This window comes from Adiantum capillus-veneris, chromosome 17 (genome assembly GCF_014529385.1).
Source record: "Adiantum capillus-veneris isolate H3 chromosome 17, ASM1452938v2, whole genome shotgun sequence".
Taxonomy (NCBI): Eukaryota; Viridiplantae; Streptophyta; class Polypodiopsida; order Polypodiales; family Pteridaceae; genus Adiantum; species Adiantum capillus-veneris.
The window spans coordinates 145,976,465-146,048,553 of NC_140947.1; the positions used below are offsets into that span (position 1 = coordinate 145,976,465).

The following is a 72,089-nucleotide window of genomic DNA, read 5'->3' on the forward strand; positions in this document are numbered from 1 at the left end:
AGGATTTCAATCCTTGGATTCCTCGAGCAGAGGCCGTAGTCGCTGCTTGTTCCTTCCCTCGTAAGAGAGTGTTTATTCACTTGTGCGAAATGCACTACCGTAGCTTCCATTTATTGGTTTAGGCTTCAAGCTTAGCGAAAGCTTTTACTCTGCTTGAAATCTCGGAATGGTTCCTTCATAATGTCCTACCCGCAATAGCAGTATTCTGTGGTAGAACTACCGAATACCAGATCAAGTATTGACCTTCTGGATGATTAGCAAACAATTAATCTCATATAGCCAATGTTCCAACTTGATCCTACTCTCATATTGAGAGTGATCGTCCTGGTTAGACACATGCATATCTCGTGCATAAAAGCAATATGCAGTTTTTGAATCCCTCAAAGATTTAACTTTGATCAAAGACATGCCCTCTCACTTAAAGTTTGAGGGTTTTCTATATTAAAACTTAGGAGTTAGATTGAATTTCCTTACTTCAAACTTTCTCCGGATAGCAACATATACTTCGAGGAGAGGTAACAAAAATTCATTGTTTCAGCCTTGAGTTGAATCCAAGTCTTGTTGTAAGTTCCTTGCAGAGCTTTAGTATACTTTGCAATCCCCTTGAGGTGTTTGGTCACATGCCTCACCTTCGACGCTTCTAAGAAATTGCCATTTGCAAAGGCAACTTCAAACTGTCGAATTAAAGCGGTAGCTTTCGGGGCATCTTCCCTTCCATCAAAAGTATCAAAGTTCACTAGAGTGTTCCTAGGTCTAAAGACCTTCTTCATATCCTTTCCGAAATGATGCGATTTCTTGGCTATGGTTCTAAATAGATGTTCTTGGATATTTTCTGTGTTTTGTAGTATCTTGAGCATTCCGCTCCCAGGGTTCTCTAGGTTCTTGAGCATCATGCTCTTGTCGCCTTCTCAGAGAATCCCAAGTCTTGTGTCGACTTCTTGCAGAGAGAAAAATTTTCCCACCTCTTCGAGCTTTTCTTGCAGGGCTCAGGGTTCCGCCTGCTTACTTCTCTCTTTGCTTGTCATGGCTTCTTCCCGTATCTTCCCAGAGTCGTCCTCCTTTACAGAGAAAGAGAGGAGACCATGCTCTGATACCACTGTCACAAACGGGAGCGCATAGCAATGTAGAATATACTCAGATAAATAGAATTTATCACTTAATACTGAAGCCAGAGTATAAAGAGAGAAATAGATAGAGAGAGACGACTTGGTCACTATATCATCCGATTGTAATGGCATTTGGACCAATATGAGAATGCTAACTCAACAGTTCTGGACCTCCTCAAGACGTATGCTCTGAATCAAAAACACTCATGGGAGAAGTACTTGCCACTCATTGAATTTGCCTACAATAACACGACACATTCGTCAACTGGCAAAGCATCCTTTGGGATCATAGAAGGAACTTGTGAAGTCCCACCGATTCTACTCACAAAGGACAAGATTTTTGAGGCCGACAAATTCATACAAGACTTGGACACTGCCTACTCAAAGGTCAAAGAAGCCTTATAAAAGTCCCAAGATAAGCAAAAGCGAGGAGTTGACATAGGAAACAATTGGACATTAAAGTTGGTGAGTGGGTTTCGAGAAGGCACGTCTACGAAAACAGAAAGGCAAAGAACGGTTGTATCCTAAACGTAGTCAACGGTATTATGGACCATTCAAGGTCATTCACCGCATTAACAAAGCTTCATTTTGACTCGAGTTACCATCACATTGGAAAATCCATAATGCTTTCCATGTATCCGTTCTTAAGGCATTCATGGGAGAATTGCCCACCAAACCTTCGGATGTGCTCAGCTAGTAGTAGAAGAGAATGAAGAGATTTTGATCCCAGAACAAATACTTGCTCATAAAGACCGCATCACTTGAGGAAGAACCACACAACGATTTTTGGTGAAATTCAGGAACTAATAATGCTCAATGAATGAATTTGGAAGAATTAACAGATAAAATCCCATACAGTTGTATAAACAAGCTTTTGGGCTAATGTGATAAGGAATAATAACACGAGGATCCTTTTGACATGGTGATCTCCACAGACTTTGGATGAACGATTGCATCCAAAGAGACATTAGTTGGGACCTTGTCCTTTGATGAGATCCAAGGTCATTTTATATGCGTTGGAATGGTGTCACCCGTGACATGCTTTCCATGTTTTGAAAGTATTATGTTTTTGGCTAATTGAACAATTATTTTGCTTATGCATAAATGTCATCATTGCACTACTGTATATTTGTTTGATGAATTAATGCAAGTCTTTATTTTCATGCAATCGAGGACTATTGCTTTGATTTTAGAAGGCAGTATGCGATGGGTTTTAGAATTAGGGTTTTCACGTCGAGGTCATAAATGCATCTAATCAATGCGTTCGTCTGGCCGGTCACAGTCACTCGCCCTAGAAAGCTGGTCCATGCCAATCTCTAAGTCAAAGCCAGAATTCTCTGAGCAGCGACAATTTCTCTATGTGGTATTTTGCATCTGTGCGTGGCACTAGGAAGATCTGAGCAACCTTAAGGTTTTGGACTAACCTCTGAGTTTTGTAGGTTCCGGCCGAGGGGCCTCAACCCAAGAAGAAGAAGAAGAACATAAGAAATCACAACTTTTAAAGACTCGTCAAGTGGCCCAAACTATAAAAAGGGGTTAGGATTAAAATTCCTAACCTTCAACAACTTATGAAGCTCTATCGAGGGACCTAAATCAATAAAAAACACACACCCACAAGTTGCGTAGAGGAAGATGATGTGGCAGCAATGCATGGATTTTTTGCAAATTGTGCTAGACATGATGACATGGCAACAACGTACGACCAGCCCATGAGGCGCATGATTTTGGTGCAGATGCTTATTGACGTGCAACTTTTCAAGTATAGCTTTTGAGTTTGAGGCCAAGAGCCTATAAATATGTAAGGGTGGGTCTCTCTCACATTCTAGCGCGAGGAGAAGTAGAGGAGAGCTCTCGAAACTCGTACCTTTGCAAATTAAGAGTAAAGAAATACCGAAAGGGGCGGACGGCATCACGTGGCAACTGAAAAGAACAGACTAAAAAAATTTTAGGCACTTCAAAACTACTGAACTGAAAGAGAGACTTCACACGAGACAAGGAGTGGCGTAATTTACCCCCCAGAGTGCACTAGCTCCAAACTGTGGCGTCCCTTTCGGTATTTCTTAATATTAGTGCAACACGGTACATCGCTCGAGGCTATGCTTTGCATCTCCCGCGGGTAGGATCCTAGAGAGTGGGCCCTTAAGACATATTTAAAGACCCTTGGCCATTCAAAAGCAATTACATTAAAAGTGTCAAGTCTAAAGGCATTTGGTCCCAAAAGCTAGCGCCCAAAGGGCTATCTGTACGATGTTGCGATGTAAGCAAGAGTCAAGGCAATTCATGGAAGGTCCATACAACTAACTGCCACGTCATCATCTCTACACAAGTCGGTGTGTGTGATCTTCTGCTTTATTTTTAGGGGTTTAGGCCCCTCGGCCGGTTCCATAAGTTGTTGGGAATCCTAACCCAATTTGTTATTTGGACCACTCGGCGAGAATCTGTGAGTTGGTAATGACTTCTTCTTCTTTTACTTCTGCTAGGGTTTAGGCACCTAGGCCAGGATATGCAGGTTGGCTAGGGGTTAGGCTCTGGGATTCCTAAGCCTTAGGGTTTTCAATGGCTTGACACGTCAGCAGTTTGTGACATCCTTCCTTCTTGAAAGAAGAGTAATCGTCCGCGATTATATCTTCAAAACAACTCAAGTTAGAAAAATAATCGGTCATTTTGTTCTGCCATTCCATATCGAAGCTCTTGATATTTTGTCGTAGCACAATTAGCCATACACCCAGACTGCGCTGATCTGTAACAAGTGTCATGATGCACTAAAGTTCCACATCCAAGCAATCTCAAACTAATTAGGAATATTTAGTGGTTGGCACATCACAATGCAACATAGATGCTTACCTATGCATGCTACAAAACATAGAAACATACAATCGCCGATGAACACTACCCCCGCAAATAACCAACAAGGTCCGGGGCAAAGAGATGGAAAAATTGGCTGATTGGGCTGGTCCCTAGGTGACACAATAAGATGCAACCCAAAGCTGATGGGGGTGGTAATTTTTTGTAAGATCTATTTGAGGTGGTTGTTCCCCTAAATGTTAGGTATCTGCAAAAAACATATTGGCTTGGGCATGCACATCCTCCCATACTTTGTGTCTGCTACTAGGGGACCATTGTGTATTAATAGTCTTAGGCTACATGCTAACGGTGCCAGGTGCTGGAAAAACAGATCGGACGATTGAATATTGTCTTGTGCTAACCATTATGCAAGTGTCCTTACTAATCTAATCAATCCCTAATCTAGAAGTGGCTGTGTGTTGAGTAGCATGTCCACTAGTACAATGCAATTGCAAATATAATCATAATTTTCTTAAATCAGTCAGAGCTTGAATTTGGCTCAAATACTTTGTGGATCTAGCTTTATTCAATTACGAAACAGTTATAGGGTATTAGTTTGTTTTTAATTGGTCTCCCAGGCACATGCCTTGTTTTGGAATCTTGTATGTGCCTTGTTTTGGAATCTTCTAGCATTGAGACTTATCTGAATTATACTGCAACAGGCTCGATTTGCTCATGTCTTGCTGAAGGAGCTTGCTGGAGTAGATTTGCCTTCAGAACTCATCTATGGACTTGGTTCAGGGTATGATTTTTTTTGACATTTGTATATTTACGTATATATTTTAGTACATTTTCAATTTCAACAAATGATACTTGCTTATAGATTTGAACCCATTCTGTCAGGCCAAAAGTGGAGGTACTCAAAAAGCTCCAAAGCCAACCTGAACATCAAGACTTAGTGCTACAGTAAGACCGTTTTTTGTTTCTGCCATCAACTGTGTTTTTCTGGTAATTTGTTAATTGTTTGCTCTTTTATCTTTCAGCTTTGTAGAAGACAGGATCGCCACTTTGGACAATGTGATCAAAGAGCCATTATTGGACAACTGGAACTTGTATCTAGGTACGAAACTACCTTGTGTGCCAATTGTATCCTTTCCTAGTTTTCAATTCTTAAATTAAAATTCAGCCTCCATTCATAAAGTTGATAAGCTTGCAAGATTGAAAAGTAGAGGTGGTGAGCTATATACCTGTTTATTGTGGTTGCATCAATCTGAGAGTTTGCTAGCACTAAGCCAAAAATTAAGACTATGTTGAACAACTTCCATTGGGATTTCCTGCTTGCAGCTGTTTGTTTATATGAAAGTACATAAGCTACATAATATTCAGTGAGACATAAAAAAGTGTTTTCGCATTCTGAAACCTCAAAATTGTGAAATGATCGAAACGTTTCAGCCAAATGGGGGAAACGAGTTGATTTTTTTTTTGGCCCCCTTTTGACCAGTTGACCTCAAACCACCACCCGTTTGGGGATTTTTTAAGCCATGTACAAACGGTTCCTCAAAATAATTGATAGATTATTTTGACCCCCACGAATACTACTACTAGGCTCTCTTTGGTTATGAGAGAGATGTTGCCTTCTGATGATAGTGCATCTAGTAATGACAGTGATGTTGAGGAGTATGGTAGCGACTCTTCTGAGGAGGACTATAGCTAGCTGTTTACTGATATTTGGACAGTTTATATAGTATGGCCAAAACTCAGCTCATGTATTATTTGCTCTTTTGGTTAGGACTCAAGATTATGCTCATGTATTAGGAATTGGTGGTGTGATTTGAGTCATGCCTCTTGTTATGAGTACATGGGTTTAGACATTGTTATTTGTTTTTCCGTTGTGATATATCACGGTTTGGCTTGGCTTGGCTTGGTATTCAATTTGTGCTCTTACCTTATTTACTCGTGACTCAGTCTCACATCTAGATTTTGGTATTTTACATGTTTCGACATGTGAATTTGTATATATATTCAATGTATAATTACAGGTATATACATAAACAGAACCTATGTTTTTTCTTTCTTTGAGCTTCAAAACGAAATGTTTCAGAAACTTCGAAACCCCAAAACACATAAAACCCTGAAACGTTTCATGTCACATTGATAATATGTCGCGTTTGCACAAAAAGCCCATTTTTCAGTGTAAGGTAGTTGGCGACTTCTTTTACTAAACATGTGATATCGCGAAGGAGAGGCTACGGGTAGATGTGCGAGGTGAAGGAGTGCAGGATTGGGCCGGGTAGAGCTAGGCACAAGTGCAGCAGAGTAGAAGCGCTAGGGATCAAAAGCAGAGAGAGGGAGAAAGCTCGCACGATTTGGGGAAAACTCATAAAGGCTTTCCCACTTTTATTATAAATGATTTTAAAAAATGTGGGGAGGTTCAATGTGAACCTGAACAAAGTATACATAAAAAGGGGTTATTTAGGCCTTTAACCCAACAACATGACACATTTTTTAATGGTTCTTTTTGGATTCTAGGTTACTTAGTAAGAAAGTGGCATGAATGTCATGATTCACTAAATGTAAACCAAGGTACACTTCTTGAGGGTGGAATTTTGACATATAGGAGCGTAAGCTAAATGGGCAAAGGAGAGACATTTTGTCAACTTTAGTGAAGGAGGCCCTCTGCAAGCATGCCTGTATTCAACATTGATTTTTAACTAGGTTGCTAATATGTTTATATCCATTGTGCGTGGAACTTTTTTTACAAAACTCATGGCACTTTATCACCTACCCTTCATATAAATTGACTACTCTATGTTAAAGGAAGTTCACATATCATTGTGACCTTGACTTTGTGGGTATTTTTCTAGTCTTGCCGCATTCCAATTTGATGTAGTCCTTGCTAATTAAATTGGTGCAATCCAATTGTTGTCACAATTATCACATTTTAATTTGTAAGATGGTTCTTCTGATTTAAAGTCGTCTGAATCTTGAATGCTTCTCATGAACTGCTTTTAAGAGGTGGACGTGTGGGTGCAGGTACATGGGGCTATAACACCGTCTCGGAGAGGGAGGAAGCAACAAAAGTCTCACGTATCAATGTACTGGATCTATCGGACTTTTGCGAAAAGTTGAAATAGAGATCAGACTTGCATCCCTAGTTCTTGATGTAACAATATGTTACTCAACAGATTCGACAATTAAATAAGTTCCTATCATGGAATATTCTTTCACGTTATCCAGCAGATGAAGCCTTAAAAAAAACGCTTTTGAATCAAAAGGTGAAAGTGTACCTTACGTAAATTTGGTTATAAAGAACATATTGGATGAAGGTAACATTCTTCAAAAGATCAATTTTGTGTATCGTGTCACATTGTGAAAAGACTAGTGTTGTTTACCTATTTAAAAGGTCTAGTTTCATGGGAATAGTTGTAGATAAGAGTCGAAATTTGGTTCTCCATACAAATCCCCCCCCCCCCCCCCCCCCCCCCCCCCCCCCCCGGAAATGTATTGATGCTACAAGGGTGCAACCATGGGTGCTACTTTGACAGATTTATGTACATAAGTGGCATATTGGAGAAGTGGAAGATAACCATTATAGGTTATACTGTTAGGTAATGCTTTCATGTCTAGATAGCATGTATATGCAGGACTATTTTCTCAAAGGCAAATGATGACGATCTTCCCCTGCCCTTGAAGAGCTAGATGTGTTCAAATGCGAGGTCGAGCATAATGAAGGATAAGACAGAAAACTTGAAAGTGTTAAGTCACTTGAGCACTTTGTTTTGCATATACACCATTAGCCACGATAGCAAGATTGTTGTCGGTAGGACACCTTGCTTAGAATGTGAACCACAGCAATCTAGATCTTAAAATTACAAGCAATCTTGATCTACAAAGTTTAAAAGCTTGTGTTTTATCAATATCTTTCGAGACATTTTTCTTGTTTTCCTTGGAAGTGCTGATGGTAAAGACATGAACAATCCTGCACACGAACTAGATATGTGCCTTGAAGAAATTAATATGAAGCGAATCCTTTGACAAAGAATGCTGTAGAACATGATAAATGTAAAGAAAGATTGACATGGGAGGAGTGATTATACCATGGATGCCTCTAGTATCGCAAAGGGAGGAAGAGTTGGCATGATCATTATCTCTCATGAAAACAGAGATCGAATCATCCTCATTGGAAAGAAGTCGTCATGACATCCCCCTCCCCCCTTTTATGAGGACAATGCCCGAAGCACTTGTGGGGACCATGGTAAATAGAAGGATGAGGGCATCATTGTTTGAGACTTGAAAGCCCTAATGCAGATAGGGTCTTTCGCTTGTTACATCTCTCCGTCCTCACCAAGAGAACTATTCTTGAATAGACCTTCACAAACATGCATGTTGTAGCCTCCAATCCACAGTCGATTGGTAGCTAATTGTGAGAGGAAATTATGTTCTCAAAGAGTGGCTTGAAAAAACAACTTACATTGACATTCTTAATAAGCAGAACGAAGGAAATCTTTAAAAGGCCCAATTGTGGCCTACCATGGAGGAAATCTCTGATAGGAGAGAAAGCCTTAAGTGAGACCTATCAAAAAATTACACCCATAGTTCAACATACAAGGTATCAGTGAAATACCTCTCTCTACCCTCCTCTGTTTTGTTTGTGATGGGGACATATGAGTTTCAAAAAACCTTAAATAAAAGGACCCATCTACCTACATGTTGTAACAATGGCATATTTGTATGGCTTTCTCTCTTCGTGGAATGAAGATCATCCGATCTCTGTTGTCGTGGGAGATAATGTCCATGGCAGTTACACAGTGGTGTATGTACGAAACAAAGTGCTGAACACTCCAAGTGACTAGTACTTTCAAGTTTTCTATCTCATCCTTCATTATGCTCTACGTCCTTTGAACACATCCGACTCTTCTAGGCCAGGGGAAGATTGTCATCATTTGCTTTTGAGAAGATGGTCTTGCAAACATATGTTTTTTAATCTAGACATGCGAGCATTGCCTGACATTATGACATTGAAGTGGTGATCTTTCGCTTCTCCTATATGCCACTTATGTACACAAATATCCACGGTTGCACCCTCTCTCTCTCTCTCTCTCTCTCTCAGAGACAATGCTATAGCTCCATGTGCCTGCTGCACCACGACATCCACCTCTTAAAAGTAGTTCATGAAAGGCATCCGAGATTCAAGCGATGTAGAGTGGACTTTAAAAACAGAGAACTTTATTACAAATTAGAATGTGATCATTGCAACAGCATTGGATCACACTAATTTAATTGGAATATGGCAGGACTAGAAACAAACCCAGGAAGGCAGTAACAACGATGAGTGAACTTTCTTTGACAAAAAGTAGCCAATTTCTGTTTTGGGGGGGGGAGGGGCGGGGGGGATAAGGTGTAAGGTGCCATGAGTTTTGTAAAAGAGTTACAGACGTGCAATGCCTATAAACGTATAAGCAACCTATTTTGAACTCTAGTATAGGGTTCTTGAGAATGAACGTTGAATACAACACACTCGCTTGCATGCTCAAGGGCCTCCTCCTTATTAAATGTCTCTCATTTCCCCATTTAGCTTGACCTCGTTTATGTTGAAATTCCACCCTCATGGCGTGTGCCTTGATTAAGATTCACATTAAGTGAATCATGCTTGTGGCCAATGTTCTAACACTTTCTCCTTGGTTTCAAATTGGCATCGTTCAAAGAATCAGCTCTATCTTGTTACACCATTTGTCTACTTGACATAATAGATGGTATCCGAAAAAGAAAAAGAGAATGCTAGATAAAGCGCGACCACACAATAAACAAGTATACACCTCACCACCACTTTTCACCCTCGCGAGATTATAAACTCTATGTATGAAGAATGAATTTCAATTTATGAATCGATAATGAAAACTAGGAAAGGATACAATTTCCATACAAGGTGGTTTTGTACCTAGATACAACTTCCACTTGTCCAATAATGGCTCTTTCATCACATTGTGCAAGCACACTTGATGGTAGAAACAGAAAATGGTCTTACCGTAACACTAAGTCTTGATGTTCAGTTGGCTTTGGAGCTTTTTGTGCTAAAATTGGAAATCTACTAATATATATATATGTAAATATACAAATGTCAAAGAAAATATCATATAGGTCCATAGAGTAGTTATGAACGCAAATCTACTCCAACAAGCTCCTTCAATAAGACTTTGGCAAATTGAGCCTATTGCAGTCTTAGGGGATTCACTATTATCTTTTGTATGGTGGAACATGAGTGCACACAATACGGTTTTTTTTTTTAAAACTCCCGTAGGCGTATACTATAGGGGGTACCCCCAAATTTGGGGATGCATATATCGTGGTTTGAAGGGGGGCGGGGGGGGGGGACTCTTATCAAATTTGTTCCAAAGAGAATATTTTATGTTAGTAGCAAACATAATTTTGAAATAAGTAGATTTTTATTTACATTGAAAGAGCATTCAACAATTTATAGGTCTGCTATTTTAATACATTGAGGCTTATTTATGTTTGCAATGCCTAAAATTCCATGAGGGGATCATAGATAGTTAAACATGTATTTTTTGCCAAACTTTAGTTAAGGATTACAAAAAATAGGGTTAGTACACGTAAGGTAGGGGGGCTTTGCAAATACTCAAAAACTCATATGTAGGGGTTTATGTAAGTTATATGATCTTCGTAGATAGGGGTTGGGTTAGTATGCACGATTTTGTATATAGGGGAGTTTTGGCTCAAGGGTTGCTCGTAGGTGACGTGCCCTCATAGGTAGTAGTGAATCCCCTAGGATTGCAATACAATTATGATAAGTCTCAATGCTCAAAGATTCTAAAACAAGGCATGTGCTTGAGAGACCACTTAAAAACAAACTAATACCCTATAACTGTTTTAGAATCAAACAAAGCTAGAAAGATCCACAAAAGTATCTGAGCGAAATTCAAGCTCTCATTGACTTGAGAAAATTTTGATTATATTTGAGACGACATTGTGCCACGTGGACATGCTACTTGACACACAGCCCCCCTTGGATCAGGGATCAATTAATTTAATAAGAACACTTGCATAATTGATAGTACAAGACACATTCAATCGTTCAATCTATTTTGTCGGCATTTGGAAATGTTAGCATGTAGCCTAAAACTACTAATACACGATGGTTCCCTAGTAGCTAATAGAACTGCAAAGTATGTGGGGATGTTTTAGGTACATATATTTTATGTGACCTCCTTGATATTAGTTTCAACAACGGTCGATCAAGTTTGTGTTGTTTGCAAAGCTTTGACTGATTTCATTTGCAAGGGATTTCTTGTAAATTTGACTCACATTGAGTAAATTTTCTAGGGGAAGCATGTCTGTTAAGGGGGCAAACAACAATTCTTTGAGGTTGCTTGTACTCGTTCAGGACCATGAGCTAGTGCCATAGATGATACTGGCACCAAATCCAGATTGGCTTCAAACTTCTCCATGTAACTAGGCAAGCATCTCAAGGTTTTGGAACTACTTGAATCTTTATTCATTGTTTTTCAGAACTCTCTTGTGGAAGATTCCTGTTGCATCATTGTTTAGAAGTTGCTATGGTAGAGATCAGTGGTGGAATTGATCTCTCACCCCCATGGAGCTTCTCTCTAACCTCCTAGCCAAGTAGCTAATTGTTTATCGAATTTCTTGGATTTTGGTTTGCATGGTGGGTTTTGTTACAGATGTGTCTCCTACTCTAGAGGTGCCCCTCCTTTAATATTAGATATTGATCAATTGCTATTCCTAGTGACCTCGCTTCATGTGGATGTTGTGTCCAATGTGCTATGGAAGGGTGGAGCTTTCTTAAAGTTCATGAAGGATAAGTCTCAAGAAAGGCTCATGGCCATCTTGAGCCGTGTGAGCCCTAGCTTAAGCGCAAGCTACAATCCTCAACAAAGCCACCTCTTCGGCGTGCGAGTAAAAGGAAAAGAGACCATTTCCACTAGTCTTTGAGGGTTTCTCTTCTTTGGGCCTATTAGGGCCCAAGAATGACTCAAATGTGTGATTGGCATTCACCACAATAACATTAAGCGACAGGCCATGTTACTTCCTTATCAAAGAGACAATCCATTGCTTCCTACATGCACTAGTTCTCTATGAACATTGGCATCTTCATCTATCACTACATCCACATATCTAACAACCGTTTCCCTTGGAAGAGGAGGTTGGGTTCTCAACACTAGGGTTAGCCTTAAGGAGATTTCCATTGTTGAAGGAGCCCCCAAAACTTGCACATCTTGTGCATTACGTCTTCTTCTCAGATTGACTAGTGTACATGCTCTAAAATAGTAGTCTTGTGCATCATGAATTGCCGTTTGCCTATAGACATCACACCATCACAGGGCTAAGTGGACATGAGGAACTGAAACCAAAAGAAATGAACCCAAATTTGTGCTTGAGGGGCCTAAAACATAAGGGTTTATAATTTTGAAAAACGTAACCCTACCCAACTTATGGAGCACTAGCCGAGGGGCCTAAAACCCAAATATCAAAAGCTTGAACACTAGGGCTGATTGTTGTAAATTGCACTGACTAGTGATATGGCATGTTATACAGATTTCTGTGATTTGTGCTGGTTGTTTTGGGTAGTTTTCTGCACAAGCTTTTTGTAACCGATGCTTTTGAGGGTGTGTTTTCAGAACAAAAGTTTTTGGGGCTCTCCTTTTGGGCATCCCTTGTAAGTTTATGTGCCTAGAGGGCCACTTCTCAAAGAGCATCTAGACATAGAGACTTGGAGAGAGTTGAACCCTCAGGAGTTGTACTTTGCAAAGTGAATTAATAAAAAAATACCAAAAGGGGTGCTAGTCTTTGGGGCCAGTGCGTCTTGGCTCAAAACTCTGCCATGCTGTGTTGACTCTCCTTCTCTCGCTCCTGATTTAAGTTTAGTGATTTTGTAGTTTTTTTGTGTGTGTTGCTATTGATTTCTCACTTGGAGCGTCCAAGCCTATAACAATAATATCAGAGCTGAGAACGATTTTTGCTTCTACGGAGGATGCGATCCCTTCTTCAACACACATGGATTTTTGCAGAGAATTTGGTAGAGACAACACCTCTACGGTTGTAGGTCATAGGGAAGATGAATAAAAGACAAAACCTAGTGCCGGAATTGAAGAAACCAATGTAGATCTTGGCAAATTTTTGACGGGGAATCTCAACAAAGTCGAGTACAAACGTCAACTGCACGTTGGCACGTGCGTAAAAGGATAGATGAAGTACTCACAAAACGTGAAATATGTGAATCACGTGAAGAAATACCTGATTGATGCGGTAAGAAAGTTGAAAGAAAAGTCATGTGTAGAAAAGTGGAAACTATACTTGCAAAAAGAGTTGGAGAGAGCTCTTGAAATGAAGATGAACCAATTAAGCAAAGGCTTAAAGCACTCTTGGAAGAAGAGGACATGAGCGAATTTCCTCGGTTATTTGGCTCAAAAGTTGGCTTTTGAGGTGGAAGTAGATCCAAGAAGCGTGTTTCTTTTGAGGATGACCCAGATTTTACTTTGTCTTTAGAAAGTTCCAAAAGTTTGTCATTCTCTAGTTCTAGAGAGGATGAGAAAAGGTAGGAGAATTGGAGAAAAAGCTAGAAAAGTCAACTTTTTGTAAAAGTCTAGAAGCCATGGAGGCCATTTAGCAATTTAGAGGAGAAGAGCTCGTCCTCTTCTGTTTGACAGTGAACAAATGGACAACAAGACTAGGGCGTTCAAGGATGGGGGTCAAGTAGTCAGGTTTGACTAATTTTCAAGCTAACATGACACCCATCAAGCCCTTGAGTTCATACAATAGTTTGACGTCGCATTCTCGGGAGGTCGGTTCTCTGAACTCTCCAAGGTGTAAAGGGTGACATCTTACTTGAAAGGAAATGTAGAGAAGCACCTAAATAGTGGTTATAATTCAACAGAATCTCCACTTTCGTTTGGATAAGAAAGGCATACGAAAAAGATGTCATTACAACTTGGCATCATCTGAGAAGGACTAAGAAAGACACGTTGGATGACTACTACCAGAGGCTTTGGGATACCTATTTTCTGGTGTCCTCATTTCAAAGGGTCACTTTGAGGGACCAAATTGAGCAATTTCGTTGTGGTTTGCCAAAAAAGATTTGACGGTATTGTCTACAACAAAAGTGTGGTTCTATGCAGAGACTTATCAAACATGCCAAACAAGGTTTTGGAATGCATGCTGGCTCATTGACTTATCCTACAAACAAGCCAATGTCCACCTCAACAGGGCAAAAGTATTCCAGTGAAGAGAAATAACCAGCGGAACCGGATGAAAGTTCATCAGAGGATTCCAGAGAAGTAAGGGAATCCAATGATAGTGCATCCAAGGGTTTCGACAAACCAAAGGAACCAAATACAAGTTCATCAAAGGATTTCAAAGAAGAAAGGGATCAAATGATAGTGCATCGGAGGGTTTTGATGAAGCAAAATGTCAGTTAATGTTCCATCAGAGAATTTTTACGATGCAGATTGAGGTGCCAATGGACAAGGGAAACCAGAAGGGCTACCAATAGGTCACAGGGCACAAGAAAAGAACAGAAAGGTAAGCTAGGTTCATTGGTTAATTTGGTCAAGGGTATTTTTTGGCCCTTGATGCAAAGTGGATGGAGGATGAGAACAAAAAGATAAGCTAGGTCCATCGACTCATTTGGTCAAGGGTACTTTTTGGCCCTTGATGCAAAGTGGATGGAGGAGGAGAACATCAAAAATTCACTTCAGAGAGAGCTATACCTTGAAGCTTTTGAAATATTATCAATCTATGCCAAAAGTTACCGATGAATCAGTAGGTTGAATTTGGTGGTGCGGGCAGTCTGGGACACACGAGAGGGGAACCACTTCAATCCTATGTCATAGATTGCCTGGATTGAATAAAGTCACTAATTTCTCATTGAGATTTTAGGGATACTGAGAGGCTGACAGTATTTTGCGGAACGACTTTATGAATATATGTATATTGAATTGGAAATTTTCTTGATTGAACTGAAGACATGTGCTCTTTCATGTTTGCATTGTTAGAGACATGTAGAGAAAGATGAAATGGTTGTAGCATTTTGTCTGATAAATTATTTGAACTGAGGCATCTGTTGGAGATCAACAATATTTGGATGTAATGGCTAAGTGAATGTGAATTGAATGAGATTCTAGTGCATCAAGATGCCTATCTAGATGAGATGGCTAGATATTATTGTGAGTGCATCAAGAGTTTTGGAAGGATGAGATGGTTGCACAATGTTCTAGGTGCATCAAGAGTTTTGGACGGAATGAGATGACTAGATTGAATGAATAAAACACAAGTATTCAATGTGAATTAAGTGTGTGATTTTGTGACTTGCATGCTATATGGATAAACTGTCTTGTGAGGATGTTGAGGTAAGCATTTTAGCTTACACTCAATGCATGAACAATCTCTAAATCTAGGCATACTTACATGCACCCTTACATGCATGGATATAAACTCCTATATAGGAATCCGTAACACATGCTTCTCATTCCATGCACACCCCGGGGCGGTAACTTTTTAGAATGTGTATGATATCACGTGAGTTAACCGGAGAGGATTATTAAAAGACCAAAATGTATAAAAATGTATACATACAGAGGGGGGTGGGGTTTTTTTAAATAGGCTCACAGTGTAAGTATAGTATGTATATTGGGGTATTATTAATTACCTCTTAAACGCACATGATATAGGGATCTTTTGATAAGTGACTGCCCTGGGATGCACACATGATACACTTTAAAGCCACAAGCTACATGTTGTAGCCCACATGCTACTTGCCCTCTTTCCACTTGTGGTGCATATCCCTCTTACCTTAATTTCCACTTTTCACAATTGAGCCTATATAAGGCCACCCTGCTTAGCTTGTAATCCCTCTCCTCTTTTTCTAATCAATCAAGAAATTCCATTTCCATTTCATTGGGTACATTCTCTCTAATCTATTTGCTCCTAATTTGTTATGAAACTCTAATACCACATGTAATGCCTATGGTGGATATACCAACCAGACATTCATCATAGTGAGATGCCTTGGTGTCTTCTACTAGCTCACAAGTCGTAGATACAACAACGAGCCTTGGCATCTTCTCTCGCCCACAAGTCATACTAGATGCTCCTCCCAGTGCTAGCCCACACATCACACCATCTAGAAAGTCAATCATGTACATGCTTCCTTGATCAAGTCTCTTTAGCCCCACCCATATGTTTCCCTGAACAAGCCTTTTTTAGGCCCACCCGTATGTCCATCATAACCGCACGCTGCAAGTCTCTGCAATCTTCGATACGATTTTGCAAAATCGTGCAATCTCTACCCTCTCATCCCCGCCCTTTTCCACCCAATCCCTTACCTTCATTAGGAATTTTAGAGAATTGGTACCCAATCGTGCACATTGACGGAGTTTCCTACCTCTGTTGGGCCATGCATCATCCATCTAGAAAGCGGCACTTGCCACTCACTGCCCTCCGGCCTACTGACGTCATTTGATATCATCAACCACCTATCTGCCGAGCATCACTGATTTGACGTCGCCTTAAGCACACCCTCGTACTGTGTCGATGCCACTCTTGTTAGCAAGCCACACAATGTAGTGGGTCTGCAAGTTGTTAATTGCTTTTGTAAAGAATTGGCATTTTTGCCAATATTGTGTATAGTTTAAGCCGACATTCCCACATTGCTACAAGGTGCTCATAGAAAGCATGTGTTAGTATTTCTCACAAACAACAAGAAGCTACTAAAGTTTTATTAACAGAGGATATTTCTTTGTTCACGTTAATTTGCATTCAAAGGGCTAAAAGTCTCTCTTTTGAAAATAATAACAATCAAATTTCCTCGTTTATGGTGATGAAAACATAATCGTTTTTGGGTTGTCAAAGAACCTTTGTATGCCTTATTTGAGTTAGTGGCTCCACCACAGTGCACTCTGTTTGTAAAGGGTCAAGATATTGCCAAATTATTGGGTACGCTCGCCCTATGAGCACAATGTTCACCAAAAACATAGAAAAATTTAATAGCATTGGGTTTCATACCTGGCAGACCAAAGTGAAGGGGGTAAAATCGCCATCTGGTTCAGGGAAAGCCTTGACACGAACCTCGAATGCTCAACAACAAGTTAAAGATGAGCAAGCAATTGTAATCATCATCACTGCTCTCAAAGACAACTTCAATCACCACATAAGTGATGCTACATGTGCACTTCATGCTTGGAAAACCGTAGAGCGTCTTTTTGATTCTCGAGGTAAGCATTTCAAGGCGAGTCTCAAAATTTAGCTCTATGGTCTTACTATGCAAGAGCAAGGTGATATTGCTAGCATTGACACAACAAACTTAAGAGTATCTCAACCCAACTTTTCTACGTCGAGGTACAAGTGAAAATGAGGATAAAATCATCATCCTTCTCAAAGCCCTACCAAGTAGCTTTGATAACATTGTTTTTGTGCTCAAGGAGAAAGATCCCATTCTAGCACTTGAAGTTGTAATAAATTCACTTCTAGAGGACTCGAAAAAATTATTGGCACTTACACAAGGTCTCAAAATAATGCATTTGTTGTAAATGGTAAAGCTTGCTCACATTGTGGCAAAAGCAACCACAAATCACAAGTTTGCTTTCGCATTAAGGTGTGCCCTCATTGTGACAAGAAGGAACATGCACCCGACCGATGTTTCTTCAAAGATAATACAAAGAATCCAAAGATTCCTCAAAATTCTGAAGGAAAAGTATATGTCGTGGAAGAAGAAGGGGATGTCAACACTATTTATTATTACGAGGTAATGGGTTTACACACTGTCCCAAACCCAAATTTTGGTGATAAAACCTACCCTCTTGCATTAGATTCATCTTATGAGTCATATGAAGTTACGCTAAGTAACTCATATTAGACTCCTTGATAAGTATCCATGCATTTCGTGTAAGCCTTAGCTTATGGGGGTGTTTGTTGAGGTAATCTTTTAGCTTACACTCAATGAATGAACAATCCTTAAAGCACTTGCATGCACCCCTATGAGCATGGATACAACCCTATATAAGGCCACCCTGCTTAGCTTGTAATCCCTCTCCTCTTTTTCTAATCAATCAAGAAATTCCATTTCCATTTCATTGGGTACATTCTCTCTAATCTATTTGCTCCTAATTTGTTATGAAACTCTAATACCACATGTAATGCCTATGGTGGATATACCAACCAGACATTCATCATAGTGGGATGCCTTGGTGTCTTCTACTAGCTCACAAGTCGTAGATACAACAACGAGCCTTGGCATCTTCTCTCGCCCACAAGTCATACTAGATGCTCCTCCCAGTGCTAGCCCACACATCACACCATCTAGAAAGTCAATCATGTACTTGCTTCCTTGATCAAGTCTCTTTAGCCCCACCCATATGTTTCCCTGAACAAGCCTTTTTTAGGCCCACCCGTATGTTACCCACCATCATAACCGCACGCTGCAAGTATCTGCAATCTTCGATACGAGTTTGCAAAATCGTGCAATCTCTACCCTCTCATCCCCGCCCTTTTCCACCAAATCCCTTACCTTCATTAGGAATTTTAGAGAATTGGTACCCAATCGTGCACATTGACGGAGTTTCCTACCTCTGTTGGGCCATGCATCATCCATCTAATATGAGTTACTTAGCGTAACTTCATATGACTCATAAGATGAATCTAATGCAAGATGAATCTCTGTTGGGCCATGCATCATCCATCTAGAAAGCCCCTATGAGCATGGATACAACCTCCTACATAGGAATCCCTAACACATGCTTCTCATTTCATGGACACGTGCTACACTTTAAAGCCACAAGCTACATGTTGTAGCCCACATGCTACTTGCCCTCTTTCCACTTGTGGTGCATATCCCTCTTACCTTAATTTCCACTTTTCACAATTTAGCCTATATAAGGCCACCCTGCTTAGCTTGTAATCCCTCTTGTCTTTTTCTAATCAATCAAGCAAGTCCATTTCCATTTCATTGGGTACATTTTCTCTAATCTATTTTCTCCTAATTTGTTATAAAGCTCTCATTATGATGAATGCCTCGTTAAACTATCCACCATAGGCATTACGGAAGGAGTATGGTCATGAGCATGGTTTTCTTGATTGAAATGAAAGAATGTAAATCTGATAGTAGCAAGATTTAGTAGATCAAGATATCTGTGAAAAGATTAGTGTGGTCTAGATGTGATTGCTAAATAGGTTATAATGATCAAGGTTTGTATTTGAGACCCGTGACAAAAATGTGATTGATCAGTGTGATTGATGTCTTTGTAGAAGTGTTGGAGTGGTGGACTCTAGTGGATGTCTACATAGAGTCAGTGTCTATTGAAGAAAGTTTCTATCCTTTGGTTGTTCTTGTAGGCATAATCAAGGGCGCTTACAACGTTTTCAATAGGGGGGATGTCACAAAGTGATGACATGGCATATCCAAGTGGAAGAGAAATGGCCAAGTGGACACAAGGAAGTGAAACCTGAAGAACAAAACCCAAAAAGTGTGAAAAGGCCTAAAACAGAAGGGGTAGTCCTATCCAACTTAAAGAGGACCAATCGAGGGGTCTAAAACCCAAATATCAAAAGCTTGAATGCTAGGCATGATTTTTGTAAATTTTACTAACTGATGATGTGATAGACTGTACGAATTTTTGCAATTTGTGTTGATTGCTTTGGGTAGCTTTTTGTGTGAGCTTTTAGTAGCAGATGCGTTTGGGTATATTTGCTTTTAGAACAAAATCTTTTGGGGCTCTACTTTTGGGCATCCCTTGTAAGTTTATAAGTTTCAAAAGGGCCACTTCTTTGGGACAATATGGACACATAGTCTTAGAGAGAGTTGGACCCTCAGGAGTTGTACTTTGCAAAATGAAATAATAGAACACAAGCTCATTCTCCAAAGTAGATAATTGCTAGTTACTTGAGTTGTGATTGAGCCTAAGCTACAGACCCAAGTAGACATAGGTTAGTATTAATGTTTAGTTGAGGTGTGCTAAGCATAATCTCACATTCCCAAGTGAAAATAGGTGTGTGAAGTAGACACTAGAAAAATTACTTGGGTGTGTTAGAGGATATATGTCACTACAACATGTCGCGCGGATACTGATGACTATGTTGACGAAAATAAATGGCTTATAAAAATCCAAGGCGTCGGTATGCCCGTATGTATAGGCGTCGATACTACATCATTATTATATAAAGCGTTGATATGTGCACTGAAATATGTCAATGCGGCATACCGATGCTTATATAGACGGGCATACCGACATTTATATGGACATGCATACCGACGCTAAAACTTGCATTTTTTTTTTTAGTAGAGAGAGTTGTCAGGTGGTGCTGCATTTACTGCAGCACCAAAACCAACCTTATCTGCTCAAAGGGAAGAGTGCAAAAGCAACCGCACTCCACCTTCATTTTGTCTGAAAATTGAGCAGATGTGTGAGTACAAATTGAGAATGTAACCATTACCATAACAAGATTTTGGAACTATAATCATGACGGGATTCTCAAAACATAACCATAACGATACTCAATAACCATAACCATAACAAAACTCGCAAACAATAACCATCATAAAAACCACAAACCATAACCATAACAAGATTCACAAACGCTAACCATAACCTTAAGAGGATTCCAAAACCATATCCATAACAAAATTATAAAACCATAACTATAACCCTAAGCAAATTCCAAAACCATAACCATAACCAAATTCTCAAACCATAACCAAAACCTTAAGCGGATTCCCAAAACTATAACCATAACTAAATTCTCAAACCATAATCATAAATTTAAGCGGATTCCAAACCCATAATCATAATCTTAACCAAATTCTCAAACCATAACCATAGCATTAAGCAAATTCCAAAGCCGTAACTATAATCAAATTCTCAAACCTTAACCATAACTATAACCATAACCATAACCATAACCATAACATGATTTCAAAACCTTAACCATAACCAAATTAAGAACCTTAACCAAAATCATAACACGATTAAAACCATAACCATAACCATAACAATATTCATAATCATAACCAAAATCAAAACTGAACATAGAAAATACACACACACACACACACACACACATATTTTCAAATAAAAAGTAAAAATTAAAAAATTCATAAATAAATTCGTTAGTTTTAAATTTTGACTAAATGTTGTTATTCACAAACAAACATATTGAAATTTAATAATTAGAAATATTTGTTAAAAATTTATTGAGTTATTTTGGTTTACATCAATTTATAATCAATTTTTCTAATTTTATGCAATTTTATTCAAAAATTTATGTTGTACTTTTAAGTTGTGGCCTGTCGTAGGTGTTGTGAATGTTATGTCAAAAATGCGATACGTCAAAGATCGATATAGTTTTAGGTTTTAGTGTTATGCTTTAATTTGACCATCTTAATACATTTGGCCGTCTTAATACGTTTAGGTTAGATTATTAGGGCTAGCCGCTTAGGTTTATGTTTAGGTTATAGTGTTAAGTTTAGGTTTGAATATTAGAATTTAGCCGTCTTAATACATTTAGATTATATTTAGGCTTAGGTTTAGGTTAGACTGTTAAGGTTAGGTTTGATTATTAAGATATGGCCGTCTTAATACATTAGATTAGATTATCAGGGTTAGCGGCGGCTTTTGGTTTGGCCGCTACCAGTTTTTGGTTTGGTCGCAAATCGCTTATGGTAAAGCAATGTTTAATGCTTTTCCTGCTCGAAGTTGGCCTTGTAGAGATGCTTATGGCCGTATAAAGATGCTCTAAACCGATTTAGGAAATCTTTAGTTTGGCCATTTTGTATTTAAGACTTTGGTCGCTTAGGGTGTTTGGCCGCTTTGTGGTAGCCGCTCAAAGTTAGCAACTTTTGATTTGGCCTCTCTAAATCGGCTTAGTGTTGCATTAGTTTATCCATTTCAATAATCCGCTTAGGGTTGCTTAGTGCAAGAGATTAGGTTGTTTCAGTCTGCTTAGGGTTAGCTGCTTAGGGTTAGCCATGTTTGCTTTTCTTGCTCAGAGTTGGCCTTGTAAAGGCACTTAGGGTTGGCCATATAAAGATGCTCTAAACTGATTTAGGAAATTTTGAGTTTGGTCATTTCGGTATGCAGTGTTTAGTCGCTTAGGGTTGGCCATGTTTGACTGCTTAAGGTTAGCCACTTAGGTTTTAGTTCTTCGCACTTTGGCTGTTTCGATCTGCTTAGGGCTAGCCGCTCAGTTAGCGTCTTTTGATTTGGCCGCTCTAAATTGGTTTAGTGTCATGTTAGTTTAGCCATTTCAATAATTTGTTAGGGCTAACTGCTTGGGATAAATAGTTGGGTTGTTTCAGTCTAGTCCGCTTAGGGTTAACTGCTTATGGCTAGCGACGTTTTCTTTATCCACTTGGAGTTGGCCTTGTAAAGGTGCTTCGGGCTAGCCGCTTAGGTCTTAATTCTCACAATTTGACTATTTCAATCCGCTTAGGGCTAGCTGTGTAGGGTTAGTAGTTTTTGATATGACCGCTCTAAATTGGCTTAGTGTCACATTAGTTTAGCCACTTCAATAATCTATTAGGGTAAGTGGTTGGGCTATTTCAGTATAGTCCACTTGGGGTTATCAATGTTTGCTTTGCCCGCTTGAAGTTGACCTTGTAACAACGCTTAGGACTAGTCGCTTAGATTTTAGTTCTTTGCTAGCCGCTTAGGGTTAGCATCCCCCGATTTGGCCACTCTAAATTGGCTTAGTGTCGCATTATTTTAGCCATTTCAATATTTTGTTAGGGTTAGTTGCTTAGGATAAGTGGTTGGACTATTGCAATATTTTTTTTAAAGGGTTAACGATGTTTTCTTTGTCTACTCAGAGTTGGCCTTATAAAGGCGCTTGGCGCTGGCCATATAAAGATGCTCTAAACCGATTTAGAAAATCTTGAGTTCGGCCATTTTGATCTGTAGTGTTTATTCACTTAGGGTTGGCCGTGTTTGGCCGCTTAGGACTAGCCCCTTATGTTCTAGTTCTTCGCACTCTGGCTGTTTCAGGCCGTTTAAGACTAGCCACTTAGGGCTAGCCACTCAAGATTAGTGGCTTTTGATTTGGCCACTTTAAATCGGCTAGTCATGTAAAGACGCTTAGAGTTGGCCGTGTAAAGCCGCGTAGAGTGTTAGGGTTTGTCCTCTACATGCATTTTCATGTAGATGTGGGTGTGTACTTATGTCGCACCAACAAATATAGGCATTGACCAATATAGATGATAATATAACCCAATGGTCCTGATCTCCGTGCAGCTCTAGACCGAGGTGTGCGGGGATTGGACATGGCTAGAGAACATGAGGTAGTTTACAATATGCCAATGTAGAAACTGTAAAGGGAAAACACTTATATAATTGTAAAGGGAAAATGGATTTTGGTAAACTATAAAGGGAAAACGGCTTTTGTTAAACTGTAAAGGGAAGATGGCTTTTTAGAAACAGTAAACGAGTTTTATGTTATACCCACAAATATAGGCATTGACCAATAAAGACAAAAGTATAACCCGATGGTCCTAACCTTCGTGCACCTCTAGAAGAAGGTGTACAGGGATCAGAGAATGTGAGGTACTTTACATTGTTATCTGCTTTTGGTTTAGCCGATTAGGGTTTGCCATGCATAGACGCTTATGGTTTGACCGATTAGGGCTAGCGGCTTTTGGTTTGGACAGTTAGGATTGGCCATACAAAGATACTTATGGTTTGTTGGTGGTCCGCTTAAGGCTAGCTAGCCGTTTGTTCAAATTCATGTGAACTGTTATATGCTCTAATAATAGTCTAGCCAAGTGCATTCACTATTACTTGTTAATTTGTTTTGAAATCTTTAGATTAATTATGGACAGTAGGATGGCATGCGCTTGTATGCTATGTAAGAATCAAATCTTTCAAAAACAAAAGATCTGTGATCACCATATACGCAACAATGGCCTTTTTCTTGTAGAGCAACTAGAAGATCTGCGTTATCAATCTCATGGTCATGAAAAATGGGTCAACCCTCACTCTTAGACATTGCTCCAATTTCATCACGGACTCAATAGAGGAGGAGAATATCAAATGAACCGCAACCGGTGGAGTCTATCCCATCAACACTCGATGCCACATTTCAAGAAGTTGAGATGGAACAGATGTTGGATGTCTTCTTTGACATGGACTCCATCATTGAAAGCCAAGGTGGAGGAAGCGCTAGCAGTCAAGGCAACACTACCTCTCAGCCTCAATCATCCCATCCACAACAAGAGCATGAGAATGACGAAGAGAAAGGAGAGATGATGCGAACTCTTGCCTGCATGCCGCTTTACAATGGTGCCAAAAATTTTGTTCTTTGTATAGCTTTGGCAATGCTTAACCTACAATCTATTTATGGATGGTCCAACATGAGTGTTATAGATCTTTTCAGGTAAAAAATATATATATTATACTAATTTACTTAAAAAGCCAAAGTTCTTGTTTAAATTGTTTTGGCAGATTACTCAAAGAGCAAATTTTGCTAGAAGGCAATCACATGCCCCCTACCCAATTTACCACCAAACAGCTGCTTACGAGCTCGGGGATGGATTATAATAAAATCCATGCATGTCCTAATGATTGTGTATGCTTTTGAAATGAGTATGACTTTCATAGCTCCTACATATGATCTCCGATTTGAGCGGAGATTATAGATCTTCAATCTAAACGCCAAGCTCTTTCTGTAGATATGCTAGTTGATATGGTTTTGCTCGCTAGATTTAAATTTCAAGTTTGAATTCAAATAAACGAGCCATTTTGCATGTTTGAATTCAAAAGTTGCTCCTTTGATTGTTTTCTTAATACCTGAGGTTTGACTCCCTTAAACTGCCAAACAAAGAGGAGTGATGGCATGCATTTAAAGAAGAACCTCGTTGTGTCCGTTTTGGTTTAGCAATGCTTGGAGTAAACGCATTTGGAATTCAGAGTTCCTTATGGAGCACATGCCCTATTTTTGCTTCGTGAATTATAATCTTCCATCGTGGTTGGCTATCAAGAAGGGCCATCTACTATTGTCACTGCTTGTTCCAGGGAAGTACAAGATGAAGAACATGGATGTTTATCTGGCACCACTTATAAAAGAGCTTCAAATCTTGTGGATAGGGATTGATGTGGTTGACATGTCCCAACCAGTTGTTCAATGACATGCCCATGTACAAGGCATTCTCATGTGGACCATGCATGATTGGTTAGGCTTTGGTGAGTGTTCAAAAGAGTACTTTGAAACCCATATCTATATGCATTCTACAAGTGGTGCTTGTTTAATGCTTGATCCTTTTTAGTTTCTTCTTTTTGGTTTCAAGATTTGAGGTACTTGGAAAACCATGCATGCCAGCTATGTGGTCCTCAACTTGGCTTTCGTTGCTCTGATTATTTGGGCAAGATAGTGTACAAGGAGCTTGGACAAATTTTGCCAGAAGGACATGAGCTACGTGGACCAAATATATGCAAACACGACATGCACCCACTCAAAGCAAGTGATTGGAAGGACATGTGGCAAGAATTGGGAGATTTTATGCCACCTCAGATGAAAAGACTCTCTATTTTTCATGACCTTCCATGTTGGAGTGACTTACTTTATCAATCATTTTCTTGACCCAATGCATATTTTTAAGAATGTGGTGTTGGGTTTTCAAGCCCATGGGAACATGCTCTTATGTAGCATGTAGTACCACCTCAATTAGAGGTGAAGTCTTTTTGCATGAATTTTTTTTTGCTTTATATCATGTAAAGGATTTTCATAAAATATAATATAATACAGAGCGTTGCTTTTTTCTATTGCTATGTTGAACTTCTCTCTCTCTCTCTCTCTCTCTCTCTCTCTCTCTCTCTCTCTCTCTCTCTGCTTTTCTTTTCATGCCATCACCTCGCAATGGATTCTCTTCTCTACCACCCACCATAGCCATCTCCTTTCACGTGTTATCAAAGCCCAGGCCGTGTTGAGCATAGCTTATCAAAACACCATCTTTCCTAGGTGGCGTCGTCAAGCCTAGGTGCTGCAGACAGAGCGTTCTAAAATGCCTCGCAGGTGGTGCAACAAAAACCCAAGGCAAGGCGTGGCCCCTTGACGAGGAGCATCTCAATATTCTATATAGTAGCAGGCGCAGGTGAAGAGGATTTGGTGGTGTAGACAAGAAGGCAACGCAGGAAAGCGTTCTAAAATGATGCAGAGTCCATGTGGCAACCTTGTCAGCGTCTCAAAAGGGAAGAGAATTCACAAGTGGTAGCCGTAGGCGACAAGGAGCATTTGTTTTGTGGTGGATGTTGGAGAACGTATCAAAAATGCTCATTGGTAGATAGAGCAAGGAGGTTTGTCTTTTGTTAGCACAATCATCTCTTTTTTTTTTTGTCAAAGCCTTGTTTAAGATTATCCGTTGTCACTTATTGTCATGCCAAAATTTTGTAAAGGGTTATAGACATTGCCACACGTACAGAGTGGTAAGACCTCCCAAAATATTTGTTCTCATCCTGTTGTCCCAGTTCTCATGAGGTTATTGGGTAAACCAAAACCCAACGTTTGCTAGTCAGTCAAAAACTCCATTTGTTGATAGCTTAACAGAAGACCAGGTTATGGGAACCTAAAACTCATGGTTGACTAGTACACCAAAAACTCAAAGTGTCATGAGAGTGGTGTATCTAGTTCAGGCTTGAGGGGGGATTGCTGGGTTTTTAAGCCCATGGGAACATGCTCTTATGTAGCATGCAATACAACCTCAGTTAGAAGTGGAGTTTTTTGCATGGAAACTTTTTTGCTTTATATATCATGTAGGAGTTTTCATAAAATATAATATAATACAGAGCGTTGCTTTTTTCTATTGCTATGTCAAACTCCTCTCTCTCTCTCTCTCTCTCTCTCTCTCTCTCTCTCTCTCTCTCTCTCTCTTGTGCATGCCATCACCAGCTCGCCTGGATCCTCTTCGCTACCACCCTCCATAGACATCTCCTTTCATATGGGGGATATCCTGTGGAAGACCACTACTGGAAAAAGGGATAGCTCGCACAAAGAGACGACCAACAAGCTATGGATGAACTCCAGAGATGTGGCTCCACTTAATTCCAATTGGAATTATGCTATTTCAAAAGCTCTAAGGATTTTAAGAAAGGCAGAGGATCAACAAGTGAAGAAATTCATATCTACATCCAAAACTCCTACTAGGAACATGCGATGGTAGAAAACAACTTTTACTAAAGATGACTTGAACTAAGTGGTCTTAAGTCTCATGATTGGCACAAACTTTTACAATTTATCATACCAATTGTCATCAAAGACTACATGAAAATTGACATAAGAAACACAATTTACAATATTAGTGAGTTAGTGTGTTGGATCTCATCAAAAGAGATCGGGAGAGACAACATAGATGCAACTTGCTTAAATACTATAGAGGCAGTGTGTATGGTGGAGAAGTATTTTCCAACAAACATTCTTAAGATCCAAATGTATTTATTTTGTGCATGTAATTGATAAAGTTGTAGTAGCTAGAACGATACATTAAAGGTGGATGCTCTTCTTGGAGAGATTCATGAAGACTTTAAAAGGGTTTGTTCGTCAAAGGGTTCACCCTGAAGCATAGTTGAGGTATGACTTGTGAAGGATTCTCTTGTTTTTATCAATGAATTATTGGGTTAACTGACCTAGGGATACCCTAAATATGGACTTTTGAGACAAACGCCAAGGTAGCTAGGAAGGAGCCACAGGGACAAGGCATCATGAGAAAGATGGGATGTCAAAATGCTTGAAGAGGTTATGGGAATTTTTCTTTCCAACTCAGAAGTCATGCAAAAGTGGATTGAGAAATATGAAGTGGAAAAGCAATAACGTTTGGCTGATCGGATGCAATTCAAGTGCAATCGTGCTACTAGAAATCTTCCCTTTCCAGATCATCTTCAAAAACCACTAGACTTCCTACTCGACGTTGGCTAGATGCAACAATTTTGGAGGCAAAGTGAAATGGGGTACTGATCACTAAAGAAGAAGAGGAGATGTCGAGGGTATGCGATTGGCATATATGTATTATACCTACTTTTATTGTTAACCACATGAAAATATTTCTATAGTGAGTCTGAAATTGTTTTATGTGCCACTAGTATCACAAATACAGACCTTTGTGATCACATGGGCGACACTTTAGAGTGCAACAGATAGAAAAATGAAGGGTCACCTTTGATAGTGGTGTCAGGGCAAGCTTTGTTCAAGAAAGTCGAAGTAATGCCAGGGATGACAATACATAGAACTGGCTAGCTTGAATACTTGGCTACATCCAAGACATCTTGAAAATTAGCTTTAGAAAGTTTGATATTTTCATTTTTAATGTGAAGTGGTTCAAGGTTATTACTAGTGGTCCCAATGCAACTATGCGCAAAGATAAGAGTGGACTGATTCAAGTAACTCTAGGCAGGTGTGGACGGATGAGCGGTATACATTTGTACTTTTGCAGTATTGTGAACATGTTGTGTTTATCATAGATCCACTATGGAAGGAAAAAGATCAAGAATTTTTAACTAAACGGCGTTGGCTCTTTGTTGTCCAAGTTTCTCCACGGAGTAAACAAGTCTGTGAAGGATTGGAGGTTGAGAATGAAGAGACACATGAGCAACGTGCACGGACTGCGGATGATCGGGGTGAGGAGCGTGAACTTGAAGTCGGTGCTCTTGGTGAGTAGATGTCTAAACCTGAAGATGATCAATCAGATGCTGAGATAGATGCATAGATGGATGTAGCCATGGAGTTTGATGACGAAGATGTAGAAGTTTAGAGAGAGATAGATGTCTTTGGTGCATGAGCTCTCATTAGAAGATGAGAGATTGACTAGTAATTTTTGTTAATAACACTCTTGTAATGTCTACTTTTGATTAATGGATTTTAATTACTGTTAAATAGTGAATAAGTAGTGATTTGTGTTGCTTAAGATGGCTATTTATGGTTAAGCATCCGCACCACCGAGAGAGCATCCACCTCTCTCTTTAGTAGATAGTACACCGCTTAGCATACCACGAACGCCTCGGGGATCACCTCAGTTTGATTCTAGCAAGGTGTACAAGACCAAAGAAGGGACACCAATTATGGATAAGGCCAAAAAGGCCATGCAACAGAGGGTTTGTCAGCTTGTATGGTGCAGTTTGGACACTCTATGATGGAGCATTGGGATGCTCAAGATCAAGAGAGAAAGAACTACATCATTGATGCCATTCACAGAGAGTACATGTGAGAAGATGGATACGATTAAGTCTCCAATGATTAGATCTTGCGTGTGGCTATTGTGACGATGTCATATTGTCGATCATAGGTACAAGACAAATACAAGAATGATGAGGCAAACCCGTGATGGTTGGACGTAGAGGAGTGGGCACGGATCGCACAAGAGCCTCTAGGAAGGTTTCAAAAGTAGTGAGATGCACATAGAGCACGCTTGGAATCTGTATGATATTCTCATCTTGGGAGTGGAGGCTACAAGACTCTTCGAGATGAGTTTGTAAGTGTTAGACTAGTGATTTTTGTTAAGAACTCTCCTGTACTCTCTACTTTTGATTAATGGATTTTAATTACTGTTCAATAGTGAATAAGTAGTGATTTGTGTTGCTTAAGATGGTTATTTATGGTTAAGCATCCACACCATCGAGAGAGCATCCACCTCTCTCTTTAGTAGATAGTACACCGCTTAGCATACCACGAACACCTTGGGGATCATATGAGTTTGATCCTAACAAGGTGTACAAGACCAAAGAAGGGCACCAGTTATGGATAAGGACAAAAAGTCCATGCAATAGAGGGTTTTCCAACTTTGTATGGTGCAGTTTGGACACTCTATGATAGAGCATTGCTCAGGATCAAGAGATAAAGAACTACATCATTGATGCCATTCATAGAGAGTACATGCGAGTAGATGGATACAATTAAGTCTCCAATGACTGGATCTTGGACGTGGCTATTGTGACGATGTCACATCATCGATCATAGGTACAAGACATATACAAGAATAATGAGGCAAACCCATCATGGGTGGACGCAGAGGTGTGGGCATGGATTGCGCAAGAGCCTCTAGAAAGGTTTCAAAAGTAGCTAGATGCACCTAGAGCACGCCTGGAATATGTATGACATTCTCATCTTGAGAGTGGAGGCTACAAGACTCTTCGACATGAGTTTGTAAGTGAGACTAGTGATTTTTGTTAAGAACTCTCTTGTAATGTCTACTTTTGATTAATGGATTTTAAACATCCACCTCTCTCTTTAGTAAATAGTACACCGCTTAGCACACCACGAACACCTTGGGGATCACATGAGTTTGATCCTAGCAAGGTGTACAAAACCAGAGGTGGGGCACCAATTATGGATAGGGCCCAAACGGCCATGCAATAGAGGGTTTGTCAGCTTTGTACGGTGTAATTTGGGCACTCTATGATGGAGCATTGGGATGCTCAGATCAAAAGAGAAAGAACTATATCATTGATGCCATTCACAAAGAGTACATGTTAACAGATGGATATGATTTAGTCTCCAATGACTGGATCTTGGGCACGGTTATTGCGACGATGCCACATCGTCGATCAGAGGTACAAGACATATACAAGAATAATGAGGCAAATCTGGAATTGCTGGCTGCCGAGAGGAGTGGGCACGGATCATGCAATAGCCTCCAAACAGGTTACAACGTTAGAGAGATGTAGCCAGAGCATGCCTGGAGTCTGTACGATAGTCTCATCTTGGGAGTGGAGGCTACAAGACTCTTCAACATGAGTTTGTAAGTGTCATATACTATTTAAATAGCGTATGTGCATATGTTTATCTTATGGTTAAGTGTTTATATTACAAGAGCTTACCATGAAGCGTCCTCTGACATGTAGAGAAGAGAAATATGGATTCAAGCATGGACTATCAGCTCTTCTCTGCTAGCTTCATGATGAGGAAGAGCCCGTTGACTAGGAGGCCTTTACTTGATGAGTATATTCTATGTATATGTTTTCATCGACATATGTTGATATATATCTAGTTAAGTTTATGCTTTTGCTTCATTTATACTTTTAGACATCAGCCCTTATTCTTCTATCTAGTAAAGAATAAGGTGTGTACAAGTGATCAACAATCGAACACCTCTGGCGTGTCCAACCGAGGTAAGAGGTACATCGTGTGTACCCCAATAATCTCCCACTTAAAGGAGAATGTGCCGATAAGTGGTACTACTATAGGATCTAGCAATATGTACAAGAGGTATAGGGAGGAAGCTCGTCTCAACCTACGTCCACTGGCTCTCTCAAAGCTGATGCATGTCGTTGTACAGGCTCTAGTGGTGTGTGGTATATCCTTGCTAGAATCATCATGCATACCTTGCAGGTATCTTGTAAGGACCTACACTACTCTATGATGCATCATGCTAGTGTCAGACATCGTGTGACTGACAATCCCAACTACAAATGCTCCCACTATAGCTACTATGTCGGGCCTCGATATTAAGAGGTCGTACATGAGAGTTCCGGAGGCTGATGATGAACACATAATCTCTGTCAGCATATGTGTGGAAATTGTATCAATGCCATGTGTAGTGATCTCTACCATCTATCTGCAGTAGGTATCTCGACCCTCACTGTAGAACTAGTTTCATATGGACGTGTCAATTCTGACTCCAGGGTAGTCGTCACTCCCTCATCTTCCATACTAAATGTATCCACATGTTTGTGGCGTCACCATATCAGACTCTATCATGAGCATGTCAAAGAACTCCATGTCGCTCATCTCTGTGGTAAGAGCCATCTTTGTCCTAAGAGGATCAATCCGTTGTGTCTTGCTAGAGCATGGCCACTCTAACGTTGCATCTACAGACATGTTGTGCATAGCACTCTGGAGCTTATCCATGACAAATTTTCTAGTCTCTCGTTGAAATGATTGTAATGTAATCAAACTATGCCGTCTTGCACCTCAGATACATGCATAGGGTAAACCAAGCCAATCCTGGCTCCTCTTGCAATGACTAGCAAGCCGTAATGCATCTGGAATGAGTGCTCTCTAATCACTATCTGACATCCATTGTCTCTCAACTGTCTCAGTGAGACCCAACTATGTCTCACATGAGGAACATATCGCACATAACAAAGTGTGTATGATGCGCCATAGGGCAATGACAAACATACATCTCCTGCACCCTCTACACAACTAAGTCTTCGACTAGAAAAACTACTAAACCACTCAAGACATGGTGTGATATGGAAAGTAGCCATCTAGTAACCATTGTGGAGAAAGTGTGCTATTCATAGACATATCTGGAAGAAGTATACTTGAGGCAAGAGTGACATCACCTTCATTGGCATATACCGCCACTATAACTACCTCTCTAACATGTGTCAAAGCCGTATCTACATCTCGCATACATTCCTCATGCATCCAAAGCAACACCGTCGAATGTGCCTTGTGTGACCTCAATGCCAACATCTCAAGTGTTGACACAAACGAGACTACTGTCTCACATGAGTCGTCATCATAGACTTAAAGTTGTCATACATATCAACTTCCATAATTAAATGTCAAAGTGGGAGATCAACTTGACCACTACACAATCATAACCATGAGCAACCCATATGCAACATGTAGCTCAACGTAGCTCTACCAAAGAAACCTGTAAGAACTCATAACCTGTGACTATCTATAATGTATAAGCAATAGACTCACGATCAAAATATACATTGATTAGAAACAGTGCATAACCAGTAACCTATACTACAATGAATATATTCCATAACTTGACCACTATCACCAAAACAATGGCCATCAAAATGGATGAAGTGAAAGCTGAGAGGGGTGGATGTGGCACAAAAGAGATATTTTGTCTTTGGCGGTTGTGCTCTCTCTCTCTCTCTCTCTCTCTCTCTCTCTCTCTGGTTTCTAAGCAGCAATGAGAGTGTGTAGCCTCACATGGCTAATGTTCATGAGGTGAAAACGAGGGCAAGGGAGTAGGAGGTTTGGAGCATAGGCTGCATCCTAAAAGACGTGGGGAGGAGAGGAGAGCTTTCCTTGCTTCTTTATCTCTTCTATCTTTCTCTACCTCTCTCTCTCAATGGTGATAAGCATGAGGATGACTATTGTGAGTGTGGACACCTTTGTCAAGGAGAACAACAACACTAAACAAAGTGGAGAGGGCATTCGTTGTCAAGAGCAAGAACATATTCAGTAACAACAACGGCCAAGGGACAAAGAAACTTTTGTTCTTGCAAGCATCGTTCACAAGAAATGTTGCGATTGCATGCATCATTCGCAGCAGCTGCCCAAGAGCTACCAAGGTCACAATGTGGACTGGATAGTTTGTTGCGTAGCAAGATAGAGGACGGAAGTGGTGAGACAAGGGATGGAGACACATGCAAGTGTTGAGGGCTAGGGAGGACGCATAATGGATTGGATAGGCTGTGGGGTAGCAATGTAAGGAACGAAGGGGCAACAGAGCGAACGAACCCATGACTGCTAGTTGTAGGGAGCGACAAAGCAAATAGAGCCGGAGGATAAGAAGTTAGACCTTTACTTTTTGGCATCTTCGTTGTTGGGGTGGAGGCATTGCGCCTTTGCCCGGTGTCCGATTGCCCGCCCACCGTGTACTCACTTTTATTATTTCTCATACAAATAATAAGGAGCTCCTCACTCACACCACTTTTTGAGGTTGCTCCACCCACACTCTCGTGCTTCTCCCCTTCCTCGCATGCACCGCACCACACTGTGCACGCACGCACCCGTGCACACTCACCCTCACAAGTGGTATCAGAGCTAAGTCTTGGTGGCGACCGTGTTCCCTCAACAACGATGGAGCTTGGCCAGAGCTCAACGCTTGGCGGCATTGGATCGGCTTAGATCCGGTGAGGTTTGGCTGCACCCAAAGGAGATATGGCGGATCTTAAAACCCTAGCGCATGCAGCCCCTCTTGAGGAAACTTTTGGAAGCTTTGAGCAAGGATTTGAGATCTACAGGCCGACACACAGATCTACGAGCTCTCGGGCAAGAGAGTCGAGGGAAACACTGTGAAGGCTTGCAAGAAGAGTGTCGAGCAGTAGCGAGTAGAGCTACTAGCTCAAAGGAAGGCAAATCTTGGTACTGCATCAAAGCAAGGGAAGCAATAGAGAATCAAAGAAAAGCTTGGGATTTGCAAGCCAAAGCGAGCAGCTCGTAGCAAGCAAGTAAATCAAGGCAGCGAGGAGCAACTCCCGAGCTTAGAAAGCAAGGAGGAATCATGATTTGAGAATCTCCTGAGGCATCGAGCAGTGCATGTCGGCAGCAAACAGAATCTTGCCTAGCATCCGAAAGCAATCAAGTGCAAGAGAGGAAATGTGTGAGAATTAGGGGCAGCCCAAGTGCAACAACTAATGTGCAGGGTGTGTGAGCTTCAAAGCTTGGCATTGCTAATCGAGCAAGCAACGAGCAGTGCAGAGAGCAACAATTGTCAGTCTAAGAGCCTGTAGGAAATCGATAGGTTTCGACAGAGAAATTGAAGTTTTTTTTAAAAAAACTTTGATTTACACACTTAATGTGTGTAAGCCCCCGCTCCCACCATACCCCTCGACCTCCCTGCTCCGAGAGTCAACGAGAAAGAGCTTGAAAGATATAGAGCTTGAGAGATTTGACCCAGCGTGTCTGGAGAGGGAGAAGGAGAGCGAGAGAATGTATGCTCTCAAGTGCATATACATAGAATGGGCTTGCATTGGGTCTCGACCCTTGACATCGACAACATCCTCTCTTGGATTGCGGCAACGCCTTCTTTCTAGCATTGGCTCCGCTTTGTATTGGCTTGATATCGGCTCTTGACACTAGCTTGGCATCGGTTTTGACACCGATCAGGCGGCTATTTGGCTAGCGTGCTTTCGGCCGGCGACAAAAGGCGACATCGAGCATTTTCTCGGCTTCGAGCAATAGCGGCCACAACATCAGTGCTTTTTCCTGGCGGCGGAAGATGGCATCGATGAAATTTTCCTTGGCTTCTACTTAGCGAGAGTGAGAGAGAGTATTCCAGCTCTCCTGCGGTGTAGCTTCGCCATCGACTTCCCTTCCACTCCCCATTCCGAAGCGGATTCGGCCTCGGCGGATTCCCTCGGCACATCATCTTACCCACCCTCTACATTGCAGGAGACTGACGAGCGAGAGCAGCATCGGCTCTCCTCTAGCCCCCATTCAGAGGGGCCCGGCTCTGATGTACTCTCCACGAGGTTTTGGCTTCGATCTCTTTGGCTTCCAAGACACACATACGACACATTTGGCTCTGATGATCCATTTCGAAGCAAGCTTTTCCTCGAGTGCGCTCAGCTCTTGGTAGGTGTTTTTGATCGACGAGTTTACCGGTCGATGAGGTAGTGTGTGCGAGTTTCCCATCAGTTTTTCTCACAGGTTGCATAGTCTTTCTAGTGTGGATTATGCAGCACATGTAGTGCTCATGTACGATTGTGTGGAGCATTCCAAAGAGCTTTTTGGAACCGTCTTGTGCAGTTTCATGCTATGTACGCATTTGTGGATACAACTTGAGCTCAACATAGCTCGCAGATAGCAGGTTCATAGATTTAAAGGTGTTTTTGAACAGGTATGCATCCATAAAGCCACTCGGTCAGGAGTGAGCTATTTTGCCAGGCTTTTGGCAACATATGTAGACCATTTTGTGGATCTATTTATTGAGACACCGAGTGTCTCTCTTTATGCGATTTGGTGAGATTTTTTGAGTTTTTGCTCAGTTTTCAAGGGAAACTGTGTTCGATTTTTCCCAAAATCTCGCCATGGTTTATCCGTATTTGCAGTTTGCTCTCTAATGGTTTAGTGGTTGAGTTTATTCCCACTCTGGTAGTTATCTACAGTTTTTTGGCTTCCGGTTTGCACTGAGTTTTGGCTCATTTTGCAAAGAAAACTTTGCCCGTTTTTCCCCGTCTTCTGGCCATAAAAGTTTGCAGTGTTATGCCATTTTGTACAATGGTCGATTTACCCCACTTTGACAGTGATCAGGTGTTTACTCTCACTTTGACGCTTGGACCCAGTTTGGTGTTTTTGTACCCATTCTTGCAGGAGTGAGGATTAGCGTATGCTTGTGTGGCTACAGATAGACAATCACACATTTCACATGTTTTTGTAGATTTTTGCAATCAGTTTTTCTTCTAGGATGCATTTTGTGCTAGTTTGCTCTCTACTTGCGTATATGGTTATGCGCTTTACGCTCGGTTGAGCAGTTTGTCCTAGTTTATGCTTGTAGATAGCAGATTGTGGAGCGGTTTTATGCATATGCGAGCATCAGTTTTGATGCGATTGGTCATGGTTTCCATGATTGTGTATTGGTCGAGTAATCTCCCACTTTGTTGCCATTTTTGCATTCACTTATGGCAACAATGAGAGATGGCAGTCTTGTTCTTGTCGATATGTACGATCCGTTGGCATTGTGGTCACACAAGACACATTAGGTGCCTTTGTTTCAGACGTATGAGATAGTAGCGGAGATGTATGCGTGATGGAGATGCGGCTTTGACACAGAGGCAGTACCACTAGTAGTCTATGCTAGTGACGGTGATGTCATGTTTGCCCTAAGTGTGCCTCTTGTAGATATGTCTATGGATAGCACATTTTCTCCACATTGGCTACTAGATAACGACATTGCTTTCCACATCACACCGCATCGTGATTGGTTTAGCACCTTTTCTAGTGGGAGTTTTGGTTGTGTGTACTTGGCCAATGGTTCAGTGATTGACATAGAGGGTGCATGAGATGCTCATTTGTCATTGCCCAGTGGTGCATCATATATGCTACGGCATGTGCTTTATGTTCCTCAGCTGAGACAAAGTTTGATCTAAGTGAGACAATTAAAAGCTTTTGGATGTCAGACACTTCTTAGAGAGGAGTCTTTCCAGATGCATTGTGGCTCATTAGTGATTGCTAGAGGAGCCCGTAGTGGCTTGGTATATCCTATGCACCGGTCTGAGATTTGAGACAACATAGTCTTGATTTTGTTGTTGGCATGCTTTGAGCAAGAGACAAAATTTGTCTCCTTTGCGGGTGAGCTTTACCATGCTCACGAGATAGAGCATTTAACTGTGCAGGACGTGCCAGTAGACTCTGTAGACTCTAGAGGTAGAGCGACAGTGCTCTAGTGAGACACAACAGGTGTTGTTAGAGTTTGTGTAGGCAGAGGTAGAGCAAATCTTCTCCCTAGAGACACAGATAGAGATGATAGACATGGAGTTCTTTGATATGCTCATGCTAGAGGCTGATGAGTTGATACTAGGGTATACGGTTCTGCCTATGGGTGAGAGGGACGTAGGCATCCCAGTGTCGACAATAAACATCCATACACGATGAGTAGTTTTGATGATCCAGTGTATACAGATAGCACACGGAGGCTAGGACAACCATATTTGTGTAGATTTTATCAGTATTTGGGCGTCTCATGTACGACCTACTAGTATTGAGGCTCGACCTAGCAGCTGCAGTGGGGATTGTCAGTCGTACGGTGACTGACAATAGCATGACGCTTCGTGGAGCTTTGCAAACCATACAGAGTTGGCTGCGAGATTTACATGCAGGCTCTAGCCTGGATACGTACGCTCATCTACCACTAGAGCCGATATGGGTGCATGTAGATCGATTGAGTGAGCCAGTGGACATAGATTGAGAGAGTCTCTCACCTAGTTTCTTGTACATACTAGTAGTTTAGCTAGTAGATCTCACTTATTGGTGCATCACCTTTAAGTGAGAGTTTGTTGGGGTAAAGACGCTGCGCCTTTGCCTGGGGCCGGATGTCTCGTGTCCAACCGTCCGTCCACTGTGTGTATCACCCTTAATCTTTCACATACAAAGAATAAGGAGCTCCTCACTCACACCACTTTTTGAAATTGCTCCACTCACACTCTCGTGCTTCTCCCATTCCCTGCACACATCACGCATGCACGCACACGCACCCTCACATTCATGAGATTTGGAATAATATATGTGACTCGACCCAATAGAGTAATGTCATATATCTTGTCATGAATTTCAAGAGCAAGTGTGAATCACCCTAGCATGTCAAAATTCACATTAACACTAATTTTTTCTTAAGCATGTCATCACCATTACATTCTCTTTTAGTTACCAATTTACCAAATCATAAGTAGCCCCCCCCCCCCCCCCCCCCCCCCCCCCCCCTCTTAACACCTCTCTCTCTCTCTCTCTCGTTTAGCAAGGAGCTGAGCCCAACAAAAGGAACTTAGTGAACTATGCTTCCTTTCCCTCTTAGTGTAACCATTAATGGACATGATTGCAACTAATACATATTTGTGGTAGCTACTAATAAACGTGGAGGTTTTTTCATTCCAAAACAAGGCCAACGTAATGATATATAGAAATTAAAAAAAATACTTTTCTGGAAAATGGATGAGAGGCCCTTTTTGCAAGTACCTCCAACCTTCTATTTGTTGAATCATCGAGACCTTCCAAGCTCACTTTGTAAAAAGAAGTTCCTCCATTATGCCTCCTGTGAAGAATTCTATGAACTTATTATTGGTGTGAGAATCAAATCAATTGTGGAAAAAGATCGAGTTATATCAGTTGATGATGCATCTATCAACATGTGTGTGCTTACAATGTATATATGCTTTGGTTGTTATACTAGCATATTTTGACTATTTTTGTATTTGATTGTGCTATTAACATAATTTAAATAGTTAGTGTATCACATCGACAAGCTCAAGAAATACCATGAGCCATTATAGTATGTGTTCAGTGGAGTGGACATGTCCTATGCCCGATTTAAGTTGTCAGTGTGCAACATCTCCTAATTGTAGAAGTCTATGTGAAAGATAAGTGCATGTGTGGCATGCTATCTAGAATAGTATTGTAAAAAATTATGTGCACCATCATTCTATATGTAAGCCTCTTTAGTTTGGCTACGTGTAAGCCAAAGATCCCATTCAGATATCTATTCTAGCTTTATAAATAAAGTCAATGCTATAGATATCTCATGTTAAGGTATTTTGTAACTTGTCTACTTTACTGACGTTGTGTACTCCTCTCTCTCTCTCTCTCTCTCTCTCTCTCTCTCTCTAACCGTGTAGCTATGGTTGTCTTCTCCTTCAAGCCTCCTTGAGCTCTTGCACCCACCATAGATCCTCACAACTCGTATCGGAGCAAGTAGAGGTGATTGACACTCCTTAATCATCACTAGAATCCATATCTATTCTACTCTCCCCATTGCATACCTCATGCCTAATTAGTGTCCAATTGGTTAGCATGAGCATGCTCTCGAGTTTCAAGACTCTTAGGGTTCATTAATTAGTAATTAAGTGCACACATTAGAAATTTAGTTTCATTTTAGCATCAATTTTTATGTGTTATTGCTTCCTCTCCTATTGGCTCAATTGGCCTTCCCAATTGTTGAGAGCTTTCCAAAGCATCTCTTTGAACTCAAATTGGCCAAGGATTGCCACCCCAATCACCCAATTAAATTGACGTCTTTTGAAGACCAAACTTGGTTTTTTTGCAGTAGCTCAAGAAGCTTTTGAGTATGTACTTAGGGGTATTTAGTACCAAAGGCCTTTTTTGTGGAGGGGACAAGTTGCAAGCCTTTTTCAAACCTCTAACACAGTGCTTCACCATGTGGAAAAGCACCCCAATTGAAGTCTTTTTTTTAAACTTTATTTGTGGGCACAAGGGACCTTACATACATGTTCTAATCGCGTTGCCCGACTACCCGCTATCGAGTGCCTCGGCCCCTTTTAATGAAATATGCTCATTCAATAGTCTCTTTACATTGCTTGATCATGGTTAACTGCCCGTTGGTGCTATACGTCACACCTGTGCTTATGGAGCCCCTTTCGCGTAGCCCTACTACATCGAATAATCCCCCAGGTTGGGATTATGGCCTTTGCCCTAGACCTATTATGGGCATGATCTCTTGTACAGTCAGTATTCTAGTCACCTTGTGATCATGTGAGGGAACATATCTTAGCACACATGGTATGGTGAGTTTCACAAGAGTCCAAAAAGCTATCCCAATCATCCTAGCTTTCCACATTCTATGGAGCCACTATTGGCCTTTGGGAGTTTCCCCTTGACCCTTGCAAAAGATACCTATGCAACCCTTGAGAGTTGCACCTAGCCATATGGTGCTGCTATTTAAGTAGCCACTCATTTGTATACACTTCTCAGTGTTGTGAGTTCATTTTAATCAAGTTATCATTTTGTGTCTACATTCTCTCTCTCTCTCTCTCTCTCTCTCTCTCTCTCTTGCATTGAGTTAATTAGTTTACTTATCAATTATGATAATATGAATGTAGTCTTATTAATCCCCCCTAACCCTTCAATTGGTATCATAGCTTGAAAGGATAATGACCTCTTGCAGGCTGAATTTTAGTGTTGCGCACATCCTCGAAGTCAGATCATCTCCACCTTTGCTTTCGCTGGTTATGCCCAGCCTCGCAACCCCTGTTGACCCTACTCAATGCTCTAGCCCATCATCTACCTACAAGCCTTTTGGCACTTTCTCCAAAGGGCTTCCAAAAAATCTTTTGAAATTCAAACAAAGAGAATTTCACTCTCTGCATTTACACTCTCCCAAGCAATTGTAAAATCTTTTACTTTTTTGCATGTATGAAATAGAAACCCTTTGTATTATATGCAAATATTTTGACCTACGGGAATAAGGTACACAAGTGCACCCATAAAAATGATAGACACTAGTATTAGCTTACCCTGCTAAGTAGTAAGACCTCTCTACCTGCACTATGGGAGAAAAGGGAAATGAAAATTTCAATGGGGAGGGTTTTCAGACTTGGCAGGCCAAGCTGCAAAGTTACTCCATGCACAAACAATTATGGTATACTTAAACCACAAGCAATTGAACCATCCAACAACTAAAGGCACTCTCATAAGAGCCCAAATTGCACAAATTCAAGCCAAAGATGAATAGGCTCTTGGCATAATTAGCACTTCATTGCACGACAATTATGTGCACTTCATTGACAATTGCAACATGGCCATCCAAGCATGGCGTCCCATCTCATGAAAATTTTGGTGCCAAGTAGAAAATGAGCAAGATAAGCCTTAAAAGAAACCTTTACAAACTCACAATGATTCAAGGGGAGGATATTTCAAGCCTTGTAAATAGATGAGAATCATCACTCAGTTAACCTACATCATGTCGAATTCCCAAAGAAGATAAGGTTGTTGTACTCTTAAGTGTTGTTCCAAGAATATTTGACAACATTGTCATAGTGCTAGAAGAAAAGGATCCTACACCAACTTTGCAACATGTGACCAATGCATTAATTGAAGAAGAGAAAAATAAAAAAAAGAAGGTTTTAACCAATGAAGGGGCTTAAATCTAGGACTGTATCTTCATCAATGAGGACCGATAATAAAAAGTGTTAGGACTGCGGCAAATCAGGGCATGTTTCTTAGATTGCTACAAGAACAAGTTTTGTACCAAATACGACATCAAAGATCATATCATCTTTTTCTGCACTATATCCAAAACATCATCTTTTCCACATCATCTCCATGAATCCTACTAAAAGAGGTATCTATCATCTCCATGTCAAGTTGGAAGATGAATATTCTCCTCTCCGAAAGAAATTATAGCTTTGTGAAACTCCTCCTTCTATCATAGAAGCATTGAGATTAGAACAAAAGAAGCACATATGGACATATGGTAGATTGTATCCCATAGACCCCATCACCAAATGCACCCCACCATTCTTCATTGATGAGATTTGTAGGAGATGGTATGAAAGGGCTATTAGGCTATACACAAAGCTTTGCAACAGAGAGGGACATTCTTCAGCTGGAAAACCATTTGCTACTATAGTTGAAGGATTATCCTAATCATCAGCTTCAAGGAAGCAAGGAGAAGGTAAAGAACCTCCAATCATTACCGAATATAGTCAAAAGAAAGAGGACAGAGCTTGGGCTTAAACAAAGACAAAGGAAGTTGAAGAATTTGGAGAGTCTCAAGCGAGGAGGTGGTGGCTTCAGTAGAAGAATCAAAGCAATGAGGTGAAATTGTTTTTTTTTTTTTTCAAATTGATATCTCTTTTGCAAGTTGGTATCTTTGGGTGCTATGGTCTTTCTTTGTGTTTACCTTAGGTCAGTAGTTCAGCCAAACTGTTCACAAGGAAACATGAGAGGTGAATCACAACCTATTGAATGAAAGAAGATTTAGGGTTGCTAGGCAGAAATGCATCAATGGATGCAAAGTTGTACTTTGGGCAAAGATGAAATTCAACGCACTTTGGACAAAGTTGGAATCAGTAGGGCAGGTTACCGAAAGCTATTCAAGCTCATAAATAGAAACCTGAAGTAGTCAATAGTGAAGAGGTCCTTGCTTCCAAACCCATCAGTTGTTCAATAGGCCATGCTCAGAATTAGTTCCAAGGTCATGGAGATGCTTGGAGAGCCTTTTCACATCAATGACATATATCCTGGTAAGAAGAAATACCTTGAGGTTTTATGTGCATTGTCATCCTATATATAAGTGTTTTTAGTATGGCTATGTGTAAGACAAAGATCCCAGGCGGATATCTATTCCATCCTTGTACATATCCTATGCTAAGGTATTATTTGCATTTTGTAACTTAAGTCTACTTTATTGAAGTTGTGTACCTTTGTGTGTGTGTGTGTGTGTGTGTGTGTGTGTGTGTGCGCGCACGCGCATATCCTATGTTGTACATATCCTATGCTAAGGTATTATTTGCATTTTGTAACTTAAGTCCACTTTATTGAAATTGTGTACCTGTCTGTGCGCGCGTGTAGCTATGGTTGTCTTCTCCTTCAAGAGTCCTTGAGATCTCACACCCACCATAATCCTTACATGTTCTAGGTAATTCTCGCCAATGGCTAATGCTCACTCTTTAAAGTGGAAGAGCAACACAGACTAAGCAAATGACTAAGGACAATACAACTAAGTGAAATAACAGGCTATGGCCCCGTCAAACACCTTGGACTAGGTGTTCCTAGCATACTATGCACCATTTGTGATCTCTTCTTCCAAACCTTCAATTCTTGCTATTTCTCGGCATAATACCAAAGAGTAAACTCAGCAACCTAGTTTATTTTAACTTTAATGTAAAAATCTCTAAGCGTAGCTTTCCTTGTGGCATACACACATATACCCCATCATGTTTACATGTACTTATTGATATTTGCATTTGCATTTAACTAGTCCTTGATAGGCCCTCTCATTTTAAAAGCAATATGTGACATTTTTGTTCTATCTTTGAATATGCTTTTTCCATGAACTATATACATGTATATTACACATACAACATTACGAATACACACATACATTTATGCGTGTGTATTTATGCACAACTCCCATACATAACAGCATTTAATCATTGTACATGCATATAAACATGCTATTTCATAATGCCATGATGAGTTAAGTATCCCCCCCCCCCCCCCCCCCCCCCCCCCCCCCCCCCCCCCCCCCCCGACCCCCCCCACCCCCCCCCCCCCCCTACCCCCCATCACGCCACCAACCCCCCCGTACACTCCCCCCCCTCCCCCCCCCCCCCCCCCCCCCCCCCCCCCCCCCCCCCCCCCCCCCCCCCCCCCCCCCCCCCCCCCCTCCCCCCCCCCCCCCCCTCCCCCCCCCCCCCCCTCCCCATCCCCCTCCCCCCCCCCCCCCCCCCCCCCCCCCCCCTCCCCCCCCCCCCCCACCCCCCCCCCCCCCCCCCCCCCCCCCCCCCCCCCCTCCCCCCCCCCCCACCCCCCCCCCCCCCCCCCCCCAACCCCCCAACTTGACTCTGTACAACATTGATTACCTATTTTGTATGATATCAGCTCATTTTCTCCTTGCAAATACATCTAATGGTAATCACTTTTATTGTACTAGCAATGTTGGCTTCTTATGCCATAATGATGCAAGTGTTTGTCTATTGTCAAGCCATATCTATTTGTTTTTCAAAGGGAGCATCTCTATTATATCCTTCCTTTGTACATGTCTCACCTTCGTCTGTATTGGGCCTCTATGCACCAGTATAGGCTTCCCCTCAAAACGTATCTCCCTGAGTCCACATATCTCTAGCAAGTGCAAACCAAGTCATCCCAGATATGGTTAGTGTCTGACTCTAGAGAGTGGTCCATAGCCCTCCCTGAAATGACGATGGCGACGTCCTCTCCCTTTATAATGAGGCTGACACTTTCAAAACAGTCGTTGCGCGCTCTCCAGTCATAATCCACATATCTGGAATATGCGTCGCTCTAGGAACTCCTGCTTATCTCCTGGCCTCTTATCTGTAGCTGGTGTAAAAAGGTAATCATCCATATATCTCAGGCAATAGTAAATGAATCCTCAATAGTGCTGTCTCACTAGCTCCCATAGGCTATGGATAAATGATACTGATCTAGAGAGCTCCTCCACTATGACGAGTGCTGTCTTCTCTATCATTGAACTGCGGTGCCAATCTCCTCCTCCACTGTGGGCTAGTGTTAAACACCATCACCGTGGTTTTCCAAAAATTTACAACTAAGCCACTGTCAAGTCTAAGTGAGTGTAATGCATTAACATGCCTCTTCATGCCCTCTGAGGAGTCGGCCATCAATACAACATCAGAAGCATATAAATAGAGTGGTTTTCCAAATATTGCCAGATAGTGCTCCTCTATTTCCTAGACAGCAACCTCATCAGTGTGTAAGCCAAAGGGTGTGGGTAACATCGAACATCCCTGCTTCACTCCGATGGTGGAGTCACTTGGAAGTCCACTGTCTGATGACATGCAGTAATCCCCCTAAAAAATCTGGCTTGGGTACTCCCAAGTCATACATCCTCTGCCGTAGTCTGAAGAAAATAGAAAGACAAGGCTCGGAGAAGCTGGAATGAGGGGCCCTGAGATTGTGTGAAGCTCAACAACGAACTGCTCCCACGCATCAAGGGAGGTAACTGATGCTGGGGTATTGAGCTCCCAGAGTAATCTCAAAGCCTCTCTAGACTCCTGACTCAGCTATGAGTCCCTCTCTAATTGGGCTACCAAAAGATCATTGACACAGAGAGAGAGAGAGAGAGAGAGAGAGAGAGAGAGAGAGAGAGAGAGAGAGATCATCTCTATATGGGTCTTTATTGACTTATTTGTTTGTCTAATGGCTCATTTGCACCTACTCATAATTTGGGTCACACTGCCGAGCTAATCTTGAGCCAGCCTCTAGGCGCAAGGCAACTGTCGTAGTTCACCTTGTACATGAAAAGCACTGCAAGAAGACTGGAAAGTTCTAATGTCATGGCTCTAGGAAGCTCTTAAAAAATATATTACAGGGCCAAGGATGGATGGCTGAACATGATTTAGCTCTTTTCCACCTTGTCACTGCCAATTTCCAAAATCCAAACAATACAATTTCGGAGGTGCAAGGCTTGCCAACACTCCTAACAAACCTTTCTTCCACAGGGTTCTCCTCGGTGAAGAGAGGTCAAGGTAAACAAGGGTAGAAGACCGGGACGTTGTAGAAAGAGCTTGAAACAGGATGTGTGCATACAACTTGTTGAACAGATGCATTACCCGCACCCTTGCCTTCGTATTTCCGCTAGATTCTGAACCTCAATAACCCTCTCCTCACCATCTGCGCCATCGCAATCGGCATAGATGTTAGCTAAACAGACATATGCTGCAGAGTCATTTTTATTCAAATTTACTGCATGCAGAAATGCATCCCTCCCAGAGTTTAGATTGCCCAATTTTCTGCAGGCCCCCAAAAGAGTCAGCCACACTACCATACCAGGATGCACTGGCATCTCCATGATCAGTTTCACAGCCTTCTCTATAAGTCCTGCACGACTTAGGAGATCGACAAGACAAGAATAATGCTCAAGATTTGGGACAAACCCATCAATGCTGCAAACCATTTCAAAGTACATTTGACCCTTGTCAACTAACCCTGTATGACTCAGTGCATTGAGAATGGCAAGAAATGTAGTAGCATCGGGCTCTACTCCTTCCTCCAGCATACTATGAAAGAGACAAATAACATTTTCACTCAATCCTGCTTGTGAATAACCTATAATTAATGATGTCCATGACAGTACATCCCCTGTCAAAAGCCTGCAAAAGATATCTTCTGCCTCGGCTAGTGCACCACACTTTGCGTATAGATCGATTAAGGTGTTTCCAACCAGATGATCTCCATCCAATCCTTTCTTCGCAATCTGAGAATGTATTTCCCGTCCCCTAGCTAAGGCAGCTATGTTACCACAAGCTTTCAAACTTCCAACCAAAGCAACAGGGCCCTGTGATACTTTCTCCTGCTCCATCTGCTCCAAACATAACAAGGTCTCTTCACTGCTCCCAAATTCCATGTATCCCTTGATAAGTGCAGTCCAGGACACAACACTTTGAGCAGGAAGTCCATTGAACAGCTCCCTCGCCTCTGCAAGCAGACCGCATTTGGCATACATATCCACCAGTGTGTTACCAATGTAAGACTCTTTTTCAATCCCCCGTCTGACTATCGCTGAATGTATATTTTGTCCTTTGTCCAGAGCTCCTATACGACCACAGGCCTTCAAGATAGAAACAAAAGTGGAGACAATCGGAAGAACCCTCCCATGTTGCATCTGCTCAAAACAACTAAGCGCAATCTCGCAAGCTCCGTGTTCAACATAACCCGTGATTAATACTGTCCAAGAAACAGAATCTTGGACAGGAAGCTTGCTAAAGACATTGTGAGCCCTTGCAAGATATCCCTGCTTTGAGTACATATCCACCACAGTGCTACCAAGGGAGATACTATCTTCTAGCATACCCTTTTTCAAAATTTCTGTTAGTATCTTCTCTCCCTTTTCCATGGCTTTGACAGTGCCACAAGCCCTCAAGACACATGAAAATGTTGCATCACTAGGAGGAACACCTGCTCGCTGCATGTGATCAAAATAATAGAGTGCTTGCTCACCGTGGCCATTCTCAATACAGCCTGCAATCAGCGCAGTCCACAATACAACTGTTTTGGACGCACACCTGTTAAACACATCGAGTGCTTCTGCAAGACAGTTAAACTTGGCGTACATATCAAGTAGGGTATTGCTAATCAGCAAATCCATTTCTAACCCTTTGTTGACAAGCTCAGCATGAATGATTTGTCCGTCAACCGTTGCTCCCAAATTGCAACAAGCCTTCAGACTAAAGATAAACGTAAGTGCATCTGGAAAGAAGCCCTCATGTTCCCGCTGTCTAAAGCAGTTGAGCGCTTCTTCATCTTGCCCATAATCCACAAGACCTGATATTAGGTCATTCCATGAGGCTATGGTCTTATTGTTTATTTTCTCTGCATCTGCAAAGAAGCCACATTTGCTGTACATATCAGCCAGTGTGCTGCTGACAAAGGGGTCACTTTCCAACCCCTTCTTGCATAAGTCAGTGTGTATTTCTTGACCATCATCTACAGCTCCAGTCATGCCACATGCTTTCAAAACACAAACCAGAGTGACAACATCTGGAGCAGCATCCTCTTGCTGCAAGCGTTTGAACCTTTGCAGGGCTTCTATGCTAAGCCCCTGTTCAATATATCCAACAACCAATGTACTAAAACAGAAAACGTCCTGATGTGAAAAAATGTTGAGTACATTCTCTGCTTCTGTGAGTAAACCACATTTAGCATAAAAGTCCACCAGACTCCTACTCACCAGAGATTCTCTTTCCAGGCCTTTTTTGATAACTTCAGTATGTAGCGCTAGTCCCTTAAGTCTGTCTCCCTCTTTGTTACACGCTTTCAAGACACAGGAAAACGTGACGACGCCTGGAGAGATCTTCTCAGAATGCATCTTGGCAAAAACACGAACAGCATTTGCACAATCCGCATGCTCCACATATCCTGCAATCAAAGCAGTCCAGACCACTACATCTTTGATTGGAAGCTTGCCAAAGACAATCTCTGCATGAACAAGCAACCCGCATTGGGCATACATGTCCACCAAACTGCCACCAATGAGAGGGCTTTTTTCCATCCCTTTCATGAGAATATCACGGTGAATTTTCTGACCCATCTCAATTGAACCTATTTGGCGACATGATTTTAAGGTAGAAATAAACGTAACTTCATCTGGACAAAATCCCTCACCCTGCATTCGCTTGAAGCAATCAAGTGATTCTTCAGCTTGGCTGCTCTCGGCATAGCCTGAGATCAAGGCATTCCACATGACTACATTGCATGTAGCAAGCTTTTCAAATACTGCACGGGCTGTTTCTAAGGCTCCACACTTGATGTACATATTGATTAAGCTGCTTCCCACAAAAACGCTGCCTTCTAGTAGACCTTTTTTCACAATCTCAATATGTAACTCTTCTCCTCTGCTTAGGCATCCTAAAGTGCCACAAGCTTTCAAACTGCAAACAAGAGTGACAACATCTGGGGCAATACCCTCGGGCTCCATCTTTTGCAGACAACTTAATACTTCTTCACCACAACCGTTGTTGATGTAACCTGAAATCAAGGCATTCCAAGCAACAACATTTCGTGCCCCGAGTTTGTCAAAGATTTCTTGTGCTAGTGCAACCTCATGACAATTGGCATACATATCTACAAGGGTGCTGCCAATATAGACATTTCTTTCCATCAACCCTTGCCTGGCAATCTCTACAAATATTGCTTGGCTTGTTTCTGAATCGTTCGTTTCAACGCAAGCCATCATTAAAGCGACAGCAGCATACTCATTGAGACAACAATAACCAGATTTGAGCATTCTCTCATACAAAAGAATAGCTTGCCTTGACTTTCCTTGATTAAAATAACCCAGAATTAGGCGGTTCCAAGACGACTCATTCCTGAGCACCAGCTTCTCAAAAACTTGCTGGGCGAGGCACAATCTTTCAACATCTAGTAAAAGGGATATAAGGTAATTTCCAAGTGTCGTCTGAGAATCAAGACCACTTTGACATAAATGGGCATGCAAGTACAAGGCAAGAGGAACATTCTTCTCAAATCTGCACTGCTGCAGGATGGTTAAAAGCTCCTCAACCGTGGAAGTGAGAGGATACTGTCTCAAACCAACAAACTTAGACTCAGCAACAGGCATCGTCATTGGGTGTAGTTGCTCCTACTTCTTTTTCCTTGTTCTTTTGTTACACCAAATGGTTCTGAGATTGACACTCGATTCCAGTTGGGTAAGCCACCTCTCGCAGAGAGGGTTTTGATCTCTGATATTTGACGAGAAAAACACCATTTCAGGATCAGTCTTACATCTTCAGCCTCAAGAAGATGGCGAGACTTGAACATGGCAACTAGCTTCAAAACCCAACCTCTCTTGCGTTGCCACACCTGTCGCAAGAGTCGAGAATATGGTGCCATGAATGTGCCTGCCTCTTCTGTCAAAGAAGGCAAATCAAGCATTGCGTTTCGTCTCTCAAGGAAAAACAGTAAGAACTCCACCCAAATGGGCATACTACCTTTCTTGTTAAGCTTGGCATTCAGATGGCATTGCATCATCTCGACAAGCGAGGGAACAGCGCAAGTCCACTGTATCATCGGACGGGCAAGAGACAGTCTCGATGGCGTCTTCTAGGCCTGCTAGCGGTGGGAACGCGGTTTTTTTTTTTTTTCTTAATTGTTATTGGGGGGGGCGGGGGGGGGTTGGCTTTACATAATCTAAGACCTTCGTACGAGATCATTTTCACATCTATCTATCTATCTATTTATTAAAATTGAAGGCTTAAGAGGGTAGAGGAAACGAAGAACTTCTGGCATCCACGGTGGCCTCAGTTTATGAAGATATTTATGTGGAAGATATTGTGGGGGCCCTAGCCGACACACGTCAAGATTCAAGCCCGTGGTATAGGACTCGATAGATGTTCATGATGCAAATTGGCTAGCAAAGACCTCGGCCACCTTTCTTGGAATGCCCGGCTATCAGAGGCCTTGCAGGAAAGATGTGCAAATGGATACAGAGGACATGGAAGATAGGGTTTTTCAAGAGGGATTTGTGCCTTGGTGGAAAACAGTTTCGAAGTTCTGCACTTCTTATTTGTACTCAAATTGTCAGATAGTGATTTTGATAGCGAGCTCTCTGTGGCTAGCTTTTCAAAGATTGTTCAAGAAAGCAAGGAGATAATATATGTGGTAAGTAAAAGGCATAACTCGAATAATTGGCTTAGGGCAACCCTCGCCATCCAATCGAGTCCTGCTTTGTAAAGAATTGGGTTGTTCACAATAGTAATCTACTAGGTACTTGTATTTAACCTCGGATGTAACCCTCTATCCCTCAAGGCTTAGCCTGAGCTTGAGGATCATTTGTATATTTGTTGGTGACTTTATAATACAATCACTCACAATTGTGAGTTTTGCAAAAAAAAGAAAAAAATTGAAGGCTTAAGAGTCTGCATAGCTGTGGTTTCATGCAGGCGCAATGGACGTGCTTGAGCTAGGCATCACTCCATTGGTTGCTCACTTCACTGACAACCACATCACTGCGCCCGAGGCATAGCACATTGTCTCGTAGCCAAAGGAAGTTCACTGCCTACAACCAGAGAGGACGGAAGAGAAGAAAGGAAGGATTGTAAGCAAAGACGGGCCATGTGCAAGCTTCTTAAAGTTCCATTCGACTGCTGACTAATGGACTTGCATTTTTTGGATGGTGGGCTGCATGTCTCTTTCAGGTCCACCAATTGCATTGCAAGTGGCTGACAGTGTGGAAGGAGAAGGGGAAGCAACCACCATTGGACCAACCCATCCAATCAAAACCAATAGCGGTAGCTTCAAAGGTACAAAGCACGAAACCAAACTCTAAATCGCACCATCACCAACCTAAACAAAAACAGATATGGAAGCCTAAAGCAACTATGGCAACACTTCAACAACCGAAGCTTTTACAATCAAGGAGCGAGCATTTCAGTTCCAAAAATCTACACTACAATAGCCACAAAAAGCCTCGATATAGAAAACCCTTATACAATCTGCTCAAGACCCTCATCTTGCACATCATATTGTTATCAATTGCACTGACTTTAGTGGCATGGTAGAGCCAATAACATCGATGCATAGACACACATTTTCAACTCATGCACTGCGCTACCCTGACGGCTCATTGTCATCTAGAAGGACTTTGATTGTGGAGTGGGAAGGGGGGGAGGGGAGGCATTCCAAATATAGACCTATCTTTGGCCAAATAAGGTAGAAATGGACATTTTTTCCAACACCAAATTGCAAATTTTGAATTTTGGATTTGAGTTTTTCTAAATTTTTGCACATATGTGCATTAAACTAAGTCCAATCGACGATGTGGGGACAAAAACAAAAAATGAATCCCTAAGAGTGTAAAAATATGTACGTAAAAAGTGTTTTTTTCTTGAATTTTGCTAGTTTTTAACTAAAAAAAACTAAAAAATGGGGCAATCCACCAAAAATAGGGCTACACTGTGTTTTTAGATCACTTTTTGAAAAAACTTTAATAAAAGTTGGTTGATTTTTTTCCCTTTGACTTTCTAATAAGAAAGTTCAAAAATAATTATGAATAGCTATAAGTGTGCAATGGATAGACAAAATTCAAATAATTGATCTTAAAGTCAAGACCAACATGACATAAAAAGTTCGAAGACTTTGGAGCCTAATTGGCTGCTCAAGCAACATTGACAAGGCTACTCTGGTCAAAATCAAGTAATTTTTGATTCAAGAACAAATAGCACAACCCAAATCCAAGCTAAATTGTGTCTCTACCTTTGTGTGTGTGTGTGTGTGTGTGTGTGTGAGAGAGAGAGAGAGAGAGAGAGAGAGAGAGAGAGAGAGAGAGAGAGATTTGCAGCCTCAAAAAAATGATTGTCGAGGATAGACTTGTGGACCAAATAATACAAAATTTTATTAATAGGTTTGAAGCATACTTTAGGACCAACTTGTGGCATGACAAAAGTTGCTTAGGTTAAAGGTGCAATGATGGCCATCATGGAAAGTGCCCAAATGCTCAAGTGCTTAGCATTTGAGTTTGACTTCACCAATAGCTTTGAGACACTTGATATATCACTTAAGTGTGTTTGGATCACAAAACTGGGATCAAAATGACAATTATCATCAAAATCGATGAAAGGTCTACAAGCATCATATTGCACCAAAGTGGCAAAAAAAGGGACCAAACAAGACCAGACTTCATACATAGCCTCTAGAGCCCATGGGGAAGCAATGTATCAAGTCAAAATTCTGATTGGTGACCCTTAGAGGCTATAGACCATCAAGAAGGTAGAAAGATGCACTACAAAGTAAAATTGCACAACTTGGAGCAAATCAAGTACAAAATTCAAGAATTCTTGGCTTAATAGCCGTACCAGGCTACTAGCAAGCCCTATAAATTTCCACAATACCATTTGGAGTCCCAACCCAACTCCAAGGCCAAGAAGTCCAAGTTAGAGACCTTAGGGCCGTGTAGACTCCCTATAGAAGCTCTATACCTTGAAATTCCTCATATAGGGTACCAACAAGGTCCAATGATAACAGGAATCAATCCATACCAAAAAATGTCAATTTAGACCAACCAAACTATTAATGTGATACTAGTCAAAAGTGTCATTTTGTGACTTTTTTTTTAATCATCAATGGCTTTTATAAGTTGAAACAAGGCCAATGATTTCATTTATATGTAAAATGGACATGGGATCATCACATAGGGCCACTAATTAGCTTTTCTAATACTACAAACCTCTCAAAGCATAGATAAAATTTGAAGAAAGAAATGATTTTGGTATCTCATTCACAACTCTCTTCGCCCCCTAAGGATAGATCTAGTTGGTCCCTTGACTCTACTCTATCAAGTACTAAACCGTAGATAATTTACTACCAAAGTGTAAATGGAATGGATAAAGAATCTTTGGAAAAGAACACTATAAATATACACTAGGTCACTCACCACCTAAGGATCATTCCCCAACAACGGTGCCAATTTTAGTTGGTCGCCCCACGACAAACGTCTATAACACAACTATTTGGCACTAACATACGAATATCAATACTCAAGGAAGTGACTTGGATGGGGCACAAAGACTCTTTGAGGGTTTCAATCCTCAATAAGTGAACCTCACAAGCAAATACATCAGTTCAATAAGAAAATCACCACTCCCATATCAAAAAAGTTGTATATGTCCTATCTCACTGCTCTAGATCATCATGTCATTTTGATGACTAAATAGACTCGAATCATCATGTAAGTTTAAGGGAAGCTATATTAGGTCTAAGGGGACAAGAGGAACCAAAATCACAATCCATCATGTACTAGGTCACAAAATCTGTAATAGAACTACATAAACAGGTTGCTCTAAGATCCTTCTTAGGTCAAAATGTCAAAATACAGTTCTTTAAGCACTAAAAAATCAAGATAAGACTCATAGACGCGTAATTGTGAACCACAAAAGAAAACTCAAAATGCTCACACTTAAATGAAAGAGCAGAGACAAGGAGCACAATGCAATCCTCGAAATCAAATTTGGATTACCCAATCTTGAGAAAAATGGATTACAAGTTCGACAGTCATACAACAAAAGTTTTCTTTTATCCAAAGAATAATCGTGATGTGTTCAAACTAAGGCTTTTGACTTTTACACATAGGGTTTTCAAAATGGCCAATGGTCAGATACTTTTATCCAAATAATAGTCGTAATAATCGTGATGTGTTCAAACTAAGGCTTTTGACTTTTATACATAGTGTTTTCAAAATGGCCAACGGCCAGATACTTTGGGCTTTGAGTACATAATCAATTATTATATCTCATTGTTTTACAACTTTTAGATCAAAATACATGGCTTATTTACGTGGTTTCTCGAAAAAATAAGATGCAACATATCTAAAATGTGGCTCAGGATAGTGTGTCTGACTAGGAGGGTGCCCGCCATAAGCTGCATCGGCCAAACAATTAGGAATATGGGTAAGTAGGATTGGGAAAGGGAGGATCATGATTAGGGTTATTTAGTAGCTTAGAATGCGTATAATAAATATCATTTCAAATTTTTGCTTGATTAGTTGCACTTTTTCCTAAAAAGATTGTACAAAACCCTAACTTTTTCTTATTTTTAGAGATACCAAGCTCTAGTACAAGTGGATAAGTGTCAACGTCGACACTAGGGCTTGTCCTAGAAAGGAGATTATATCGAAAGCAACCCATAAGGGCTCGAGAGTACAATGGACTAGAGGATCTAAAGATCCCTTGGGACACATAGATTCCCCTGAACCTGAAATTATAATTTGGTGTCAATGTAAAAATTGATATGAACATTTTCTAAGTGGAAACATCGAATTTGCCAACTGATTTACCAATGAGGACTTAGAGAGGCTCAAAGTTGCAAATTTGGCCAAGATTTGCCAAGGGCATAAAAGATTTGAGGTCAAATTTTTTGTGACTTTTTTAGATTTTTGTGATTTTTGGGGGTGTTGAGCACACAAGGACTATCCCTTCAAGGCAAGACTGTTAAGTCTCGATAAAAGCTTATGTTGAAGATGATGAAACAGGAAACAGAAGGAAGACAGCAACTCAGAGTAGGAAGAAGATGGAGAAGGAGAAGACACAGAGCTTGTGTACGAGATCTCTGTAGTCTCTCTCTCTCTGTATTGGAATAATAGTGTATATACAAACTCAGAGCTACAAAGCTTATATGAAACCCTAAGAGATAAGGTGTCCTTTCACACCAGATGTCCAGGGGGAAAAACCCTGTGGGAGAAAAGTGCCCCTGGTGAAGCGCGTATACACACTAACACTACTACATGTCTACAAATCCCCCCTGTAGTGATAGTGTGAATCCGTACAAGGTAGCAGATCATCATGTGTATGAGAGTAAGCCCAAAGCTTTTCGAAAAGCTTCAAACTTTTCTTGTGATAACGCCTTCGTAAATAGATCTGCAATGTTATCCTGTGTAGGACAGTAAGTTAGTGTGATCTCCCCTGCATGTAGCCTTTCCCTGACATAGTGGTAGTGAACCTCTATGTGCTTTGTTCTTGCATGAAATACTGGATTCCTTGCAACTGCCATAGCACTCTGACTGTCAGTGAAAATGGTAGTGGGTGCCTGTTGACACTCACAAAGATCTGCCAATAACCTGCGTATCCATACACAATCAACTGTTGCCGTGAAAGCTGCCCTGTACTCAGCTTCACAAGTTGATGTAGCCACTGTGGGTTGCTTCTTGCTTAGCCAAGATATACATGCATTTCCCAAGAAAAAACAATTGCTACTTGTGGAATGTCGTGTGTCAAAATCACCAGCCCAATCTGAATCGCTGTAACCAAGAAGCTGCATAGAACTGTGCTTTCCATACATATCCCCCCTTGGAAAGAACATGGCAAGATTAGGGGTACCTGAAAGGTAACGAAGTATGCGCTTCACAGCCTGCCAATGATGCATACCTGGGCTGTGCATAAATCTGCTTGCTTGTGAAACCCCAAATTGAATGTCTGGACGAGTGTTGCCTGCCAAATATATCAAGCAACCAACCGCTGCTGCATAAGTATGTACATCAAAAGGTTCTCCAGCATCGTGCATGCTCAACTTTGATCCAGTTTCTACGGGTGTAGAGATTGGCTTACAATTTTGCATACCAAACTTGTCCAAAATTTTATGCAAATATTTTGCCTGCAACATGTATATGCCATTCTCTGATTGCACAAACTGAATACCCAAGTAATAATGTAGAAAACCAAGATCAGACATATCAAAGGTTTTTCTCAAAGCATCTTTAAACGCTTCAATTTCATTTGCATTATTGCCTGTAAGAAGCATATCATCCACATAAAGTGTTAGCATAATGAGAACTCCATCTCTCTTTTTGATACAAAGTACTTTCTGTTGGACTATTCTGAAATCCCTGGCCAATCAAATAAGTATGTATCTTCTCATACCATGCTCTTGGAGCCTGTTTGAGACCATACAAAGCTTTACGCAATCTACATACCTTTTGCTCTTGACCTTTTACAACAAAACCACTTGGTTGACTTACATAAACTTCTTCCTGCAAATCACCATTCAAAAAAGCAGTTTTGATATCCAACTGATGCACTTTCCAACCATGATGAGCAGCAATTGCAACTAGTGATCTAACTGTGGACGCACGAGAAGTAGGAGCAAAAGTTTCATCATAATCTATGCCTTTCTGTTGCGCATAGCCTTTTGCCACAAGCCTTGCTTTGTACCTGTCAACAGTACCATCTTGTTTCCTTTTTACCTTAAAAACCCACTTTGTACCAATAGGCTTTTTACCTATAGGCAAGTCCACTAGATCCCATGTATGATTCTTATGAATAGAATCAATTTCTTGCTGCATAGCATCTTTCCACTGAATACACTCTAAAGCTTGTTCAAATGAATCAGGCTCATCTGCATCACAAAGAGTGCTAAAGCAAGCCAAATCTACTTGCTCTCTGCCAAAAGTAGTACCAGCACGTGTTTTTCGTGGCGACGGTGCATCCAACTTGCTATCCTGCAAAGTTTTCTGAACCCATTTAGGCAAGGTTCTTTCTTCCCTGAGAACTTCTTGCTCTTCACGCACAATTTCATCTACATCATGAGGTGTCACATGCTGATCAAAAGATTGATCAAGATTATCAACCTGTTGTGATTCTTGATTCTCCACAAAAGAAGGAAGCAAACCTTCAAATACATCATGTGTCTGCATATGAGGTACATCAAAAGCAACCATAGGTTGAGCAGTAGTTTCTGCAAAAATTACATCACGACTTTCAAAAATCTTGTTTGTAGCAGGATTGTAAAGTCTATAACCTTTACTTCCACTACTGTACCCCACAAATATACATTTGATTGCCTTATCATCAAGCTTCCCACGTAACTGCTGAGGGATGTGAGCATAAGCAAGACAACCAAAAACACGAAGATAACTGACTGAAGGTTTTTTGTCATACCAAGCTTCATATGCAGTAATGGTCTTCAAGGCACGAGTAGGACACCTGTTCAAAACATGTGCTGCACAAGCAACTGCCTCCATCCATAGCTTATGAGGCAAACTCTTAGCCTTGAGCATACATCTAGCTGTCTCCATTAAAGACCTGTTCTTCCTTTCTGCAACACCATTTTGTTGTGGTGTGTATGGCATAGTGCATTGGTGTTTAATGCCTTTCTTTCCCAAAAAATCCTTAAATGCACCTGACATGTATTCACCTCCTCGATCGGTACGAAGAGTCTGTACTTTGCAACCTGTTTCATTTTCAACCATGGCGATATAAGTTTGAAAAACTGCAAACACATTTGACTTTGCTTTGAGTGGATACACCCAACAAAACCTGGAAAAGTCATCAATGAAGGTCACAAAATAAAGGCTGTTTCCTATAGATGGCGTCCTCATAGGACCACATACATCACTGTGTACAAGCTGCAACTTTCGTGTCACTCTAACTGAACCATCCTGCGAAAATGCAAATCTGTGCATCTTTCCAAGAACGCAACCTTCACATACATGTCTTGGTGGCATCTCCAATAAAGACAAATCATGCACCATATTATGACGTTGTAAAGTCATCAAACTGCCATAACCAACATGCCCAAATCTAGCATGCCAAAACTCAGCATCCTGCATGGCCTGAGTCTTTGTTTCTGCAATACATACCTGCATCTGCTTTTCATAATGATCTAGCACAAATAGTCCATTTTCCAGCGTACCTGTAGTGATAAGAGAATAACCATTCTCTCGATCTCGTACAACACATCTGTCATCCTCAAAAATGACCCGAAGACCATTTTTTGCAAGAGAGGATACAGACAACAAATTCTTCTTGATCCCTGGAACATATAAGACATCTGGCAAGCATAAATTTGAACCATCTGAAATGGTAATCAAAATCTTACCAACGCCTTTGATTGGATAAGAAGCATTATTTGCACATGTCACCTTCTTTCCTGCTGGAGCTGCATCCAATGAACAAAACAAATCCTTCCTTGAAGTAATATGCCTGGATGCACCACTATCAAAGTACCAAATCATTTGTGTCTTGTCAACACTGTAAGCAGAAAAATCTGAACATACTACGAAAGCATAAGAATCCTGCACAAAGTTTGCAGACTCTTCTTTAGCTGTAGAAGAATCACCAGAAGCTGAAACAACCAAACTTGACTCTTTCTTCTTTTCTTTAGCAATTCGCTTTTTACACTCACTAATGTAGTGACCAGGTTTCTTGCAGTAGTGACATTTACCTTTCTTCTTGGACTTGTCGGAATCACCTTTAGACTTCTCTGAAGATTGTCCTGCACTAGACTTGGAGTGATGAGCACTCTCTTTACCCCTGTTTTTGTTCTGTACAACAAGAGCATGATCCATACCATCCACCTATAAAGACTTGTTCTTACGTGATTGATCCTCCTGCAATAGCAAAGCCACTAACTCTTCAAAATGAAGAGGGTCAGGATTAGCTCGCAAAGACAGAGTCAAAGAAGTCTGAAAAGTCAAATAAGATGGTGGTAGTGAATTGAGTGTTTTGGAAACCAAGTCCTTCTTTGGAATCACTTCATCAATGCTAAGCAATTGCTCTTTAAGATCCCTGATTTTTGTAAGATGCTCGACAATATCGTCACCTTCGTCCATCTGTATTTTGTCAAGTTGTTTCTTCAAAAACTCTATTCTGGCAGCGTTTCTTCCTCCAAACATAGCTTGCAGAGTGTTCCAAGCATCCTCAGAAGTTCTGCAAGATCTGATATGTGGTGTGATTGTCCTCTTTATGGTTAAGGCAATCACAGCCATAGCCTGTGCATCTTTAGTATCCCATCTCTTTTGCTCTGGAGTGACTTGTGAGGGTCCTGCACCAACAGCTGCACCACGACCAGGCGTGGTAGGTGCAATGCTACCTGGACGAACTTCATCTCCAGATACATAATCCCACAATCCTTTACCAACCAAAACATTTTTGGCCATAAAAGACCAAAGAGAATAGTTGGTACCATCCAATTTGTCTTCGGATGTAAACGCACCAAAAATCTTTTTTTCCGTAGATTGAGCCATACTGTAGATGCACACAAGAGAGCAAAAGAACCTCCAAGAGATTCACAAATCTCCTCTCCAATCTAAGCAAAACTCTACACAAAATCTCAGCACAAAGCTAAGACAAGCTGCTTCCCAAAAGAACTGTTTACCTAAAGAAAATCTGTCAAAAAGCACACCCTCTTGATCTAAACGCCTCCGAAAAGTAACTTCTGCTACGCTGCTCAGAACAAAATTCTGAGGGCTCGAACGGCTTCGAAAGGGGGGTAAAACGCACGTCACCTGCTCAGAATACTCCCGGAACGTCGAGGATGCTCCCACGAACAAATTTTCCGAAAACTGCCTGAAAACTGCGATTGCGCACGCGGACGCGAAAACGCAAGTAGAGGCTCTGGAAATCACCTCGCTCTGATACCAATTGTTGAAGATGATGAAACAGGAAACAGAAGGAAGACAGCAACTCAGAGTAGGAGGAAGATGGAGAAGGAGAAGACATAGAGCTTGTGTATGAGATCTCTGTAGTCTCTCTCTCTGTATTGGAATAATAGTGTATATACAAACTCAGAGCTACAAAGCTTATATGAAACCCTAAGAGATAAGGTGTCCTTTCACACCAGATGTCCAGGGGGGAAAACCCAGTGGGAGAAAAGTGCCCCTGGTGAAGCGCGTATACACACTAACACTACTACATGTCTACAGCTTACATGTGTCAAAAAAGGATATGAGTAGCAGACTAGGCAAAAAATGATCTAAGCCTCTGTCTATTGCCAAAAAATATTTGAGTCATAGCAAAGTCACTCAACCACAGTAAAAGGAGGTCCTTACTTGTTTACAAACTCCATTGCATCCATAAAGAACAAAAAGGCCAAAAACATACATAAAACTATCTAAGTCATAACAAAGTCATTTAACCACAATAAAAGGAGGTCTGAACTTTTCTATAAAAAAAATGCAAAAACATACATAAAACAACACAAAAACACTAATTATAAATAAATTCAAGTCTCTTCTACATAATAGTGAAGCTTTTAAAAGAGAGTTTAGGAAAGGAAAGATTCTGTGACCAATACATGGGTTAAGATTTGGTACTACACTAGCTTCTAGCTTAGAAGTACCCTCCAGAGTGTCTACTCAACATAGTCGACAAGCAGCTTCCCGTTTAAGGACTATCCTAGAGAAGGATATTTTCTCTGACTCAAGCGAAACTACCTCTTGTGTTACCATTTCTATGGAACTTATGGCTAAAACTCCAGAGGAAGCTAGACCGGTTAGCTATGAGTGTAGCTTATATTCTCACACCGATCTCTTGGGAGTGGATGTCTACATGGCTGATGATAAGGTCAAGGTGGTAAAGATGGGAGGTGGAGACCATGCTTTCCCTCTGCCATTGGTGGTGGTTGAAAACAAAGTTGATCATTTGGTTGAGTACAAGAAAGGCACCATCTTTCTCAAAACTTGCTTCTACAAAGCCATGGACTCTTGGTGGAGATTTCCCCACAAGAACGCTCCTACCTATAGTGAGCCTACACCTTTAGTGGCAAACCCTTTTCTATCTTTTGAGGATATCAATGAGTTGGACCTAGGAGTTGAGTATCGTGAAACTAGACCTTCAAGTCAAAATTGGAAACTTTTGTAAAGTTTTTGATACAGAGCACATGCACATGCTAAAAGTAGCCGATAGGTGAAGTTAGTCCATCTTTTTTGAGGCATTTCTTATCACCATACTGAAATCAGATTGTGTGTCAAAGTGGAAATTGAGCTTTTGGTCAAGCTAAAGTGATCCAAACTTAACCAAACTTGGCCAAGGTACATGACATTTAGAACAAGTGTATCAAAAGGGGGGAGGGGAGTACTTTAACTTGGAAGTCTTGTAGATATACTTGAGAATATCTCAGATCTTCAAGTTTGGGTCAAAAATAGCCACCTAATACCAATGTATGAGCAAAACAAGGTTTTAGGGCAACTATGATCTTTTTGCACATTTTAGACCTCAACATGGGTGTTCTTGCCCAAAAATAGGTCATAAATAGAGTGTAAATATTGAACTTTAGTACAACTAATTTAGAGTTTTCTTTATAAACTTGGAGCATTTCCGGAGGCACTGGTGCTAGGTAGCAAATTGAAGTCAAAAACTATTGTGGATTGACGGATACTTTGTAATCAAGCAAGTCAAGCTAGCAACCATATTAAATGGTAACTTTAAGAACCTTAGGTCAAGCAAAGACTAGGAAACCTAGGATTAGTCTGAGATTTGGAGAGTCAAGATTTGATTGAAGAGAGTGTCAACTACGAAGAAAGATTGGATAGAATCTTTGAAGAGGAATTTAAGTTCTACTTTGACATTAATTCAAAAATGGCTTTCGCTTTCGCCAATTCTAGATCTGAGAGAGAGAGAGAGAGAGAGAGAGAGAGAGAGAGAGAGAGAGAGAGAGAGAGAGAGAGAGAGAGAGAGAGAGAGAGAGAGAGAGAGAGAGAGAGAGAGAGAGAGAGAGAGAGAGAGAGAGAGAGAGAGAGAGAGAGAATGGTTAGTATGGGTTGATGTTTGAAGATAATGGTAAGAACCAAGGTGACTATAAGGAAGGCATGCAAAGGGATAGGTTTAGTTAATGGTAAGAACCAAGGTGACTATAAGGAAGGCATGCAAAGGGCTAGGTTTAGTTTCCAAAGCAGGGGGTAGGTGAGCCAACAAGAAGAAGAGGCTTGGAAAGCCAATGAAGATTTTGAAGAGGCCAAAAATGAGGAAGATACAAAAAAATCTTGAATCTATTCAAGGAGAATAAAAATCTTAGAGATGCATTAATCTATGTGTACCCAAGCTGCCATTTCAGAGGCTAGTGAGGTCAATTTGCTAAGAGGCATGCACATGCACAATGAAGTGGAAGGCTGTTACACTCCTGGACCTTTAAGAGATAGCAGAGGACTTTTCGTTGGATCATTTCAAGGACATTACTATTGTGGGTGGACATGCACATGGCTTGACCATTATGGACAAGGACATTGGTGGGACAACGAAACCCTCAAGAGAATAAGGTGGAGATATGATAAACTCCTTGTACCCGATGAGTTCATTGACAAAAAATTGAGGAAGATTTTGCTCATATCTCCAACATAGAAACAATCAAAGGTAAAAATTCTAGAGGTCACCTATGAAGTTAACACTAGGGCCAAAGTTGAGCAAGAAAACTGCCATGCTAAGGAAGCCAAGAAACTAACGGAGAATGAAAAGGTCACATTTGATGTAGAAGTTGAGACAAAAAGATACAACATAGTTATCTGTGACATAGATGAGAGAAGTAATGAAATCTTATCCTCAATGAAAGAAGGAATACTAGCAGACATATCACTAGCAGATGGGCCAAGGAGGTTAACTATTGATTCTATTGCTATTAATATATTTCAAGATCTAGACTCGTAGATAACCGATTCTATTGTGTATATATGCTAAAATAAGTGCCATTCCCTTGCTTTAACAGACTTAGCTTCATGCTTTGGAGTGGACAATAACTTGCATTAACTATTTGTATTTTAATAAAAAGACAACTTCCTCAACAAAGCCATATTGAAATATATATTTTGGATCCACATCAAGAGACTGTTTAGCAACACCTTGATATAAGGTCATTATGGAACAACTTAGCAAGACTGTCGTATGGAGAAAGGAACAAGATGGAATCAATAATGCATAGAATCAAAGAAAATCTACATGGAGTCTTCTCTTATGCTTTAAAGACAAGTACAAAAGGTGAGTGTAGCGGGGCTACAGGGCTACACAAGGCTCATCTTGTGTTAGCAGCAAGCTGACACGGACACCATGGATACCATTTTTGGAGCTCTCATTGTAAAAACACTTATTATTTTGATAGATCGGGAATATTGTAACTCCTATTTTTTGGATAAACCTTGTAATTGATGAGCCGGGGCTACAAGCTTCCAGATTGTATCAACCTGTATTGCCTATCTTTAGTTAGAGCTCCTAGAAAATTAGTTTTGACCACCAAAAACCTTGGCTAAGGTAGTTATTGAAAAGTTTTGGCTAATGAAATACACAGTGTGAGCTAACGACACTCACTTCTCTCCTTCTCGCGCTTCCTACTCCCTCCTCGGTTGTCACATTGCAGTCGCGTTTGTTGCATTGCAACCGCATGTAAGAGCTCTACGCATTGACGTAGACACATCACAATATTTTGTAGCTTTTGGCGTCGTCGACCCGCTGCCTAATTTCATCATAAGTAGGAATTTACACTTCAAAATAAAAAACTAAGCATAGGTGGGGCATTGGGGCAGCATTGCTAAGCATCTAGATGCATTTTGGGTCGAAAATGACTAGGTCAAAAATTCACTGCTGTTAATGATCGCTATTTTGGCACTTGACCTAAAGTGGGGTTTTGAGACCATAAGCATGTGTGCTTAGGTCTTATAAACATGTCCTAGAAGTTTCATTACGTTTGGATGTCATTTCAGGTTGTAACAGATGTGATTTGTTTGCCGATGAGCGATTGGCTTTTGGTGATTTCAGTCACTTGAGTGTAGCTTGAGTTAGATGCGAGTTGTTAGTTGTTTTCCGAGAGATTGACAACCTCTTGTAGCCTCTATGCACTAGTCGAGTCAGCTTAGTCCCATGGATTGACAATTTAATCGCGGTTCTCGCTAAACTGCAATAAGATAGGATAGTGAGGTTAGACACGTGTCCCACATCTTGTATGGACACCTTGGTGGACGTGTTCTAGAGAACACCATCTTTGAATGGGACCATACTTGGTATGGGTGCCCGAGTACTCTTGGACCGCTCCACCAATGGGCGCCTAGTGTGGACACACCGATCGGCCCGGGTGGGGCTCATACCACCTGGATAGAGATGTAGCCTTTACCACGTAGAGAGTGGCCAGCCTATGGCCACCTCTTTCAGAGCATTCAAGAGCTACCACACATCACTTCTTTAGTAGCCGGGGCAGTGTGGACCAAGGTGGCTACCCATAGCCGTCCAATGGCCAGCCAGGCGACTAGTGGGAACACTCACTAGTGGATTTCCTAGGCCACCAGTAGTACATGCTTTTAGTTTCCATGAGTTTCCTTGGCCATATATTTCCAGTAGCGCCAGATATGTGGTGGCCGTACGATGGCCTCACCTCGTGGATACATACAACATTATGGATAGTAGAGGACAAGAAAATTCTTGAGAGTCTAGCCAGAGTTTTGTGAGTCTTGCCATAGCCTTATCACTCTATGTGTCAGCATCTAGAGCATTTGCCTTGCACTCTTGGGCTTGAGTCTTTGGAGCACTTTACCTTGGTTGTCTGCAATGGGGCGGTGAGCCTTGTAGTCATGTTGTCTAGTTACATTTTGGTTTTTAGTTGTACTTGCACCCGCTGCACTCTCCATTGCACCATAGTCTCTACATCCCATTGTACCATGCTGTGTAGTCATGGAATGGGGAGAGTTGGCCGCAACCAGACTAGTCGCTGTATGGTCATTTGGTTATGTACAGGGTGTGGCATTGGAGGGCTTGTGGTTGTTTCAATTCTTGTTCTCAGTGTTCAATTCATTGTTTAGTTCTATTTCCATGTTTTTTGCAATGTCTGTTAGTTTTGAGCTAGCTTGTGAGTCTACATGCATACTGCATCCACAGAACACCACCACTAGAAAGCATTGTGCACCATTTCCATCTACAACTGCTCTCATTTTTGGCATGCCCGATGGGACAGCTCTAGCGAGTCTTGCAAGATTGCCTAGGAAGTTAGAATGGTGCAAGCCAATAGTGTGTCCACATTCTAGGGTGTTGTAGGCATCGATCATTGCTCTTAACCCCTATCCTAAATTTTAGCCTAAAATTTAGGAAACCTTGTTTTTGCATCTATGCATGCATGTTACTTGCTCTAAGTCCAGTAGAGCACATCTAAGAAGTCCTATGAAGATCCATCACCATCGTCACGTGTACTCACCTTCTGCCACCTCACCTGTATCATTGCCTCCTTCACCCAATCCTTGCCCTCAACCCCAAGGGTCACCTTCACCATCTCCATCATAATCTCCCTCTCCAAACTCATCTCCAAAACCACCTTCCACCTCTCTCATCAGGCTTGCCATGGTGGACGAATCGACAACCCTTCTCTCGAGGGTCAACATCAAGTTTCCTACTTTTAAGGGACTATCTCTTGAGGATGCTGTTGAACATGTGGGACAGTTCTTGTAACTCTACCAAAGCCGTGGGCTAAACCAAGAAGATGCCTATATGGTGCTTTCCCCCTCTATCCTAGAGGGATTGGCTGACAAGTAGTATAGTCAATTTGCAGAGGGACACTTTGCTAATTGGAATGCCCTCAGAGCAGCCTTCACTGCTGAGTTTCAGCTGGGTGCCATAGGGAGAAGGCCTTGGACCAACTCAAAATCTTGGAGTTGGATCTTGGGGAAACCTTCATTGAGTTGATGACACGGGCTAGATCCCTTGTCGCCATATTACCCCAACAACCGGGAGATTTCATGATGAAGAAATGGGTGTAGAAGGCCTTGCCTGCTTTGACTCAACAAAAGCTTTGAGAAACCTTGCGGGCTGAATCTACAATGGATGATTTTGTTGTGGTTGCCGTGAGAATAAAAAATGCACGACTACAATTTATCGGCTCGCCAGGTAACTCTTTGCTTGCTGTTCTTATGAATGACCCTATTGCTGACATCCTCTTTGCTCTTAAAAGAGAGTTGGAAACCCTTAAGGTGAAGAGGGCATTGCAAGATGAACAAACATCATTGGCAACCTCGGCTCAGTCCTCTCAGCAGATAGATATGGTGCCACAATTTAAAAGGGAGCTAGAAGAATTGAAAGCACGACAAGAGGCTAGGGCCCAAGTATGGTGCATGAACTGCAACAACCTTGGCTGCCCACCTCAGGAATGCCCCATGCTGGTCCACTATTAGTTCTGTGGTAAATTGAAGCCAAGGATTGCTACCATCTAAAGGGTGTCCACCATCTGCACCAAAACTTGGCCTTGACCATGCACATGAGCACCACTCCCATGGGGCCCCTTTGCTGGTTCACCTTGGGCTACCCACTTAATCCTCAACATCCCTGTCGTTATTACCATCCCCCACTATACTTACTGTGTCCCCCTTTGGTGGTCCTTTGATAAAGAGCTTCTATACCAACCCTATCCCATATCAAGCTTCTGCTCCAATGGCACCTCACCCTCCACACCCCACCAACCCTAGGCTAGCTAACTGACCAATAATGTGCTATAAGTGTGGTGAATATTGTCACTACCAAACTAGATGATCCCTACCAGAAGGAGCACCACAATGCAGACATTGTCCAGATGCTAAAGATCACTACATGAGAGAATGTCCAAAGCAACACCTGTCTTATTCTCTGATCTTGGTAAGTTCTCTGCTGCTTGCATCAAAGCAGCCCACTATATCCAATTTTCCATCACCATCCACTCATGTCCTCACTCCTCACCCTTCCCCTTTACCTACTACCTTGTCTCAAGAAATTTTGGGCACTACTGGATTACTCACAATAGCTCAAAGAAAAGTCAAGAACCTCTCCTTGCCCATAGAAAATCCTTTTCCTACAAGACCCCCCAAGTCATCAACTAAGTTGCAGTCAATAGTGGAAGAAGAAGAAACATCCCCCGAGCTACAAAATACAATTATGCCACTTTTGCACTTTGTAGTTATTTCATTATAGTTCGGCACAGGTTCGGTAGTTCTTCTTTGCCCTTTGCAGTAGTGTTTTTTCTCGTAGTACTTGCAACATTTTTACTTTGCAACTCCTCTCCTTTTAGCAGTTCTTCAATCGTTCTTGTTCTTGGCTTACCACCCACTCCTGAGACCACTCATTGTGATGATGAGTGGAATAGTGGCGGGCATTTGTAGCGGGGCTACAGGGCTACACAAGCCTCAACTTGCATAGACACCTTGGTGGACGTGCTCCAGAGGACACCATATTTGATTTGGACCATACTTTATTCAGGTGCCCGGCATTGTTGGGCCCCCTTGGACCACCCACTGATGAGTGCCTAGTGTGGACACACCGGGCGGCCCGGGTGGGGCTCAGACCACCTTGGCCAAAGAGGTAGCCTTCACCATGTAGAGAGTGGCCAACCTATGGAAACCCCTTTTAGAGCATTCATGAGCTACAACACAACACTTCTTTAGTAGCCAAGGCGACGTGGACCAGGGCAGCTATCTTTAGCCGTCCAATGGCTAGGCATGCGACTAGTGGGAAAACTCACGAGTGGCTTCCCTAGGCCACCAATAGTATTGGTTGCCACGAGTTGCCTTGACCAGATATTTCCAGTAGCACCAGATATGTGGTGGCCGTACGATGGCCTTGGCTTGTAAATACATACAACATTATGGATATCAGAGGACAAGAAAGTTCTTGAGAGTGTAGCCAGAGTTTTGTGATTCTTGCCATAGTCTTTCCATAGCCTTACCACCATGTGTGTCACCATCTAGAGAAATTGCCTTGCACTCTTGGACTTTAGTTTTTGGACCACTTTACCTTGGTTGTTTGCAGTCAAGCCTGTGAGCCTTGTAGTCATGTTGTCTAGTTACATTGTGGTTTTTAGCTTTACTTGCACCCACTGCACTCTCCATTACACCTCAGCCTCTACATCCCCATTGTATTGCATTGGGTAATCATGGACTAGGCATAGCTGGCCACAACCAGACTAGTCATTGTATGGTCATTTGGTTATGTACAAGGTGTGGCCTTGGAGGGCTTGTGGTTGTTTCAATTCTTGTTTACTATTCAATTCATTGTTTAGTTCTATTTTCATGTTTTTGCATTGTCTTTCGATTTGAGCTAGCTTGTGAGTCCGCATGCATACTGCATCCAGAGCACCCACACAACTAGAGAGCATTGTGCACCATTCCCATCTACATCTATTCTCATATAACTCCTCTGATGATTCGTAGAATACAAAAACTTCCTCTCAAAAGACCAAAAGAAGCAGAAGCAAAAGATATGAGATGAGAAAACACAAACAATGAGCTGAAATCGAGGAGAAAGCAAAACAGGTGAAAGAACCTGGAAGCGAAATCAAAGAAACAACCTTAAAATTTGGAGGATCAATTTTGGTTGATAAAATTTTTGAGCCTATTAATGCAGCCTTAGAAGCCTACAAAGCGGGACTTAAAGCAGGCCAAAGCATGAAAAACAAATGGAAAAACTATCCTTCTCCAGACATGGAAGCAGCTAAGCTTGAAGCTTATCAAAATTTGGTAAAAATCACGTCGGAGTTGTTGGAAAAAAAAAATCCAAGCTCGAAAGTATGGCAAAACCTGAGGAGCTTGTGGTAAGAGACAATCAAGGAAAATCAGAAATGGTGGTAGAACCCCACTTGAAACCAAAAAAGCCAGAATTTATAGTGCCGGACAACGAAGATGCCTTAGACGGAATTCCATTCCTAGAAGAAGACTGATCATGACACTTATGGGAAAAAGTTCGAGAGATCAGTGATGGGAGCCTATCTCTAAAGTCAGCTCTTATAGAGGAAGTTTGGTTAGACAATCTACCTCTTGATATGGACATGAATGTACAATCCTTGTACGGGGATTGTGGATTTGAAGCTTCAAGAATGTCTAAACCATTGATCTGAAAACATTACCCTCTTACTTGGGAGATAACGAAGATGAATCCATAGTGTGTAAGACCACTCAAGTAAAAAGAGCGGAACAGACCCTGGAAGTAGACAGTATTCATTCAATCATGTCTACACCCATCCAATGCACTCTTACTTTGGGAGAACTGTTAAAAACCAGACCATATTTATGCAATGATCTACAGAAAACCCTAGAGAAGGTGGGGATAACGGGGCTCATTGTAAAAAGTTTGGAAAGATTGAAACACGAAATGGATAACAAAGAGATTCGATCTATTCCAATGAACAAATTTGGAGAATATTACGAAGGGCAAGAAGGAAACACCACCCTTCTAGTGAAATATAATGACAATGAAACCATGGCAATACTGGATAGTGGGGCAGGCATAGCCATAGCCACAAATACAGTATGGGAATCCTGGGGACAACCAGCTATTGTACGCATGTAGCGCGTGTACGGAGTGTGTGCAAGAGAGGGGCAGAAGAGAATGGGGAAGGGGATGATACACAGACAGCCTGTGTTTCGATTAGTGGAGAAGAAAGAGAGGAGTCAACCCACTCTCTTTTTCTCTCGAGCAATAGACGGATCGCAAGATATCGGAGGGGATTGGAGTTTTGCGACGCAATTTTGGAGTCATGGAAGCTTGGCGCATGCAACCGCTCCTACACACTCATCATTGAGTGAATGATTGGAACAGTGTGAAGAAATCGATTCTCTGTGTGGCCTTGAGTGCAGCAATCATCAGATCTGGTAGCAAAGAGAGATTGAGAAAAAGAGATCTTTCGGGTCAATTACAGCATGTTTGCCCGATTGTGTGTGAGCAGGGGGAGAAGAGAATGGGGAAGGGGATGATACACAGACAGCCTGTGTTTGGGTTAGTGGAGAAGAAAGAGAGGAGTCAACCCACTCTCTTTTTCTCCCTATATTGATTAGGTGAAATCAAGTGTACAAGGGTGGTTTCCCACGGCCACCTGGCCTACACCCCAACAACCTCCCACTTGAAGGTCATGGTGGACAATAGTGGCATTAGTATAGTTAGTCTATACAAAGTTGATGAAGCATTGCCGATGCTTCATCCTACACCCATAAGTTCTATACAATGTGTAAATCGCTCCAAGGCTAGGCTCTTTGTGAGAGCATCTGTGGGGTTGTCGTCAGTGTGAACCTTGACAAGCTCGATACGCTTACCAGCCAATGCATCTCGTATGACATGGTATCTGACCTCTATGTGTTCGACTTTGAGTGAAACACCGGATTATTTGCCAAAGCAATGGCACTCTGACTATCGCAATGTAGTACTGGAACCTCGTGAATGCCCAAATCTCCCACTAGACGAGCCAACCATATGGCTTCCTTGGTGGCGTGAGACGCAGCAACATATTTTGCCTCAGTGGTAGATGAAGACGTGCAATCTTGGAGACACGATCTCCAAGAGATAGATGCTCCAACAAACATGAACACATAGCCAGATGTGGATCTTCTACGATCCACGCAACCCGCATAATTTGCATCCGTGTAACCTACAACAGATGCATCACTATTTCCGAAGCGTAAACACTTGCTAGCTGTACCTTTCAAATATCTGAGGATTTTCTTCACTGCTTCCCAATGCTTCTTGCCAGGGTTTTCGATGTACCTACTAACCACTCCCACTGCATGTGCAATGTCTAGTCTTGTGGCTACCATAGCGTACATCAAACTGCCAACTGCTGAAGAATATGGTACTTTTGCCATTTCCTCTTTCTCAGCCATTGTCTTGGGAGAGTCTTCCTTGCTAAGTTTGGAGTATGCTTGCATTGGGGTACTCAATGACTTCCCCCCCTGCATACTAAAACGTTGCAAGACTTTGTGAATGTACTTTTCTTGAGATAATTCAAGAATTCCACGTTGCCTGTCTCTCTTGATGTGCATACCAAGAAAGTGATTGGCATCTCCCAAATCCTTCATGGAAAACTGAGTGTTTAGCATCTTTTTCAACTGATTGATCTCATCAATTGATTTTCCTGCGATAAGCATATCATCTACATACAAGATCAAGATGATTAAAGAACCATCGTTCAATCTTTTTGTGTATAAGCAGTGATCCTCTTGACTTCTTATGTAACCCTGAGACTGCATGAATTTGTCGAATTTTTGATACCATTGCCTTGAACCTTGCTTGAGGCCATAGAGTGCCTTTTTAAGTCTACAAACCAATTCTGTCCTCGTTGGTTTTTGGGTTTCACATACGAAGCCCTCTGGTTGTTTCATGTAGACATCTTCATCTAGGTCCCCGTGAATAAATGTTGTGTTCACATCCATTTGGATAAGTTCCATGTCTTGGATAGCAACCAAGCCAAGCACAATGCGAAGTGTAGTCATCTTGACTATTGGAGAGAAAATCTCATCGAAATCCACACCTTTTTGTTGCTTGAAACCCTTGGCAACTAGACAAGCCTTGTATCTAGGCTCGGGATCTTCCGATGTATACTTCTTCTTGTATACCCACTTGCAAGGTAAGCATTTTTGCCTTTTGGTAATTCAACCAAATCCCATGTTTCATTAGCCACAATTGAATTGTATTTTGATTGCATAGCCTGCTCCCACTTAACGCTATCATCCATTTGTATAGCTTCTTTGTAGCAGGTTGGCTCTCCACTGTCAGTGACCAAAATGTGGTGTATACCCGGCTCAAACCGCTCGGGCGCATGTGATACTCTCTCAGAGCGTCTCAGTGCCTGACTGCTGGACTCTGTGCTCTCCAGAGCAATAGTAGTATCTTGCACTTGAGGAGTAGGTGCAACACAACTAAACTGAGTTGGTTCGGAGGCTATATCCTCAAAACGAACACGTCTGTACTCAACTTCTTTGATGGGCTGCTTGTGCATTTTTGATTCATTGAAAATCACATGTGAGCTACGAATGACTTTGTTTGATTCTGGGTGCCAAAGACGATATCCCATCTCTCCATTTGCACCGTAGCCAATAAAAATTCATTTGTGTGATCTGGGATCTAACTTTCGACGAAGTTCTTTGGGCACATGTGCATATGCCTCACATCTAAATACACGTAAATGCTCATAGCTTGGCCTTTTGCCAGTCCATAATTCCTTTGGAATTTTGAAATTCAAAGGAGAACTAGGTGACCTGTTGATGATGTGCACTGCTGTCAGAACAGCTTCCCCCCAAAACTCTGGAGTAAGCTTCACCATAGACATCATAGAGACAACTCGCTCTTGAATCGTGTGATTCATTCTTTCAGCTATCCCATTTTGTAGGTGTGTATGGTGCAGTAAACTGCCGCTGAATACCTCTTCTATTGCAAAAATCCTTGAACTTTGTGGAGATGTATTTTCCACCATTGTCCGTGCGAAAAGCTTTAAGCTTTTTTCTTGATTGGTTCTCAACCATGGCGAGGAATTTTTGGAATGTCGAAAAGACTTCTTCCTTACGCTTAAGGAGATACACCCACACCTTTCTGGTAGAATCATCTATGAATGTGAGAAAGTAGTTCGCCCACCCTAGAGTTTTATGTGGCATTGGACCACACAAATCACTGTGCACCAAGTCTAGAGATTCGCCTAGTTTCATATTCAATGACGAAGATGTCAATCTAATCTGTTTGCCATATAGACAATGCTCACACAATGGAAAGTCCATGTAATCTAACATAGGTAAGTAGCCAAAACGCTGAAGTGTTTTCATTCCCTTTTTGCTAATATGCCCTAGCCGGCTATGCCACAACTCAGGAGATGGCAGCTCGACAACATAGATAGAGTGTTCGT

The 72,089-nt window shown here is 41.4% G+C and overlaps 2 protein-coding genes across 3 annotated transcripts in view; one reads left to right on the top strand and one right to left on the bottom strand.

The window, feature by feature from the left end:
* LOC147438274 (ribosomal RNA small subunit methyltransferase G) overlaps positions 1-7,247 on the top strand; it is an 18,310-nt gene extending 11,063 nt beyond the window's left edge. Inside the window, exons 6-9 of the mRNA XM_086487574.1 lie at positions 4,613-4,692; positions 4,794-4,856; positions 4,934-5,010; positions 6,924-7,247. Of these exons, the coding sequence (XP_086343700.1) occupies positions 4,613-4,692; positions 4,794-4,856; positions 4,934-5,010; positions 6,924-7,024 (321 nt within the window). The 3' untranslated portion in view covers positions 7,025-7,247. The remainder of the gene's footprint in view (positions 1-4,612; positions 4,693-4,793; positions 4,857-4,933; positions 5,011-6,923) is intronic.
* Positions 7,248-45,078: 37,831 nt separating this feature from the next.
* LOC147438275 (pentatricopeptide repeat-containing protein At2g33680-like) lies at positions 45,079-49,380 on the bottom strand. Of its 2 annotated transcripts, none has more exons than XM_086487575.1 (3): positions 49,226-49,380; positions 49,079-49,144; positions 45,079-48,976 (listed from the first exon to the last, which is right to left on the bottom strand). In XM_086487575.1, exon 3 carries the CDS (start codon positions 48,859-48,861, stop codon positions 45,346-45,348), a length of 3,516 nt encoding a protein of 1,171 aa, XP_086343701.1. In that variant the 5' UTR covers positions 48,862-48,976; positions 49,079-49,144; positions 49,226-49,380; the 3' UTR covers positions 45,079-45,345. The 2 variants fall into 2 exon arrangements, with proteins under 2 accessions (XP_086343701.1, XP_086343702.1); XM_086487576.1 differs by having other exon boundaries at positions 49,079-49,141; positions 49,226-49,374.
* Between the last annotated feature and the right edge of the window lie 22,709 nt (positions 49,381-72,089).

Excerpts from the sequence above, each read along its gene's own strand:
- LOC147438275 (XM_086487575.1), bottom strand. The coding sequence starts at position 48,861 with ATGACGATGCCTGTTGCTGAGTCTAAGTTTGTTGGTTTGAGACAGTAT.